Here is a 72,089-nt window from a genome sequence, read left to right on the forward strand (position 1 = left end):
TACGATATGTATGCTAGAAGTCTATGGCTTGAGTGACATGTTTTTGGGTTTGCCCCTCCAGTAGCACTGTGGTCGCCCCATAATCCTTTGCGATTTCCAAGATGGCGGTTAATACAGCTTTTCAATAGTTTGTTACTTCTTGTGATCTTCTGCCAACAAATTTACTGAATGTTTGCGCAGGTCCGATCGAAAATTGTGTGCGTTCAGTGGACACAATACGTCCACAATAGACTCCATACTTGTACCGTCAAGCCTTGCAGAAGGGATAAAGTCATGCAGAGTTCTCTGTAACCTAAATCTGCAAATTTTGCACACTCCAGTTAACCCATTATTTCGCATAAAATACGTTTGGTATGGTCGAAACTCGACCCTTCATATACCAAGTAGCTCTCTAAAAATTTTAGCACCTTGCCCTTAAAGAGGCAAGTTTCAATCCTTGGTTCTCGCATTTGTGGTTGTTGACATTGACTGTTTGTGTGATTTTAATCCTTTGCTGTCCTTTGAAATTTGTGCACAGTTAGTCAATTTGCTCAGTGGTAAAGCTTATAAAGGATTTGCCCCTTTAATGCAGTTAACGGAGAGATGCTTTCCTGTCCCATTGACATTGATCGCTTCACAGATAAACTGGTCAATATCATGCCCAATACCAATTTCAGCTTCTCGTTTTAAACCTTATTGAAAGCCTTATTGGAGGGATATCAAGCCATTTCACAAACGGGCTTAGAAGCTCGCGAAGTGAGTGGATTCAAGCCGATAGACCTCGAGGCCTACAACATGAATCCTTTCGAAAGTACAAAGATTATAAACGTGAATTCAGGACAGAATTAAGAAAACGACTACGCCAAGCTGAAAGAGAAAAGTATGACTTTATTGAAAACTGTTTCGAATCTGATCAGTCTGTTTTTGGCGCAGCGTCAACCTGCGCAGGAAAAACAAGTCTGACTGTTCAGGAGGTTAATGGCGTGAAAATTTCTGATCCCGACTGTGTTGTAAACGCATTCGCAAATTACTTCAAGCAACTTTACGAACCGTCTGAAGATGAAATGTTCTCAGTTTTTTTTAAATACCAGATCGATAACGAAATTCGAAAATTGGCTAACGATAGCAGACGTAATATTGACACCTTCAAAAACGCCGGGAAGGGCGGGGGAGCTGGAGGAATTCAAGGGGGATTTGAAATTTCTTACTTAAGTAAACGGGGATTGTGAGACGTTTTGCACTTGGTTATAATACTCTCATATATTTAAGGTTCTGCATGTAGTCATGTACTACAGATTCATGAATGCTTGATATCATGCAAATATGGAAAACTCTGTAAGATGAATGACTTAATTTTTAAAAATCACGTTTAAACACTTTCAGCTTGTTAACACAGCCTAACTATGAATATGCAGCAGTGTTATCATTATTAGCATTACAATTTATTGCTGCACGAAATGCTATGTCAGCTATACTGGTATAACTGTACATAACACATATACAGGTTGTTTCGAGCAACTGAATATTGAATATTTGAAAATGATGAAGTGTTAAACAAGAGATCGGAGTTGACGCAAAGAGCAAAAGCACTGAAAGGCTCAATGAATCCATTCATTGGTATCCCCAGAATACTTTTATCTCCAGTTTACTATAATGACACTAGAATGAATGGTGGTCAGTCTGAAGATTTTTCTACAGAGATCTAGCTTTCTTGACAGGAATGAATAATAATGCAATTTTATATTGTCATTTGGGGCTCAATGACACTATTTTTTATTTATTTTTCAAAATGATTCTAATTACAAGTCATTCGCAAACGTTTCAAGAAATTACATTTATGCTATCTCGCATTTTCATCGAAACCAATAGAATTGGCTAAAATTGCACTACCCATCGGTAGACCCGCATACTAATGTCCCTTGAAGGTAGTGTGTACCTAGTCTGTCTGTTTGTCTGTCTGTCTGTCTGTCTGTCTGTCTATTTGTATGTATGTATGTATGTATGTATGTATGTATGTATGTATGTATGTATGTATGTATGTATGTATGTATGTATGTATGTATGTAATTGAATTCGTTAACAATCACTACAGATATGCATAAGAGTCATTTCTGTGACGTTCAGAGCAAGAATAATCGAAATTGTTGGTGTAATAGACGATTATAGAATGATAAACTCAGCAGAAAACGAGGTTTTTAATAATGAGGACACAGTTTAACAAAGGCCACCATATTGATAAGTGTTTATCGCTTAGCAACAGCCTTGTTCCAAGTCATAGCAGCGGTCATAGCTTCATTTCGAGGAAACATTTAGAATTTACACAAAATATAGCACTACATTATATGATGGTACCATGCATCACTGTGATTGGACGAGAGATCATTCCGCCGATGCTAAAATATTGTTTTGGCAGTGATAAAACGGGCCCCAAAACCAACATAGAGAGTTAATGCAGTAACTCCTAGTAATAAAGGGGAGGGCATTTAGCTGTCTGGGAAATTTTGCGGGTACGAAATAAATAATTGAATAATTAGTGTTTTGCAAACACGCGTGTAATCCTTTTCATCCTGGTTCAGAAAGGCCTCACTGTACCTTTGGCACTGTGTCATTACACTACCACTCTTTATCGTCTGCTTCACTTGACATGGCTATGACCAAATACACTACTCGGCTGATTAGCAAATTTTGCCAAGGAAGTCCTTGACAAGGTTGAAATTTTAAAGGACGAGAAGTGGTTTGATCCTATGTGCGTGAGAGTTGTGAACGTAATCTAACTTATAAAAATGCTCTGTCTAAAGAGCTGAATTTGTCCAGACCGCGCATGAAACAAACTACTTTTCGGCCGATCAACTCGACCTATACCTACTCGAGTCACCCAACCGCTCACAGACTGCCAAAAATTGCTGTTCTGACGTCAAAAACCGTTAGTTTGCAGGCAATGTTCTGTTCGCCTTCGAAGAATCATGGACATACCATGGAGGCCAGATGTTACCGAGGACGTGTCGGAAAATTCCGAATGTAGCCGAACGTCGGCAATTAAGGTTAATTATGTTATACACGGTCTCTCCGCGGTTTGTATCATGGAACGGAGGGTCACAAAGGTGATGTGACTCCTTCTGTTTCTAGCTCAATGGTTTCCTGCATTAGGGGCTTACAGAGACGAGCTCGAGAATACCCCAATAGGAAGTAAGTGACACACACGTTAATATATTATTATAGCACTAACCCGCGCCGCAAGTGGGTATGCACGAGATTTTGGTACAATTGGCGACATATAGAAAGAGCAGATAGGTGAGTGCTATATGTAGCGAAGTACCAACTTGTCCACACCCACTTTCAGCTGGGGTTTAACTATATTTGGTAAGTTCTCAAAGTGTTCATAACATACAGTTGTGTCATGTTTGGATTGGAAAACTATTCATGGGTGCCAAAGAGAGAAGACGGTTTGTGTAATGAAAGACCCATCAGACTGAGACAGCAAGCTCTTCAACGAATTTTATGATTCAACGATTTGACTGTGCTCATTGTTTCGCATTCCCCATAACAAAGAAAGGCTCTAATTCAACTAAGGCCGTCTTTTCCAATGTGAATCGCATCTTCTCGCAGTCAATTTTAACATCGTAGCGAGCCTTTTCAGATATAGCAGACGTGAACTTGATAAAGTTGTACCTAATGCAAGGTATATCACCATGTTACGAAGTACAGTACAGTGCACAGATACGAATAGGCATTTGGACTTTATGAGTGTGCTGGAAAATTTAACCTATCAGAAAGTCCAAACCATCACGAATATTTCAAGAAAGACCCTGAAAAGAATATGTGAATGCGAAAGGAATTTCACCTGACTGTCAAAGAAAGGAACGGCTTCCAACCTTATATTTGATGATAATTCCTATGAAAATGATTCAGTGATTCATGAAATCCTCGACTAGCTGAACTAAGAACTTGATTTAGTATTGATATCCGACTACTAAGACGAATCTCTTGTGTTGTTGAAGACGTTTATTAATGCTGGACAACAGACGACATTTCAAAAGTATTGAGAGCGAAAACGGATTTTTTTTCAATATTACCTGGGTTCATGCAGGGATATCCGATATCGGCACATTTGAATTTTCTAATGCAGCACTGAACTACAACCGGTCTGTGCATGGGGACAAAGTCTTTTGGAAGGGTTCAACAGTGATTGAAAGTGACCACACAATGGCCAACAATAAACTTGTTATGCAATCACACTATAACCCAGTGCACTCCGAGGTTTTATATGCATCTGAAAGCAACATAACACAGCGTATCTGGCATTCATACGACGACTTCATCGGTGGCTTGCTGGGAGAGCTTTTTCAGGGAGCTTTTTCAGGGAAAAACTGAGGTCGTTGTTAAAAACTTTAGGATACCAGGATACAAGGATACCAGTTGGATATCAACAAGCCGTGATCGCCCGGGGAAGTTTTCACACCGTAGGCAAGTTCACTCACTGAGAACTCCGAGGCAAGTCTTGTCTGAGAAAGTCGACATCACTTTTAAATCTATGTGAAAGGTGACGGATACTTTACAAGGTAATCATATCGTTTAAGTGTTACGCTATCAATGTTGAAAATATTTAGCCATTTCAAACTGCTGAAAAATTGAGACAAATAATAGGAGTGCCATCGCCCTGAGTGTGACGTAACAGTGAGTGATCATTAGACAATAAACCAACATGTTTAGACCTATGGATTAGCCATTGCTCAGTTTAACTTGTTACCTTCACGCACCGGTGTAAGTGGTGAAGAAATGGATGATCGCCCCCTCCGTTTTTGCCACAGAATGTATCCTATGTCTGTGCATGCGGTTAGTAGAGTCTGTCCATATGTAGCTGCTTCTTTACTCGGAATATGGTACCGGTGCAAACAACGTATCGTTTCAGCGCTTCGAATGAGTTTGTCAATAAATTGAAAAATAAAAGAATTTTTATCTTTCAGTACCTTGCAGCATCATATCCTGTTTATTACATAGGTCTATGTTTGAACATCACTCTGATGATATTTATGATCCCGAGCAATAACTTAGCACTGCGCTTGCGCAATTGAGTCCTTGTATCATCAGGCCAGCTTAGCGCTATTGAGTGAAACATTTGTCCACGAAATAAGTGATACAAAGCAATGCAATGCCATTGTATGGCAGGTACAAAGATACAGAAAGGGCAGAACTTAAGAGGGGCAATGTCGGACGATGAACGCGACTGCAGTAAAAGTTTGCTCAACTTCAGTAATGTAAAATGCCTTGGCATACGCAGCTATGGTACGAGCAATATCAAAATTGACCTGACACGTGTCCAGACTGGAGGAATGTTCTGTGTTGCAAACGTAGACTGTGATTAAGAAGGCATCATCATCGTTAAAACATGGGAGGGATTGTGAATAAAACAATGGCAGATAGGTAAATGTCTTTGTGTAAAACTCTGTCCCATTGTTCCGTCAGGCATGTTTAAACCTGATAAATGTTTACAATTAAGTATAACAAAGACCCTAATTTATTCAGGAATTGTCACCATTCCTACCAATGCTGATGAATTTTTTTCACCCTTTGAACTCCTTTTTATGTAGCTCAATACAGATATGTATTTTAACCTGTGTTTAGAAAATATAGAGTAATACAGGAAACACAAATACAGGCCTTGCTTTTCTGCCTGTATTTACCTGTCTATGCACGCCCACAAATACCTCATAAATACATGGAAATAAAGGCTAACACATTATATAAATACATTCTGTATCAGTCGTGCATTTGCCATGAATTTCTATGGTGCAAATATATCAGTATTCGCTCCTGTATTTGGAATTTATATCCATGGCTTCATATTACCATGTAATATGCCGACTTTTATCGTGAATTTCTTAGCCTCAGAAAAAAAAACGAGTGAACCGTTTGGCTACATAGCTTGGCGAGCATTGCAGAATCGAAAATTCGCTAGGCGTGTATACATTTATCTTGGTGAAGCCTGGAGAGAGAAACGAAGAAAGCATAAGTGATAACTGGTTGTAAAACTGCTGAAAAACCAAACACAACCTGTCATTCGATAGATGTAGCTAATTTTGGATAAAGTACCAAGTTGTAACATGAAAATAGTTGGACGAAGAATGGACTGCTCTCTTTAACGGAGTTGTTGAAAGAAATGAGAAAAAGATTAAGTACGATTGTTCTGGCACGGGAGTTATGACTGTGGCAATCTTTAGTTAGGATAGGATAAATAATTTATATAGCGCCTAGTATCCATCAGCAATGTTCACTGGCGCTTTACACTAGGTCACAGGTAAGCTCTCTTGAAGAAATGAGTCTTAAGCAGAGATCTGAAGGGCGAATGTCCGGGGCTCATCGAATAGGAGCTGGCAGTTTGTTCCATAGAATTGATGAGGAATAGGAGAAGGATCTGTTACCGTATGATTTTAACCGAGTTCGTGGAACTTAAGTGTGGTTTGTAGACTTGATCGGAGAGATCTGCTTGGGGTGTTGACTTCAATGAGTTCAGCAAAGTATGAAGGAGCGAGTCCATGTATTGATTTATATGTGAGAAGTAGGATTTGAACTGAATGCTGTAAGACACGGGGAGCCAGTGAAGTTCCTTCAGGATTGGTCTAATGTGATCCCTTTCCTTGTTTTTGTGATGAGACGGACAGCCGAGTTTTGTGCTCTTTGTAGTAATCTGATGTATGAGTCCGGTAAACCGTACAGTAGGGAGTTGCTGTAGTTTAGCTTGGCAGAAAGAGTTGAATACATGAGAGTCAGACAAGTCTGTTGAGAGAGATGTTTCCTGATGAATCCAATACGGCGGATAAGTAGATAGATGCTCTGACAGGTCTGAATTATGTGTTTCTTGAAATCGTGGCTACTGTCAAACAGGAATCCAATATTGCGTGCTGCATCTGCCAGTTGAATGAAACTTGATCCAACTTGAGTGCTGTCAATAGGGGTTGGTGAGTAATAATATCGTGAACGAATAAGGAGGATTTCTGTTTTGCCATCGTTGAGTTGTAATTTGTTTGATGTCATCGAATCTTTAATGTCAACCACACAGTCTTCGATTTATTTAAATGTCACCAAACGCTCCTTTGTGAAAGCTGCTATTAAACTATCACTTTTTTGTCGATTATCTGTGCCTGAATATATATCAAATTTCAAATAGCAACGGCAATACCAGTGTGCAGATAGATCTGTGTCATCCAAGGCAGTGATTGATTCATGTACATTCATTGTATAATAAGTTGATGTTCGACTTGAAACTATTTCTTCCTGTAAAAACTGGTCGATAGTTATTCACTTTCCTTCCAAGGGCTAAATGTAGCCATTGAGGTGTGAAGCATACCTTCGTGGTGTAGCTAAAAAGCAATACCGAAGCCGTAAGTAGAGGAAATTTCATGATATTTGACCTCACTTGAATATTTCCCTCCCAATGGTTCAGAGTCAACTTGCGGTCTATGGGGCACCATGGAACAGAAACACAGTTTGTGATGTATGGAAGTTCTCAAAGTTTTGTAAAAGGGTGCATGCCAACTGTCATTTTACATACATTGCTTGCATTGTTTATTTTCGAGCCAGTCCCTCTTGATATGTGGGACACACATCGGCAGAATGTGAGGTATGTTCGAACACAGTCCCTCCACACGAGGGACTGTGGTTCGAACTTGGCAATAGTTGCGGATTATCTGTTCCATGATTGGAAATCTGATAACTGGCCGTCAAGAAAGTATATTATCATTGATCTTTCTAGCCTCAGTGCTAGGTTGAAAGTCGCCTTACGCACTGCGGCGCCGCCGAATGGTAAACACATTCCCTGGCGAGCGTCAAGCTCTGTACACATCACGATCCGTATTACGTGAGCTCGACTGAGTTCTTTTTAGATAAGTCTAAACTACATATTCTATTAACCATGGAAATAATATCATGTTGATGGCTAAGAATGCATTATTTGTTCGAAGAAAAAACAAAACAACACTGAGAAAAAATTATCAAGGAAAATATAGAGATGTATACCAATTCACATGCAAAGATTTATACTGGAATCTATTGGAAAAAAGTGCTGTCACTTCATATGCACCTATGATCTGGACCAACAGATTAGGAACTACATATAACTGGAAGCTTATTTGGACAATAAAAGTGAAAAACATGGTTGTAAAAAAAATATCCCAATTTAATTATTATCTGTTACATGACAAAATACCACACAAGTTAAATTTATGGAAATGGAAAAAAGTACAACACCCACAGTGTGAATTATGTCATGTCGTTGAAGACTGCCAGCACTTTCTCTTTGATTGTAAGGCTGTAAATAATTTTTGGATCAAATTGATGGTAATATTGAATAGGAGGTATAGAACACAAATAAAGCTGATGTGGAAGCATGTAATATATGGATATTTTTTAGATTGTGAACCGTTAGCAATATTCAATCTTGTTATAATGGTTTCAACCTTTTGTGTGTATAAAGAAAGAATTGTCAATCAAGGTAACATATGGAGATTTCTGAGAGAAGAGTTAACTTATATCAGTATGATAAGGCAAAATAAGGATCTTAAAGAACTTGTGAATTTTTTCTTGAGAGATAATACAAGTAGTAGATGACAACTGAATATTTAAATAAGTGATATAATGATATGTAATATGGAGAAAATTGAGATTTTTGAAAGGTTATTTATGTTGATGATGTATTGATGATGAATAAAACTTTTATTTTAAAGAAAAAAAAAAAAAAAGTCTAAACTACACATTCTATTAACCATGGAGATAATAGGTATTCATGTATTAACCAACTCGACCGCAGTCCACCCGATCAAACTCAACGCCGCGCCCCACTGGTCAATTCGACCCTAATCCCCGAAACACCCCTTCAAAATTATACCTTAATGTCAGGATCAATTTTACTCGATTATTAAATACTTTCATGTCGCCATCTGAAAGGTCTTCATTTACAACAAATGAGGGTGACTTTCTGCAGCTTCAAAATACAATCAAAACTTACGCGTCAGCGTTACACTTGTACTATATTTAAGCAATAATGTGCCCCCTCCCGGCCCATGATGGACGAAAGCAAACTTTGCACGACATAATAGAGAGGTTAAGATTGCATCCGTAGCGAGAACGTTACGTAGAGCGGCCACGCGTTCCATACGCGTAACTTTCTGCACAGATTCGGTTTAAGACTTGACCGGCCCAGTCGCTTTGCTTTCAAAGGCAGCAGTAACTGGCTAGCCGAGCAAGATTCACATATCCGTGTTCACCTAACGATCTACGTAACAGCCAATCACTAATGCGACAATCTACTGAAGTTTATTCATTCAATTCGCTCTCTTTTGATTTTTATATGCCCATAGATTTGGAGCAAGTCTAGATTAAGACTTGTTCGTGCCCACTCCCGCACCCGACTCATGCAGTCGCATTGGGTTTGGCATTGATATCAGGTTAAATAGAACACAGAGATAAAAACTTGAAAATACTGAAATTTTACTTTTTCGTTTGAAAGACCGTGTAAAGCCAAGGAGGTAAAACAAATGACACAGACTGTAATTTCAGCCTGGACTGAATGTTATCGGCAGCGCAGTGTGCATGCGACGTCTGCCGCGCGTGTGCCGTCGTCTGCGAGTGCACTGCAGGAGTTACTTGCTCCTTTTTGTTACCTAAAATATCTCAAAATCAGACGGCGGTCGATAAAACCAAGAGCAACAGTACAAAACGAAAGGAATGGCAGTTTTGAATATCAAGTCTATGGCGAAGCGAGCGTGAAAATCGCTTTCGGAAAAGGTGTGCGAGAAAAGTGGCAGTTTCACGTAGAAAACGACTGCCAAACGACAAGAGAACGTGTGACATCAACAGAACATGATGAGAGCGCGCAGAAAGTGATGACGTATCCGTTCCCGTTCCGTTCCCGTATTAAATCTTAACCTCTCTAATGTACGGGGCGAAGCCGAGTACATTATGGAGTGCAAAGTTTGCTTTGTTCGTCCATTATGGGCCGGGAGGGTGTGCATTATTGCTATTATTTTATAGTTTTGGCAATGCCAGTGAATTTGTAGATGTAGAACACAAATAAAAAGGAAATTTAAACTGTGATTGAAGCCAGTGAGCGTCGTCTGGCATTCGGCCCTGACTCCGTATACTGTGTACGTTTATACGCACTCCACACTGCACTGCACTGAACACGCAAGTTCAACACACAAAAAATGAGCAGCACTTTCACACTTCAATTTGGAATTAAAAAACGATGTATTATGGAAGGAAATGAAAAGTAATTGCATCCCTACAGTCTATATCAAACTTGAAACATCACCTTTCAATATCATGCCATTCAAAAAGCCGACACGGTGAAGTGCCAGACATAAGGAAAACGGAATGTTCATTCAGCATGATCAGCGAGCTGCATGGTATCAGCTGATCAATACAATCATTTTATATCGCTAGTAGTACAGCATTCAATTGCAAACGATATCAACAGAGTTCAACAATGTTATTCAAATGTTTAAATTTTATTAAAAATTATGTCTATAAATTTAATTTTCGATGGCTTCTTGAGAAGAGCTATTTGATTTCGGCGAACGAGAAAACTCGACGTAAACGGGTGCTTGAAAGGTACAGTTGACAAACATACTGGAGGGTTCCGTAGCGATGTCGTAAACAAGGCAAGGTGAAACCACAGACAAGGAGAAAAAACGATGAATGAAAGTTGTTTCCAATTACAGTCACTGCATCAGAAGTAGATGGCCGAGATATTAGATCAACGGAGTCCATAGTCGTCATGATTGTTGGCAGTAGCTGACCTTGGACCAAGACTTCGAATGGCTAGTAGTAGTAGTTTCCGTAGACACTTCCGGTCAAAGTTCATGACAGCTGCCATTGTTCATTGTTCATTGATTGTTGGCCCGTTTGTGACTGGTTCGAGTAGCCTTGCACGCTTGCATCGTTTACATGGCCACTGATATACATAATATGCCTGTGACAAACCCAGTATCGTCTAGGAGTTTGCAAGCGTAGTGAGTTATGTTTCGCCTACACGGCAACGAAGCGAATCATGTTGTAAACAAACGTATTAGTACTCACTGCAGCGTATCGAACGACCGGCGCGGACTGCATGCCGAGCGCGAGCCAGACAGCAGACGACGAGTGCATGCGGGAGGACTCGCTCAAAAAAATTGATAAATCGTACAGTAAGATATTATTATCAATATTGTGCACATTATCAAGATTTATCGTTTTGTGTATTACATGGTTTATCCCATAAGTCTTAGTTTTTTTCGTTTTCCAAGAAAACTTGTATTGTTATGCTCGCTGTGGGGCCGCAATGCTGAATAATGGAATACATTATCAGTAATTACGTGGGGATATGACGTCACAAAATTCACTGGTATTGACAAAGCTGTAATATAATTTCTGATATATTTATGTTTTATAGGCCTATTGTCTACCTATATGTTGAAACGGTCCATCGTCAACTCGTCTAAAACCCATCTTATCACAAACCACTTCGGCCTAAAACACATCTGGTCCAAAATCTATTTCGACTCGTCCGAAGTCGAATCCATGGGTATATGTATGAGTCACAAATGATTGAAATACGTGGACTAGTCTATTAGGTCGAGTTTTCAGAGTTTTGGTTGAGTTGACGAGGGCGTTGATATTAATAACGATCTCAAATATAAATGTGACCAAGTTATCACAATCGACAATCTTTAACCGGTTTTGCTTCCGAGTGGAAGTACATGTATTTATATGGTTAGCTCTATACACACAACAGCGAAACATAAAATACACATACAAAATACATTAAACGCAAAACATCAAGATATGAACGATTCGTGGAGTTGCTTTCCCTTTATTGCAAATGTCCCCTATCCCAGTGAAAGTAAATAAAATATCCAATTTATTTTACCCTCTTAATTTTTTGCTCGCCTATTTAACTGCTCTTCTATCTTCTTCATTTCTCCCAGAACGAAAACGTAAATCAGCATGGTATTAACGAGCAAGAGGGCATTTCTGTTCATCATAGCAATGTCATTTTTTGTGACGGCTTATTACATTGCTGTATTGAATGAACAATTCATTTCTTCGACTACAAAGTTGAACACATATTTCGGTCGGTAAGTAGAGGTTCACTCAGAATAATATTGACATTCTGGATGAATTACATCTCTTCATACTTGTTTCATATATTTACGGGAATTCATTTCAGTTTGGGAAGCAAAATCATAAAATAAATGCAAACCAATACAAGAAAAGGTCCTTTAAAGGTACACTGTCACCTGTTCCAATTTTGCCACAGTTACCATGCAAAGAGAAAATCTAACCAATCACAGATTTTAAGCGGGTGGCCGCTTTTTAAAAACAGCGCCCTAACATGGGCATTTTGAATACCAAGGAACGCCCCTTTGACCATATATTGGCATATTTAGATTACAGGTGACTGTACACCTTTAAAAGAAACACATATTAATGTGTATATATTTGCAGACTACGTTATTGATAAAACTGTAGTACTTTACATTGGCAGGCACTTGTCACATAAGAGCAACTGATGAATCCAAAATAGTGTACAACTTTCTTTCAATACCAACGTTTAGTATAGGTCACTTTAGAGAAACTGTCAGCCACTATCATGGTGCAATGTAAATGGTAAAAACTAAGTATTTATTCACCAAGCAAAGAAGACGGCGATAAAAACCAACTCGGATACTTTCTTTTCTTTTAAATAATGGTTCATGAACCGAGTCAAGTTAGTCATATTTAATATGATGTGCCAAGTTCGCCCAAATTAGCCTAAGCATTATCATGCGAGCACGCTCGATCCATCCACGCGGTGGAAGTACGTTTAGATAGCTTAGAGACAGACATCAATATCGAGGAGTAAGTGCAAGTAAATTGCTACTCCGCCAAACAACAAGTATCCAACATCAGTGTGTTGTTAATTGAGGTGTCCAATTACCTGCAATGCTTTGTGACAGTGGGAGCATGATAGGGGGTACTTTAATAGACTTTACAAAACACTCACTTGGTCATAGGCATTCAACCAGGTATGGCGTTTGACTTAGCATTGCCGTGGTTGCGACGTCAGAGAGACTAGCTTATTAGAATTCTAAGGTCTACTCATCTAAAGTTACACATTTCAACTAATTATCCATCGTTAGTAACACATCCGATACCTAAAAACATTTGTCATGCTGAACTATGCCCATTAACCGTAGTGGACTTGTAGGGGTTTATTAGGTCAAGTTAAGTAAACGACTGACGATGAACAAGCAGAGAAAAGACGATGCACATTAGTCAGTTCAATGAAAGAAAGATATATGGACTTCCTATTGTTGAAATTGTCAGTCATAGAGAAACGGCAAAAAGTTGCTATTCAGGGGATAACATTATTTTTGCGTCGAAAACATGCGTATAAACAGCCATGGAATTATCATTATATTGCCATGCCCTGCCAGTCGCACTTTGATTTGTCGAGCTCAACCACGTGACTGACCACAAATATAAAGTAATGGTTTGTTTACATGCCCATGAATATGAATAATAAGATTAACAACTCAAAGTATCGTAACTTAACAGCTGAAACGTAAATCATAATCAATCACGAAATAAAATGCAGCACTTGTGGGCCAAGTTGAGGTACTTTTCTGTAAACATCTCCGGATTTGCCAAATTGTGCAGCGCGCGTGACAGTGCATCGCGTATTGCTCAGTTCTGGGACCCAGTTGTCATTCACTTGCGGAATTTTCGCAAATTTTGTCGGTTTTCCTGGTTTCGTTGATAATAAAATGGAAATAACAGACTCCGCCCAGACCATTAACGTTTATTAATGGGCCCGGGCTCGAGGAAAGCCAAAGGTTAACAGCCTCGCCCGTTAATTTGGCTTTCCTCGAGCCCGCGCCCATAAATGGTCGGTACGTCGCCCGTTATTGCTAAATTAGCTTACCTCGTGGGAGCACTAGTAATGTTTCCAACATTATTACTATGATTGTCGGTAAATTGCCATTATCAATCTTTTTCACATTCATAAATCTACAAACCTTGGAAAAGAATGGAAATCTGTTTTATCTAACACATTTTTCTGATATTATTATCAGGTTTGCCTCGGACGTTTTAATAAACACTTTCAGACGCTATGGAAAGGGAGGAATTCCGTGCACAGAAATCACTCAAATAGTATATATCAAGACTCACAAGACAGCCAGTTCTACAACCAATTCTGTCATCCAGCGTTTCGGATACAACCGTAGTTTGGCGTTTGCCTTGCCAAAGGAGGGACACATATTTCATGAGAAGAAGCTTTTCACCCATGAACTTCTACAATATGAAAGACCACCAAGTAATCAGAGCGATCATTTTAACATTATAGCAAGCCATTTGATATACAACAGACCGGAACTTGATAAAGTTGTTCCTAATGCCACCTATATCACCATATTACGAAGTCCTGTACAGAGATTTGAGTCAGCGTTTGGCTACTATGACTATGCAAGCAAAGTTGGACTACAAGCAAGTGAAAACGCTCTCGAAAAATTCATGAAGGAGCCTGACAAATATTCCAACAGAATGGGAGTAGTACCGAGAGGTCGTCTAAGAAACGGCATGTTCTTTAATTTGGGATTTGATCATCGCTTTGATGACAATGATTCGGCGATTGATGAAATGATTAACAAATTGGACAAGGAACTTGATTTAGTATTAATATCAGACTACTTCGAGGAATCGCTTGTGTTGTTGAAAAACGTTTTATGCTGGAAATTAGATGATATATTGTACATCAGCATAGGAATAAGAAGTAACAACAGCCGTTACGTGATATCAAAATCGGTCGCTGAGAGGATTTTGAAGTGGAACAAGGCTGACGTTAAGTTGTACAAGCATTTCAATCGTACGTTTTGGAAGAAAATAAACAGTTACGGGGCAGATTTCTACAGGGATTTACGTGAGTATCGAACCCGCCTGAAACAGTTCGAGGACGAATGTGTGAACAGAAATAAAACAAAACTAATTGATAACCGCATAGACGAACTTGTAATGAAGACTAATGCAAGCTCTCAATGCAAATCAGCTTTCATTGGTACTGCCGATTTTCACGTCATACTAAAGCGAGAAGCTGAAGAACTTCACAATATGAGCATGGCAAACAAATGGACAAAGCACCGCTAGAAGTCGATATAGCCTAGGAATACCAGACAATAAGTTGTCCATGCAAAGAGTGATAGCTAGATTCTGTCCTGCTTGTTATGCAGAATGTGCGTTGTGAATGAGTCAATTCAGAGCAAATTCAATGCTTCACTACTAAATCAGCGTCTCTTCCGTTTGATTTTACCTACAATAAATTCTCCCCAAGAGATATATCATTCTAGTCTTCTTTGCGTACCTGCTGCTGATTGAACACACTACAGCACCTATAATCTCATGTTCTTGTTTGTCACTTCTGCTTACACTTTTGTTGGACGATATTAATGTCACCCTTTGAATGCAGAGATTGATATTTGCAATATGTCTTCAGGTTGGCCCCTCGCACCACGTCGGGATGGCAACTGGTCTCCTTTAGACACACGTATGTCCCCTTGCCCGTACTCTCATTCTGTCATTCGATCTCCAAGAGCTATTGTGCACAGAGCACGATACAAATCCGCCGGTAATAGATGATAATTTAGAAACGGGGATGATTCGGAATCTCAGCTTAACATAGTTGCTGTTCCGTTCAAGGCTAAATATTGTATTCTTCACATTGTATTTAGCACTTCATTTTTATTTGAGGTATCGTTACAAATAAATTTGTTTCACAAGAAAATCGCTTACTTCTCCCGCCTTTTCTGTCATTAAAATGATAAATTTCTTTAACACGATTGGAACTAATTGGGATAATTGGATTTTCATATTTTTTAAATTTCTCAAAAGTGTTAGTTGCTAGATTAATGTTGCAATAATACAAATTACTCATAAAAACAAGAGTGTAATGTAAAAAGAAAAGCAGATGAGATTACATTTGTGGATTAAATCGGCATTACTTCACCATCCAATTATCCCAAATTAGTTCCAATCGTATTCTTTGAACCCATAAGCCACTCCCCACTGGTGAATACTAGAAGAAAATGACACCCCAAGCAACTTCACTAACCGTTTATTTCGCCATTGGGTCTCACAGCCAAAAATAATTGAATACAGAAAAAGTGATTACAATAAAGATGAATGAATTTGATTTATCCGACATACAAATCTACAGGTCAGGAAATAAAAAATCTGTTGGAAATGTAAAAATCTGAGTTTTCTTTTGAATACATGCAACAAAAACTCATCAAATAAAAAACGAAATATTTATCATCTGACGTTTTATGTTAACGACAACTCATTGACTTCAGAGTTATCAATGAAGCTCAACATTTCTTGCCCGTCTCCTTATGACGCAGCCGAGTGAATATGCAATGATCATTGACCATTCCTGAGCCCCCTTGGCATTCAAAACGTGACAGGTCAGAGGGTAAAGAACGCCCAGCCTGCTCATAGATGTCAACCTACTCCATGGTATCTCAATATTCACTTGAAACTACGAGGTGCCTGCTCTGCAAATAAGTTCAAAGTGAAAATTTGCCTGCAATCAATAATAATAGTCTATGCACCGCAACATTATCACCTACGACCACGTCCTCCCTATTTTTCCCATTAACTAAGGCGTCATTGTCGAGATAAAGGTAATTTGCCTTTTCTTACCTGACCGCCGAGGGCGCTGAAAATAAATGGTAGCCTACACGCTAATCTTGCATTTCAAACCCGGTCGCTTTGTTCATGCATATATATATATATATATATATATATATAATATATTATATATATATATATATATATATATATATATATATATATATATATATATATATATATATATATAATCAAAAACTACGGGAAACACGGAGTGAGTAATCATAAATTAAAAAAAAACACAGGTAGACACATAACATCACCTTTAGGCCAGAGGAAAAAAAATCTTGTTCATCGGATTTTTTGGACCAAGTTCCAGGAGCGGCGAGCGAAATTTTTTTTTTTTTTTTTTTTTTTTTTTTTAGGCCGAAGGTAAACGCGGTTCTCTGGCATTTTTGCACAGATGCAGACAAGGCAAGATAATTGTTTCCCTTTTTACCAGAAATATCTCAGACAAGAAACACTGATACTGGTAACTGAATTCAATACTATATTTCCCAACAATAACATAGGCCATTACATTCACAGTTAGTGTTTGCACAACATATTCTGTGTATTTCAACATTCTCTCAGAATAAAACTGAAATGTACAGCAAATCACTAAAATCCAACAATTCAGTATTGTCCTTTAATATTGTCCTGGTGGGACCTTGCATCTGAGTTTTTTCATTTTACTTTGGCCCCATGTTTTGGCCTCTTTACCACTGTCTCTACACATTTTACACAATGGTCTAACAACACTGTACTGTGATCGGAGTGAAGTTATATAGTCATCATTCAGAAGGCTGTCTTGTACTCCACAATAGAAACAGCAAGCTTCAAATGATACTGTTGTTGCACTGTAGTAAGTTGTTTCCATTGGACTGGTACAGGCTACAGCTTGGCGTACAACAACATCACTGTGGAATTCATGGTTGCATGGGAACAGGGGCTGGCCACAAATATAGCTGTTGTCCTCCTGAACTCTGATAAATGCCGCCATCTGTGAAAATGCAAAACAGGAAACTGGATCTGGGATCAGAAGACAACAAATACAAAATTTACCAAAATTATTTGCACGCATTTGCATAAATCTATGTTTTTATATGGATCTACTTGCACATACAGAAATAACACCTATAAAATAATACAGAAAGACTATTGTATCCCTTTAAATGCTCTGTTTTCTGAATAAAGTGCCCCTCAAATTTATGCAATACCTGAGATGTTGACAGCTTTGATGGTGCATACACACATCTGTTCCTGAGACACTCACTGCATCTGATGACAGCTCGGACTTTAACAGCAATCAGAAGTTTGTGGTTGCTCTTGTCAGTTGCTGACTGCAAAGTTTCATTCAGGCTTGGCCTGTGTTCATCTGTTGTATGTGCCCCATAAACCTGTAATATTATTTAAATGTGATATTTAAGAAAAAAAAGAGACTTGATATTTTATATATCTTGACAAGTTAATCAATTCTGGCATTCATAAAAGGAACATGTTTTCTTACAAAATGTGCATTCATTCAGAAAATGTATTTTTACCCATACAGTATCAGTAAATCAGCTCAAATAAAAAGAGTCATAAAAATTGTCACAGGTAGACTAAACATGTATATATACACCATCTCAGTTGTAGGGGGACAAATTCCTGGAACCAGGTGTACATATACAGACAATCCTAAAATACAATAAACAACAGATGTCACACACCTCAAAAAAAGGCTTGTAGTGGTCCCCAGTGTCATCTGGCATTGGATCATGGATCTGGCATGAAGTGTAATGTGGCAAATGCTTCTGCATCCATGCGTACCAGGTTTGCTGTACAATACCGGCACTGAGTACTGGAACATTTCTTCAGCTGGAAAGCATAGTGTGTACTTTTTCCATGAGTAGCAATAAAGTCTTGGAAACCAGTAGACTTTTTTATTTCATTACTAGTAGACTTTCTTGACAGTGAGTTATCCAAATACAGGTAGACTGGATCTAACATAGCATCCATTTTATCATCAGTTGCAGCATCATGTACACACAGAGGCTGGTCTTTGAGTTTCATCCGACTGAAACGCTGAGCTACTGTGGCTATTACTGGCTCAACTGACTCGCTGAATGCTTCTTTGAAGGCTGGACATCTTTCAGCAAGACTTCTTACTGCAGTAAGACAGGATTTATTTCTTACCATAGTTTCAAACTGCATGTTCATTCATGCTGCGCCGAGCTAGTGCAACATGCTGAATAGCCAAATTCAGTATTGAAATACATCTCTCTGCAGGATTAACCCAGCTATGGTGAGGTGTTGTCCGTAGAGCTATCAGCATGTCAACATCAATGCACATAAACAGGGCAGTAAGAGCCAATTTGACACTCTCATAGGTTACACGGTGATCAGGACCGCCATCTGTAAATATGGCTAGGATTTCATCACTCAGTTTTGTACCATCTGCTGATTTGGCACCGCGTAATATCTTGCAAAGTTCAGTTGCATGCCTGAGAGGTGTAGATGGTTGAAACACTTTATCCTTTGTTGTTACATGAATATTCCCTGTGAAAAAGCTATCACTAGCATTCTCTGGAATATTTGTCACCAGTGCTACTGATGGTACAAGTCCACCAACATGAAAATCATGATCTGCAGCAGCAAGTCTTGGACCAAACATTGGTGCAAGTACACGGTTATGACCACAGACACCAGTTGCAATGGGTAGGTTAGGTTCACCATGTGAGATGATTGATTTGTCATCCAAGCAACAAAATGTGGCACTGCTGCGGAATTTCACCAACATTTCCTTTAAATATCTGTACTGTGTGAACACATATTTTGAATCTGGATGATCCATTCGTGAAATTCTTGACTGTACTTTGAATTTGATGTTAAATCTGCCAGTATAGCGTAATGCAGTTGTTACTATCAGTTTTTTTCTTCATAGTAGTAACGTTCCGTCCACCATGTTACTAATCGTTCTTTAAAAGGGAGTTTATGTGTTGTACTCGCCTTGGCTGCCGAGAGGTACCTGGGGATCTTCAGTGTATTGACTACACGAGACGTTTAGAGTTCGTTGGTACTACATAGACTTTATTTCTCTGTAGACAAGCTTGACAGTTGCCATCGCCCAAGATACGCTTCTCCCATAGTCTAAATGTCTTGGGTCCACTGTGTTCCTCTCTCTCTATTCCAATCTAATCTCGAGCAACTCTCTCTCTATTCCAATCTAATCTTACTTGTATTGTTTTAGAATGGGATTTTAAACGTTATCTTTAAGGCGTGGCTTTGATCATACGATAGACATGAATTAAAGATAAAATGATACATCCAATCATAAACATCAATGCAGGTCTTGATCTTAAATTGACAGGTTTCCATTAATATGCAAACGTAATTGACTACCTTCATAATTCTTAATATAATTCAAATATATTCCAGACTTCCGTAAACATCCTCGTAAAACGTAATTAACGTTATTGTGCCTTTGTCTCAAATATGGTTTGTATGCATATCGACTTATAATTGAGATCTTGTTGTTTTAATTAACCATGTTACTGGTGTCGATGACCGCTAGGTTCATTAACCTTTGTCTGAGATAAAATATCTCTGTAACACTCTCCGTCTTTCAAGCAATGCGTCCCGCATTGTTATCCATAAACTATTTAAATTTTTAAAGTGTAAAGAAAGCAAACAGTCGTACATTTACAATAATTTGTAAAGTCTTAAGAAACGAAAAATTACATATCAAAGGTAATTCCTTGTTTACATCGAGTTTTAAATGGCATATACATGGCCATCCTCGCGACTCTGAAGAAAACGTACACATTTGTTTCATTTCCCTTACTTTGTCATCATCACATCGTCTTCCAATTATTACAATATCATTGATTCCTTATATTCAACTTAAATATTTTCTTACAACCTAATTGCGCATATTCGTCATTATATGAGGTAGAGTGGGATAATCGCCGATTTCTCATATTAGTTTCAGAGATTGACAGCTTAAATATTCCCGTCCTTTTCACCTCGTGTGGCTCCCTTCAGGGGGCATAATAATCATAAATTCCTCATTTATCCGTTTCTCTTCCTTTTTGTAGAACTTCTTAAGAAATAAAGAGTAGAACAACATCACAAAAGAATTCCGTGAGCTTAGTGATGCAAAAAGAACAGGCAACTTGAATCACAGCATCGTAATATGCATTCACTTTCTGTATAAATAATGCTCAAATCCAAAAATATCTCTGTTTCGTTATACCGATGCTCCAACAAATGCATCGTCACAATAACTTACATAAAATCATCTCTACGATATGAAGTTTCCTCATAACTTCATACACAAAAGTCACCTTTACTCATCGTGACTATATAAAATTCTCGTAAAACTCTTAAATCTCTTGAAAACTCGTCGTCTACATATACAAAAATGAACAAGACATTTTCCTATTTTCAAGTATTGTTTACACAGGCAATTAATCAATTGCTAAAGTGCGATTCAAATCTTAGAATAATTTCACAAGTAATATCATTGCTAAATGATAGCAGTAGTTAACATGAAACGGAGGTTAATTTCTGTTCGTAATACCATATGACACAGTCGGCTTGTATAAAAATGTATCTATATAATTCAACTGGTAGGATTACATCATACACACTCATTTACACTGGAGGCCTCATTTCATTCATACTCAGAATCAGTCATGTAAATCCATACCGTGATGAATTAAAATATGAATTTCGCATTTTGTTTTGTCAGTGATCACTGCCTATTCGCTCGCTGCGTGTTTAAAAGGAGTCTGAAGCGAACAGTCAACTCTTTATTGATTGGATGTAAGATTTTGAGAAATATAACCAGAAGAAAGACAATTCTTCATCGAATTCCAATTATTCCGATACAATTAACTAAATGCCTATAATAATAGTTCTTACCTTACATGTCATAAATCTATACCATATTTCACCAAATGAAAATATTGATGTCGACATCAAAAATACCCTATCACCGTAAAATAATTAAACAAAACATTTAAACATCGTAATAAGAACCAAATTGAATGTTCATTGTTAGATCATATTTTGTGTTCATCGAAAGTTCATTTGTAACTAGTGTTCGCAGAGTCCGTGATGCTTCACACTTCATTACGATACTCACAGGCTGCTTCACTGCAGAGGTTGGTGATTCTTGTACCTCGGATCGCTCCATTGTTCTTCGTTGTTCGATGTGCATTGATCAGTCAATTGATGTTTCAGCAGTCGGATTCTTCATAGTTATTTCGCATTGATTCATATTCGAGTTTTACTCAGCCAGTCGAATTCCAGAGATCATTTCGTCGTATTCAGCTCTTCTTGTCGTCATCGGTTTTGGTTACCAGTTCTCCGTCTTCGTGTAGTTTGCTCTGTACCCGGATTCTCCACCATGTTACTATCAGTATTTTTCTTCATTGTAGTAACTTCCGACCACCATGTTACTAATCGTTCTTTAAAGCCCCCACTCAATTATCAGATTTATCTAATATAAATATTATTTCCTTGATAAAATATTCAATGGAAAACAAAAGAATGACAAACTGTTAATGGGCTGTTGACACATTCGCTAATGCGAGAACCAGGGATTGAGAAGGGCGCCTTTAAAAGGGAGTTTATATGTTGTACTCGCCTTGGCTGCCGAGAGGTACCTGGGGATCTTCAGTGTATTGACTACACGAGACGTTTAGAGTTCGTTGGTACTACATAGACTTTATTTCTCTGTAGACAAGCTTGACAGTTGCCATCGCCCAAGATACGCTTCTCCCATAGTCTAAATGTCTTGGGTCCACTGTGTTCCTCTCTCTCTATTCCAATCTAATCTCGAGCAACTCTCTCTCTATTCCAATCTAATCTTACTTGTATTGTTTTAGAATGGGATTTTAAACGTTATCTTTAAGGCGTGGCTTTGATCATACGATAGACATGAATTAAAGATAAAATGATACATCCAATCATAAACATCAATGCAGGTCTTGATCTCAAATTGACAGGTTTCCATTAATATGCAAACGTAATTGACTACCTTCATAATTCTTAATATAATTCAAATATATTCCAGACTTCCGTAAACACCCTCGTAAAATGGAATTAGCGTATTGTGCGTTTGCCTAAAATATGGTTTGTATGCATATCGACTTATAATTGAGATCTTGTTGTTTTAATTAACCATGTTACTGGTGTCGATGACCGCTAGGTTCATTAACCTTTGTCTGAGATAAAATATCTCTGTAACACAGTATTTGCATATTCATTCATTGGATGAAACTGAAGCCGTAGTGTTGAAGTGCTTGGAAAAGGAGTATCTGGTGGTAAACGTTTTGCTACTTCAGACCGGAGGTCTTCAATAGATATAGCAACAGGTATGTAAAGCTCATCGCCATGCCTTCTGTCATTGACAGCTGGATTAAGATGCTCTTCAGAATACTTCTCACATCCATCATAAAACACTTGAAAATTAGTTGATCCTGGTTTGCCATTTAATTTCCGGTAATCTAATAGCACGTTTGGGTCCTCAGACCCAAGGAGTATCTCTGCTGCTCTTAAGTCAATCTCAGTTTGTCTGATGCTGAGCTGTCCCCTGTCAACTCACGGTACAACTGACGTAGAACTGCTTTTGACCCCTTCAGGTGTTTGCTGTATTTGTTTATAAAGTCACGACGCATAGCACGTGTTGAGTATACTGGAAGTTTTTCAATGAGACCAGCAACCAGCTCAGCATTTCTGGTTTCCACATCGTGTGTACCGGTATTTCCAGCGGGACCAGACCAAATAAATGAAAGTGTACCAATCTTGCCACCATACGACATTCTATACAGCATTGCAGGGACAGATAATGTCAAATTCTGTATATACTTGCGTCTTTCATAGCGGTCATCACTTGCAAATTCATCCAAAAGCAATGGTCCAAAAACGCCTTTATCTTTTAATGCATTGTTCAATGGCTGATACCCCAGCTTGATTTCATCTGTAGCAGCAATATACTTCATGGCAGCATCAAACATTGGTACACGCAGTGGCTCCATACTGCACTGAGACTGTTTCTTCAGTACCAGGTTTTGGTCAAGATATTGTTTATATTTCAACATTGAATCTAAAAGCTCCTCTAATACAGCCATTAGCTTCTTATTTCGATCCGTGCAATTTGGTGGCAAGTCTAACACATGCACTTTATCTTGGCATAATTCTCCCAGCCGTGAACTTTTCAGGATGGGTTGTGTATGGCGGTTTCGTTTCCATGCGTTGTAGCCCTGGTATTTTTGAACACCTCTGGTATGTGACAACTTCGATTAGCAAACTTCTCATGGTGACTATCAATATACCACAGACTATCCCTCACTGCACACACTGTTCTGGTCGCGGTAGCTATGTCTAATTGTTCCAGCCTGCACCTTGTTCGTCAATCAGCTGAATGATATCATTGTAAAGAACTTGGGGACGTAATAGCTTGTGGGAAACATCTATTTTGTCAGGCAGACCTATTTCAGTACCAGTGGACATCATGATCGAAAACGCATTTTGAATGTGGCCGCCAGTGTCAGATGGCGCCGTGGCGGAAGTAGATGGTATGGCTTCGTTTGCACGTTGACTGTCTGAGTTAGACACATTGAACACTACAAACTTCATGTTGAACTCGCTTCAGACTGACACCTCAGATCGTACTTTAACATCGACGCAACCATGTGTTTTGTCATTGCCGTAAATTTTTATACTTTCGATGCAGTTTTCATTCAATCGGATGCACCGTCCATCTGCTGTCACGATCTTGTTAAAAAAATCGCCGAACGTAATATCAGGACAAACACAGAATAGCGTCTTTGGAACTAACTCTTGGCCATCACGTCGAATATTGGCGATCAAATTAATACTCATGATGTGACATGTACTAACCTTTACAAAACGAGGAAATTTCTGGCCAAATCGACCCACTTTACGTCGTGATTCGCCAAATTCAGACCTCACAACAACGTGTTGGCGGTCAAGTATCCAAACACGTACACGTCGGAAGTCTCATTCAAAATCCCGTGCCCGCGAAAACCCGACAAAGTGTAGGGCGCCACCAGCGGCAGAACTAAAATATTTGTAATGCGGAAGTAAGAATTTGCCGCGATCAAAAAAAAAATTTCCAAATATGCCAAAGTAGAAGCGGCGATTCCGATGAACAATTTATTTTTTCTTCCTGGCCCTAAGGGAAGTTGTCACCATTAATGGAAGGTGTCAACTGAGTAATAATCAGAAAATAAAAATTGAAACATAGTTTTTTTACTTGAATGCCACCAATATTCACAGCATATAACCAAACTCTTTTGAACCTGTCGACAGGATAAGTCTAAATACAGAAAAAACATGAGCATCCAAAATAAGTCAGCGTACGTAATGAACACTGAGAAAGAAAGAAAGAAAAAAAAAAAAAAAAAAAAAAAATATATATATATATATATATATATATATATAATATATATATATATATATATATATATATATATATATATATATATATATATATATATATATATATATATATATTACGCGTTTAACACATGCAATATCGTATAAACATGAGAAATGGGGGACATTAAGTTACCATAAACATATCATGAAAACCTACAGATTTTAATAACTATCGCGTCAGTGTATCTGTTTCTCAGTTTGATACAAAATTTAGCGAATCATATCATCAAGTGTAAAAACTAAACGACATACTATAAAACAATAAATTCCCTCTGCAAAAGCATACCTACAAACAAAAGCACAAATTATGTACGAACAGACAGCTACAAGCTATGAAGCAGTACCATGATATTGTTGCTTCTTTCTTTGCTTTTTAAATTGAAACGATAGAAAATCTGTATACCTATAAATTTTCTAGCGAAGAAAGTGCCTTTTCATTATTGTTGTAAATTGCTTTCAACACATCAAAGGAGGTTCTTTTGTTTTCATGATGTATGACTGGTAAATGGTCAATTACAGAAACGTTTATATTAAATGTAAATACTAATAATTAATTTGCATACACAGGCTCAAATCTTCCATTTACAACAAATGCACAAGGGTATTATAATAAGCTTAGTCTGAAACTACCATTTGGTCTGTAGACGATGGTAAGAATGGAAAGTTGAAGACAGCTAATCTGCTAAAATTACATTAAAGCATATACAACGAATATAGTGTCCAAATCTTATAACAACTTTTGTCAGAGCTCCTCGTCATTGTCTACTTTCAACACTATCAGAAAATGCATGATTATATTTTTGGACATATTTAAGCAGACAAAATTGTAGGAACTGCGCTCGCTTGCACTTTGTCTGTTCTGACACTTTTGTCAACTAAGCAAAATCCCCGGTCCCCACTGTGATTCACCCGAAACAAGAACTGTGAAAGTAAAAATCCATTTAGTTTAACTTTATCAATTAGTCAGGACCCCGGTTACTGGGCGTCCGTGTTACGCGTATGCCAACTTTGACGACACCACGTATCGGCTAAATTGTGCCGCTCAAAGCATTGGCGCCATGACAGCTTTTTGCAATACAAATTTCTGCGACAGCGTTCGCCAGCTTAATGAGTTAGTGGGTGTGTGTGTCAATATGTACTGACTTATAACAATGAATTTTAATTTGACGCCTAAACCAAGCATGGCCAGTGATTGGACAGAAACGCCGTTCCACTTATCACGAACACCCCCACCAAGTGTAACATTTTGTTTATCGGGTCCTAAACGCTATTTTTTGTGCAACTTCAGACATGAGCTGAGCAAAATCACCTAAGTTTTCCAGACAAAGCATAAAGAAAATTTTCACTGGCGCTTGTCGCATGACTATGCTTTCTCAAAGAAGCAGGTCTTTAGTCAAGATTTCAAAACTTCAGTACTTGATGCTGACCGAATATGACTAGAAAGTCTATTCATCTGTGCAGTCGTAGCTCTCGTTTTCCCAGACGAATATGGATTGCAACGGGAAAACCCCAAGTCATGCAACGGAAAAATAGTTTTTTCCGTCTCAACGTACGAGAGAGCTATGGCTACTGCTACAGCGACATATGAGAATGAACGATCATCATAATTTGAGTCCAGTTGGTTGAGTTTTAAGAGAAACTTCGTCTCTTGAACGGAGAGATCTGAATTTGAAATCGAAAACTAAAGTGTATACACAGTCCATCATAACAGACTGGTTTGTAATAGTGTAAAATACTCATCTCAAAATACTGTCAGTAAAATTGTCTCGGGTTTATTGGAAGAGAATAGAGAAAATTGAGACATGATTCTTGAAGTTGGCCGGCAATGTTAGCTGTGAGCTGCGTACAGCCTACGTGTGTTCTCGGCGTTAAACGGGCCAGCCGGCATGTGAGCATTTTTTCTGTTTGTCTGTGATTTAATATATTGAATAAGTCAGGATATCAAAATTAGACTACAATATATCGAAATTGGACCATATATATATCTCACATGGCTATACTAGGCTTACATTAGATAAAAGATAAAAAACAGTACTAAGTGCAAAGCTGGGATCGAGGTACGGGCCCCGGGTACGGGCGAAACGAATCCTTGTCCCAGGAACGCTAGCGCTTACAAAAGGCGAAGTTGGTCAGTTTTGTTTTTATGTCCCCTTGGCCGAAATGTTCTGCACCTGTGAATGCCGGACCCTTGTCCATAACAGAGCAGAAAACATCTAAACAGTTTTGTTTATACTCATTCAAGTAACTTGAACTGGACCATTGATTCATGTCATATCTTCGTACCGATCGACACGATCGCAAGCGTAGCACTCGTCGCTGACGTGTAATGCATACCATACAATGTCAGCTTAGAGCGTACGGACATAAGCGAGCGCGTTCATGTGGGGCTTAAATACTCGAAATTATCGTGTGTCGCAACGCATTTCTTTTCATTTTCGACCAAAGATGGTGACTTCGGTATTTTACAACATAACATGCACTTTTAATAGTTTGCTAGTATCCGTTTCAACTCAATGGACAATGGAGACGTCGTTTGGTGTCGCCATTCTCAACTATCGAAAAATCCGATCCTTGTGGACTGACCAGATGAGAGTGCAGAGAAATACTTGGAAGAGCCAAGTGTAGAATTTGGGACTTGGAGGAGATAATTTGTTTGCGTTCCTGCCAGCCTTATCAAAAGCATTCTTTGTAGTTTTATTGCCCTCGTTCACGCTGAATATTCATAGACGTGGGCACTATCCGGTTCTCAGGGCCTGAACCGGACAGTGCCCACGTCAAAATTTGTATGGCCAAAAGCTGGCCGAGACTGATTGGTGTAGTTATTCACTGCAGAAGAAAATGTCCTGTAATATCAATTGTAGCAAAGACGACGTTGCCGCTTGAGCTTATTGCCAGGTGTAAACAAAAGCTAGCCGCGCTGTTGCTATGTAATTGTGACATAATTGCTACTTTTCAATTGGAACGCGCGCGTCACTTCGGCTCATTAACGCATAGTGACCCGCCATCTCACCATGTTAAATTGTTTTTACCTTTGATAACTTGAGCGATCAAGAGAGGGGTTTGAATTGCCAGCCGTGCGACTCCTACAAGACCAGCAGTAGACCAGAGGGCAGACTTTCTCAAGAAAGGCAGACAATATTCTTCACTTGACGCAAGGTAATAATTATTTTTTCATCCAAAAGCACAACTATCTCGAGACTATTAATCATTGCTACAACCACAACACCACAATATTCTTTCCAAAAAGGGAAAGATCGGATACTCAATTAGAATATCTAGAGAACGTGTGAGTTTTCCAAATGTCACTGAACTGATAGTGTGATGTATTCATCGGTAGAGGTACTGGCGACAGAACTTTCTTCATAATTAGTCCTACCAAGTATGTATCTTTTTACCACAATGGATTCCAGTGCCTCTGCAAATACTTGAAGTTGTCAATTTGAGATGTTTAGGCGGGCGATTACTATTTTGCCCTCTAAATTGCACAATCCCTGTGTTTTCTGTGTCCAATTATAGTCGTGAAGGTGCTACTTTCCCTTGGGACATGTTAAACCTAAAGATTTATCTGTGCTTGGTAATCAATAACAAAAGCTCTTGTCCGACGTTTATTGTACAGACAAAGGACAAAGCTCTATTCGCAACGGCTGTTATGTACGTTTTATGACCCTTCAATACTATCCCCATGCTACGGTGATTTGATGCGGCCACAGGAGTATTTGTTCTATTCAATACCTGTAATTTTTATTTCGTTCCTTTTAGGTGTTTATAATAAATAGATAACCAACTTGAAACCTTTATTCAAAGGGTGAGACGCCACAATGAATAGCAACAAATTTAAAACTAGAACTGTTCTAAGCTAAGCTACTGGACTGTCGTAAAGTAACTCACGAAATTATAATTTAGCTTGTACAATTCATGACATTATTTTCAATGCTAAAAAAATGCAATGTATGTGTGTGCGATTTCAAAAAGATGTAAGATGGGGCGACAGTACATCCTAATGCGGTCAAACTTGGATTTGTTTAATAAAAACAACAGGGTTATGTTATGACTAATATATTCGGTGATAATACTGAAATTGAACGTCAAAAAGATATTTTTTATATCTTCCCTAACATGCTTTGAGACCATTTTCCTCGTGCTCAATGAATTTAAAAATGGAAGTTATTAAAAGCGTATTTGTACGGCAGTAATCTCTTGGTCAGCTACAATAGCAGTTCACTGAAAAGCTTTAATTTGGTAGCAAGAAATACTGTTAGGTTTTGACAGGCGTAGTAGGGCCAGTTAAATGTTTTTTTCAGTAATTCGGATTGATGATTTGGTGCTTTGCTTCTAAGGCAGATTTAGGGTTAAATGAATCGACTATCAACAAGTGACAACATCGCTACACGAAAGGCGCATGATGCCGTGTACTTCACTTATGAATTGAGAAAACGACGGATAAAGACAGTTTTCTCTGCAAGCTTGAGTCAATATTCTGGAATGTCTTTTGTTATTTTTACCCTCTTAAATCTTGCTTCCTAATTTAACTTTTCATCCATCTTCTTCAATTCTAACAGAACAAAAACATAACTCAGCAAAAGCATGGATATTACAAGCAAGAAGGCTTTTCTATGCATCATATTCATATCATTTTTTGTGATGGCTTCATACTTTGCTATGTTCAACGATCACTCCCTTTCTTCAAGTACCAAACATAAGCCATCTTTTCGTTGGTAAGTAGCGGTTCACTCAGAATAATGTTGACATTCTAGATGATTTACCACCATTCATATTTTTTCATATATTTACAGCAGTTCATTTTAGTTTGAAAGCAAAATTATGAAAACAGTACAAAAAGATACAAATAGTGTTCCTGTAACACAAAATCTATCAAAGTGTACATATTTCTACAGTACGTTACTGACATAATTATTACACTTTACATGATCAGGCATTTTCATATAAGAGGGCAACAGATGAAAAATCCGAAACTCTGCACAACATTCTTTCAACACAACAAAGTATAGAGGTGACTTCAGAAAAACTGCAAGGCACTTTGATGGTGCAATTTTAATGTTATCAACTAAATAATTCTTTTCAGTTTCCAAACACAAGACATATGATACCAATCACCAACCAAAGAAGACGCCGATCGAAATCAACTCGGACATTTTCTCTATTCTTAAATAATGGTTCCTGAACCGAGTGAGGTCATTAACTCCGCTTATGTTAGCGATACCATTATCACGCAAAGAAGTTGAATTAACGATATATTCGGCTGCGTCCACAAATAACGATTAGGGGGCGGGAGGAATCGGGATTGAAATAGTCTTTTTTCATTACCCCTCAGTACCCTCAAAAAACTTCAAGTCCCCCCCCCCCGTCTTTATGATCAAAAGTTTGCAGGTCCCCCAATATCATATAGCCGCATATCGATTGGGTATGCATGCAAACAAAAGATGTTCAACACTACCTGTTATTAGCAGTTCGTAGAACTATATTCCTCGGCAAATTCTTAAATTGATTTATTTTAAACACATCAGTGGACTTTTTTGATTTATCAGTCTAAGCCCACTTGAGTTAATCCAACTCTAGCTAGGTCAATGGCAGCTGCTGAAGAGCACAAAAGAGCCCGCAATCATGAGAGAGTATGCGAATGGTGAATTCCTGGCTCTATTAGATGCTACTCATTAGTTTTAAGAAATTAAAAATGCTGGAATGTTAAATATTTCACCAAATGAACGTTTTAATCTCTGAAATGCTCAGCGTAATAATAATTCCACTTCGTCACACATTTTTCCATTTAAATTAGTCTTTACTGTACTAAGTTTTACTTTTGTGTTATTTTACGATGAGAATGTTCAAATTTAGAAAATCAAGCATGGTAAACTTTATCTTTTTTTCGTTAATATTTGATTCTGCTAATATTCAAAAATCCCTAATAACTTTCAAGTCTCCTGGTCTTCCATGTGTTGCTTTCTGGCCTGATCTTATGTACAAGTATGTTTCACTATCATGAGCGTCATTTGACTGAAATTTTTCTTCAGCTACTTTATAGATAGAGCTATCTCTGTCCACGGTCCCTCCACACTGACACTGCCGGTATGCAGTGACAGTGACACTGCCCGTAGGCAGTAGCAAAATAGTAGCTGTGTTAACTCTTGTTCAGTTTATTTACCTGTATTCTTGCTCTACTTCCTACAGTTGAACTGTCCAGTATTCAGCTTTGCCAACACAGCCTGTCATTGACAAAAGATTTTAACTCTTGACTCTCATCCAGTATCACCCAATATTCACTTATGCAGGTTTTGTCGACAAAGTGAATATTGTGTGTTTCAGCATGCTGTATGGAGACAGCAATAAACTGTATTTGATACACTGCGTAGAATTATTGAAAACATTATCAGCAGTTGCACATTCTGCCCCGATAATTGGCCTACTTGTTTGTTTTTTACAAAACTACATACATTTTTAGATTTTTTCGAGACAAAAGTAATAAAATGAGACAAAATGATTGTAGATCTATAACACTAAAATGTCATTAAATTTCATTGAATTGCCCGCCAAATCTTGGAATCGTAGAAAAGACCAACAAAAAAAATTTTAGGTCCCCCCTTTGGGAGAGCAAAATTTTCAAGTCCCCCTCTGTACTATATATGGCTTGTTTAACGGATAATAGTGTGTCATCGTCGAGAATTATCTATCCTTGTGGTAAAAATAGTAATGTTCCCAACACTTGCTATCAATTATTCGCCAATCACTGCCACACTTAATTATTAAAGGCCCATAATTCCAATTCCCAATGCTAAACCATAGTTTTTCACTGTTCACTAAGTATCTTTATCTAACATCGTGCCACCTTTGTCTGGTACTGACGATCAAGCGGACGAGGTGCACTATAGTATTTATGTCACGCTTATAGTCAGGGGGGTTACGAGTTGAGGTACCAGTCTGGATCGTAATGCTTTCAGTAACTGAAGCTGACACACCAAGATGTAGATTGAAGCACAGCCTTAAAGTGTATTGAAGATGGCGACCGTGTAGTTCACTGTCTAAGGTCTGACCTGTAATGTCTCTAGTGTAAATTCTCTACAAAGTTAAATACGTCTCTGAACTTACATAACTAATATGGTTATGACATGGTCATTTCCCCCCCCCCCAAGTCTTTGATTGTTTCTTAAGATTAAATAAGATCACACCATGGAATATACCTTTCTCGATTGTTCTCACTTAACGTCTACAAATAATAATAAGTATTACACTATCTCCTATCACCTTCTCGTACAATCTTGAACCAACCTCCACACGCCTTGGCCACGTGAGAGACGTTTCAAGATGATATTCTACAATAGAGGGCGTTACACTTACATTTATTACCTTATTGCCGAAATTGTATTTTGCCGTTGTAAAGTGGCCTTTATCAATCTTATTCATATTCATAAATCCACAGAACTTAGAAAGTAATGGAAATCTGCTTCATCTGGCGTTTTTTCTGATTATTTTCAGGTTTGCCTCGGATGTTTTAAAAAATGCTCTCAGACTCCATAGGCAAGGAGGAATTTTGTGCACAAAAATCACTCAAATAGTATATATCAAGACTCACAAGACAGCCAGTTCTACAACCAATTCTGTCATACAGCGTTTCGGATACAATCGTAGATTGGCGTTTGCCTTGCCAAAGAAAGGGCATATATTTAATGAGAAGCAACTTTTCACCCGTAAACTTCTACAATATAAAAGACCACCAAGTAATCAGAGCAATCATTTTAACATTATAGCAAGCCATTTGATATACAACAGACCTGAACTTGATAAAGTTGTTCCTGATGCCACCTATATCACCATAATACGAAGTCCTGTACAGAGGTTTGAATCAGCGTTTGGCTACTATAACTATGCAAGCAAAGTTGGACTACAAGCAAGTGAAAACGCTCTCGAAAAATTCATGAAGGAGCCTGACAAATATGCCAACAGAATGGAAGGAGTATCGAGAGGTCGTCTGAGAAACGGCATGTCCTTTAATTTGGGATTTGATCATCGCTTTGATGACAATGATTCAGCGATTGATGAAATGATTAACAAATTGGACAAGGAGCTTGATTTAGTATTGATATCCGACTACTTCGAGGAATCACTTGTGTTGTTGAAAAACGTTCTATGCTGGAAATTAGATGATATATTGTACATCAGCAAAGGGATAAGGAGTAAAAACAAACGTTACACGATATCAAAATCGGTCGCTGAGAGAATTTTGAAGTGGAACAAGGCTGACGTTAAGTTGTACGAGCATTTCAATCGTACGTTCTGGAAGAAAATAAACAGTTACGGGGCAGATTTCTACAAGGATTTACGGGAGTATCGGACCAGTCTGCGAAAATTCCAGGAAGAATGTGCCGAAAGAAACAAAACGAAACTAATTAACAACCATGTCGATGGACTCGTAATGAAGACTAATGCCAGCTCTCAGTGCAAATCAGCCTTCATTGGTACCGCCGCTTTTCACGTCATACTTAAGCGAGAGGCTAAAGAATTTCACGATATGAAGGATGCAAACATAGCGAAAAAACACCGTTAGCAAGTGATATTGCAAAGCAATACAAGAACATAGTTGTCCATGCAAAAGTGAATGATGAACAATGAGAAAATATACATACCTTTAACACATTCAATATTTTATGATATAACTTAAGTATTCTGTTTTTAACTGGTACGGTTTTCCTTTATTTGCCCTTCAGGTTTTTTCTCCCGATGTGACAAAGCACAACATGACAACATGGTTACAAGACTTCGCTATTTCCCTACTTATGACGACATAAATATGGTCATACGGTCGCATTCACCCACTTCTGACGTCATAAGTAGGGTAATACGTACTTTTGCTACTATTGAGTAAATTTTTCTCGGTTTGATAAAAATGTTGACTGTTTTATGATAATACAAGAGACAGCTGGTCAACCTAGCCGTTGCTAGTCATCCTTGGAAAATGACTATTCTCTCACTGAACAGGAAGAATCAAAAGTACTAACATCAACAAATATTGCCGTCAAGCAACTGATAAAATTATGACCAACGATAGAGGATTTAATAGACGTTGAACTTCAAGAGGTTTTATCCAGGAGGTTCAAAAAGGTAGTTTACCTACATCTACTCTGTATGAACTGTATTCGTAGCATTTCATGCAACGGCATTCAGATTGGATTAATAACACATTTCATGAACATGATCAACTAATTAATAAAATGATCGACAAGCTGGACAAAGAACTTGATTTGATATTGATATCTGATTATTACGAGGAATCTCTGGTGTTGTTGAAAAAGTTGCTATGCTGTAAAACAGACAACATCCTAGATATCTCAGCGAAGGTACTACTAAGGTACTCAGAAGTATTAGGAGTGAAAACAGACGTTAAAGTAGAGTTTTAGTAGAGATGAATAAAGCAGATGTTACACGATTCAATCATTTTAATGCAACTTTTTGGAAGAGAGTGAAGAGTTACGGGGAAGACTTCTATGAGGAGGTACAAGAGTTTAGCTTACTTTCAAAACGGTTCACCGAGGAATGTGTTGATACTATCAAAACAACAAGATTCAAGGGAAATGAAGATGGGTTGATGAGAGAATTCAATGTGAATTAGCTTTCAGAGAGTTCCACATCATGTGTATGAAGGAGGGAAAGGGCAGAACGTCAGGAAGCATTGTCGGTCGATAAATGTGACTGCAGTAAAAGTCGTCTCAACTTCAGTAATGCAGAATGTCTTGGCATACTCAGCCATGGTACGAGCAATAAAGTTTAGCTGACACGTGTCCCGATTAGAGAAATTTTCTTTGTCGCAAACATAGACTTTTATTAGTCAGGCATGTTCTTAGTTCAAACATGGGAGGGACTGTAAATAAAACAATGGCAGAGAGGCATAGGTAATATCTTCCATTTACTACATATACACAAATAAACAAAGTCTGAAACTACCGTTTGGTCAGTAGACGATGGTAAGAATGGAAAGTTGAAGACAACTAATGTGCTAAAATTACATTAAAGCATATACAACGAATATAAAGTCAAAATCTTATAGCAACTTTTGTCATGACAGATCTCGTCCTTATTACTTACTTTCGACACTATCAGAAAATGCATGATCATGTATTTTTGTACATATTTAAGCAGACCAAATCGTGGGAACTTCGCTCGCTTGCACCTGGTCCGTTCTGACAATTTCGTCTTCTAAGCCAAAGTCCCGGTCCTCACTGAGCTTCACCCGAAACAAGAACTATGAATGTAAAAATCCATTTTTGTTTAACTTTATTAATTAGTCAGGACCCCAGTTACTGGGTTAAGCCATAGATAATAGAGGGGGTTCTCCCCAGATCTACTCTCTATGGTTACGCGTATGCCGACTTTGATGTCTCCACTTATCAGCTAAATTGTGGCGCTCAAAGCATTGGCGACGAAACTATTATTCACTGCAGCAGAAAGATTTTCTTTAATATCAATTGTAGCAAAGACGACTACGTTGCCGCTTGAGCTTATTGCCAAGTGTAAACAAAAAGCTAGCCACGTTGTTGCTATGCAATTGCGACATAATTGCCACTTTTCAATTGGAACGCGCGGTCGTTACTTCGGCTCATAAACGCATAGTGACCCGCCATCTCATAATGTAAACTTGTTTTTACGTTTGATAACTTGAGCGATCAAGAGAGGGGCTTGAATTGCCAGCTGTACGACTCCTACAAGACAAGCAGTAGACCAGGGGGCAGACTTTCTCAGGAAAAGTGGTCAACATTCTTTCCTCTGTAAATTGTGACACAAGGTAATAGTTATTTTTTTCCAAGTGCACAACTATCTCGAGACTATTAATTATTGCTACAATCACAACACTTCAGTAATCTTTCCACGAAGGGACAGATCGGATACTCGAGATAGCGAGAGAGCGTGTGTCTTCCCAATGTCACTGAACTGATAGAGTGATGTATTCATCGGTAGAGGTACTGGGGACAGAACTTTCTTCAACATCAGTCCTACAAAATAGGTATCTTTTTACCCCAGTGGATTTCAGTGCCTCTGCAAATGCTTGAAGTAGTAATTTTGAGATGTTTGGGCAGGCGATTGCTATTTTGCCCTCTAAATTGAATACATCTTGTGTTTTTTATGTCTAATTACAGTAACGAGGGTGCTACTTTCCTTTGGTACATGTTAAACCTACAGATTTATCTGTGCTCAGCAATAAGGAAGACTCTTGTCCGACTTTTATTGCACAGGCAAAGAAAAAAGCCATTTGTTTTCAATAGGAATGCGCGCTCGTTACTGTAGCTCATTCATGCATAGTGACCAACCATCTCACAATGTTATATTGTTTTAAACTTTGATATTTTGGGCGGTCAAGAAAGGAGCTCTAATTGCCAGCCGTACGACTCCTACAATTCCAACAGAAGACCGGAGGCAAGACTTTCTCAAGAAAACCAGTCAACATTTCTTCTCCTCTTTAAATTTTGACACAAGTTTCTTCCAAAAGCACAACCATAGCGATATTAGTACATCAAGAGAGAGTGTGTGTGTCTTCCAAATGCCACTGAACTGATAGAGTGATGTATTCATTGGTAGAGGTACTGGCGACAAAACTTCCTTCATAATTAGTCCTACTAAATAGTTTTCCTTTTACCTCTAGGGTCCCCACTGCCTCTGCAAATGCTTGAAGTGCACGTGGTCAATTTGAGATGTCTGGGCAGGCGATTTGTATTTTGCCCTCTAAATTGCACAATTCTTGTGTTTTCTGTGTCCAATAATAGTCATAACGGTGCTACTTTCCCTCGGGACATGTTAAACCTAAAGATTTATCTGTGCTTGGCAATCAATAACAAAAGCTCTTGTCCGAGTTTTATTGCACAGACAAAGGACAAAGCCCTATTCGCATTGGCTTTTATGTACGTTTTAATGACCCTTTAACATTATCTATCCCCATGCTACGGTGATTTGATGCGGCCACAGGAGTATTTGTTCTATGCTGTACCTGTAATATCTATTTCGTACCTGTCTGGTGTTTATAAATTGATAACCAACTAGAAACTTTAATTCCAAGGGTGAGACGCCACAATGAAAAGAAACAAATTTAAAACTAGTACTGTTCAAAGCTAAGCTACGGGACCTTCTTGAAGTAACTTACGAAATTATGATTTAGCTTGTACAATTCATGTCATTATTTTCAATACAATGCTGAAAAAAAATGCAATGTATGCGTGTGCGATTTCATAAGAAGTAAGATGGAGCGACAGTACATCATAATGCAGTCAAATTGGGATTTGTTTAATAAAAACCAACAGGGTTATGTTATGACTAATATATTCCCTGATAACGCTGATATTGAACGTCAAAAGAGATCTTTTTATATCTTCCCTAATACACTTTTGAGACCATTTACCTTGTGCTCAATGAATTTTAAAAATGCGTATTTGTACGGCGGTAATCTCTGGGTCAGCGGCAATAGCAGTTCACTAAAAAAAGCTAAAGTTGGTAACGACAACACTCTTGGGTTTTGACAGGCGCAGTAGGGCCAGTTCAATGTTTTTTTCAGTAATTCGGATTGATGATTTTGATACTTTGCTTCGAAAGCAGATTTAGGGTTAAATGAATCGACTATCAACAAGTGACAACATCTCTACACGAAAGGCGCATGATGCCATGTACTTCACTTATGATTGGAGAAAATGGTGGATAAAGACAGTTTTCTTAGCAAACCTGAGTCAATATTTATGGATGTATTTTGTTATTTTTACCCTCTTAAAGTTTGCTTCCTAAATTAACTTTTCATCCATCTTCTTCATTTCTCCCAGAACAAAAACATAACTCAGCAAAAGCATGGACATTACAAGCAAGAAGGCTTTTCTATGCATCATAGTCATATCATTTTTTGTGATGGCTTCATACTTTGCTATGTTTAACGATCACTCCCTTTCTTCAAGTACCAAATTTAATCCATCTTTTCGTTGGTAAGTAGCGGTTCACTCAGAACAATCATGACATTCTAGATGATTTACCACCATTCATATTTTTCATATATTTACAGCAGTTCATTTCAGTTTGAGAGCAAAATTATGAAAACAGTACAAAAAGATACAAATAGTGTTCCTGTAACACAAAATCTATCAAAGTGTACATATTTCTACAGTACGTTACTGACATAATTATTACACTTTACATGATCAGGCATTTTGATATAAGAGGGCAACTGATGAAAAATCCGAAACTGTGCACAACATTCTTTCAACACAACAAAGTATAGAGGTGACTTCAGAAAAACTGCCAGGCACTTTGATGGTACAATTTAAATATTATCAATTAAATATTTCTTTTCGATTTCCAAACACAAGACATATGATACCAATCATCAAGCAAAGAAGACGCCGATCAAAATCAACTCGGACATTTTCTCTACCCTTAAATAATGGTTCCTGAACCGAGTGAGATCATTAATAACAAGACGTCTCAACTCCGCTTATGTTAGCGATAGCATTATCACGCAAAGAAGTTGAATTAACGAGATATTATGCCCGCCGCACACGAGAGAAGTTTCATTCGAGTCTGTTTGCTCAGCTAGTTTACCCTCGTGTGCGGCGGGCATTAGGCTGCGTTCACAAATAACGATTAGGGGGGCTGGGGGAATCTGGATTGAAATCTTCTTTTTTCAGATCCCCCCAGTACCCTCAAAAATTTCAAGTTCCCCCCCCCCTTCCGTCTATATGAACAAAAGAATCAAGTCCCCCCATTATCATATAGCTGCATATCGATTGGGTATGCACAGAAACAAAAATAAACATGTATTGGGCAGTTCTACTCATAAATGTTCAACACGTCCTGTTATTAGCAGTTTGTAGAGCTAAATTGATTTATTTTAAATACATCAGTGGACTTTTTTTATTTATCAGTCAAAGCCCACCTGAGTTAATCCAACTTTGGCTAGATCAATGGCAGCTGCTGAAGAGCCAAAAAGAGCCCACAATCATGAGAGAGTATGCAAATGGTGAATTCCTGGCTACATTAGGTGCTATTCATAAGTTTTAAGAAATTGACAATGCTGGAATGTTAAATATTTCACCAAATGAACGTTTTAATCTCTGAAATATTTAGCGTAATAATAATTCCATTTAGTCACACGTTTTTTCCATTTAAATTAGTCTTTACTGTAAAAACTTTTACTTTTGTGTTATTTTACGATGAGAATGTTCAAATTTAGAAAATCAAGCATGGTAAACTTCATCTTTTTTCGTTAATATTTGATTATCCTCATATTCAAAAATCCCTAATAGCTTTCGAGTCTCCTGGTCTTCCAGGTGTTGCTTTCTGGCCTGATCTTATATACAAGTATGTTTTACTATCATGAGCGTCATTTGACTGAAATTCTTCTTCAGCTACTTTATAGATAGAGCTATCTCTGTCCATGGTCCCTCCACACTGTCACTGCCGGTATGCAGTGACAGTGACACTGCCCGTAGGCAGTAGCAGGGTAGTACCTTTATAAACTCTGATAATTTTGACAATATCCGTGGTTTGTTCAGTTTATTTACCTGCATTCTTGCTTTACTTCCTACAGCGTGTTGAACTGTCAAGTATTCAGCTTTGCCAACACAGCCTGTGAATATGTACCCCGCGTTTATATCATTGACAAATGATTTTCACTCTTGACTCTCATTCAATATCACCAAATATTCATATATGCAGGTTTTTGTCGACAAAATGAATACTGTGTGTTTCAGCATGCTGTATGGAGACAGCTATTAACTGTATTTGATATACTATATGGAAATATTGAAAAAATTATCAACAGTTGTACATTCTGCCCCGATAATTGGCCTACTTGTTTGTCTTTTTATAAAAAACTTCATACATGTTTAGATTTTTTCGAGACAAAAGTAATCAAATGAGACAAAATGATTGTAGATCTTGTTTCGTTATTATTAACATTAACACAATTGGATAACACTAAAATGTCATTAAATTTTCATTGAATTGCCCACCAAATCTTGGAGTCGTAAAGAAGGAAACAAAAAAATGTTTAGGTCCCCCCTTTGGCAGAGCATAATCTCAAGTCCCTCTCTATACTATATATGGCTTCTTTAACGGATAATAGTGTGTCATCGTCGAGAATTATCTATCCTTGTGGTAGCACTAGTAATGTTCCCAACACTTGCTATCAATTATCCGCCAATCACTGCCACACTTAATTGTTAGAGGCCCATAATTCCAATTCCCAATGCTAAACCATAGTTTTTCACTGTTCACTAAGTATCTTCATCTAACATCGTGCCACCTTTGTCTGCTACTGACGATCAAGCGAACGAGGTGCACTATAGTATTTATGTCACGCTTATAGTCAGGGGGGTTACGAGTTGAGGTACCAGTCTGGATCGTAATGCTTTCAGTAACTGAAGCTGACACACCAAGATGTAGATTGAAGCACAGTCTTAAAGTGTATTGAAGATGGCGACCGTATAGTTCACTGTCTAAGGTCTGACCTGTAATGTCTCTAGTGTAAATTCTCTACAAAGTTAAATACGTCTCTGAACTTACATGACTAATATAGTTATGACGTGGTCATTTTCCCCCAAGTATTTGATTGTTTCTTAAGATTAAATAAGATCACACCATGGAATATCACTTTCTCGATTGTTCTCACTCAACGTCTACAAATAATAATAAGTATTACACTATCTCCCATCACCTTCTCGTACAATCTTGAACCAACCTCCACACGCCTTGGCCACGTGAGAGACGTTTCAAGATGAAAATTTTCTACAATAGAGGGCGTTACACTTACATTTATTACCTTATTGCCGAAATTGTATTTTGCCGTTGTAAAGTGGCCTTTATCAATCTTATTCATATTCATAAATCCACAGAACTTAGAAAGTAATGGAAATCTGCTTCATCTGGCGTTTTTTCTGATTATTTTCAGGTTTGCCTCGGATGTTTTAAAAAATGCTCTCAGACTCCATAGGCAAGGAGGAATTTTGTGCACAGAAATCACTCAAATAGTATATATCAAGACTCACAAGACAGCCAGTTCTACAACCAATTCTGTCATACAACGTTTCGGATACAATCGTAGATTGGCGTTTGCCTTGCCAAAGAAAGGGCATATATTTAATGAGAAGCAACTTTTCGCCCGTAAACTTCTACAATATAAAGACCACCAAGTAATCAGAGCAATCATTTTAACTTATAGCAAGCCATTTGATATACAACAGACCTGAACTTGATAAAGTTGTTCCTGATGCAACCTATATCACCATATTACGAAATCCTGTACAGAGATTTAGTCAGCGTTTGGCTACTATAACTATGCAAGCAAAGTTGGACTACAAGCAAGTGAAAACTCTCTCGAAAATTCATGAAGAAACCTGACAAATATGCCAACAGAATGGAAGGAGTATCGAGAGGTCGTCTGAGAAACGGCATGTCCTTTAATTTGGGATTTGATCATCGCTTTGATGACAATGATTCAGCGATTGATGCAATGGTTAACAAATGGAGAAGGAGCTTGATTTAGTATTAATATCAGACTACTTCGAGGAATCACTTTTGTTGTTGAAAAACGTTTTATGCTGGAAATTAGATGATATATTGTACATCAGCATAGGAATAAGGAGTAAGAACAAACGTTACACGATATCAAAATCGGTCTCTGAGAGGATTTTGAAGTGGAACAAGGCTGACGTTAAGCTGTACAAGCATTTCAATCGTACGTTTTGGAAGAAAATAAACAGTTACGGCGCAGATTTCTACAAGGATTTACGGGAGTATCGCACCCGTCTGCAAAAATTCCAGGAAGAAGTGTGGACAGAAACAATTTAAACAAAACGAATTAAAAACCATGTAGATGGACTTGTAATGAAGACTAATGCAAGCTGTCAAAGCAAACAAGCTTTCATTGGTACCATTGGTACAATTTTTTTGAAGAAAGTGAAGAGTTACGGGGAAGGCTTCTATGAGGAGGTACATGAGTTTCGCTTGCGTTTACAACAGTTCACTGAGGAATGTGTTGATACAAACAAAACAGCAAGAATCAAGGACCGTGAAGAGGGGATGATCATGAAGGCCAATGCAAGCATCCAATGTCAAATAGCTTTCATTCGTGACAGAGAGTTCCACATCATGCTGCAGAAGGAGGCAACAGAAAATCGCGATATCGCACAGAATAATGTAACGAACAATTTATGAACCAGAAATTTGGAATTATTGAGAGTCGGGGCGATAAGATAACACAGGCAAGAAATATATGCACCACTTTTATTTCAGCATTTGCTTTTGGTATTCATTGCATTCTCAGTTTTGGCTCATCCCTAAAGTGATATGTGTAATCAAAGTCACATGCCAAAAACTATTTGAACTGGTGCAGTTCATTCCACAAAGATTACACTGCGATTAAATGTTTGCCTCTATATTAAATCGCAGCCGCATGCGTAAAAGCAAAAACTTTGGATACTGTGCATATCTGTCTGAAATTTTCACATCAACTGCACAGAGTAGTCGTTCCACAATGCAGTACAAGCTCATATCCCATCAGACGGTAGAATTAAGAGAAAACCAGGAGAGAATGGGAAGATCTTTCGAGGTCAACAAATTTCAATAGTTTCTGCTAGTGGTTAAAGCTGTTGTGTAATTTGTGGAGGACCGTGGGTAGAGGCAGCAGAAGAGGGAGAGAGTGATACATAATCATATGCTAGCTTTTTGTCTGCACAAACAGTACTGGTATAATTTTTTTGTTTTCACAAAATATAATGCAAATGAAAGAGTAAAATTCTTATCGTCATATCGATTGCTATTTGCATTTGAATATATGCTGACCTCTTACGTAATAGGGTGCCGTCTTTGGCGATTACAGTATTGAAAATGGTGAATAAAGCGATTGCTTTCAGGGTCACTTTGTGTAGAGGGGCTGTGGTACATGACAGCAAATGTGATGTATAAAATGTCAGATAGGTGATACTATACCCAAAATGAGACAGAATTGTTGTCGCGATGACATAACTAACTAAACCTAATATGTTTGTTAATCTCCATTTGCTTGGTTTTGTGACAGGTGAAGCACAGGAGGAACCAAATTGTCGGAACTTCGTTCGCTTACTCTCGCTCCATTCTGACAATTTGGTCAGTTAATCCCAATTCGTATGCCCCCACCGTGTTTTATACATAACCGACACAAAAAGTAACAGAGCAGGGAACTTGCTAATTTGCATATTCATTCTTGGGGTGAGTGTGAATGAATTCAAGCATGAAAGTGGAAACTAACAGGATGAAAAAAGGTCGCATATAGCTCGATGTTTGAGTAGTCGTACATGCACATATGCGGAGAGCCTGTACGAAATAAAGATGAAACTTCTTGTTTCAAAATCTGAAAGAGCACGATAATATGTGTTCACCTGAACTACAGACATCAAAAATACTCGTCAGAAACTCAACTGCATTAAGTGGGAATCGGCCACCGCGCCGTCACAGTGTCGCTCTATTCTCACTCAAAGGGAAATTTCTCTCGTCCGTTCAGGCTCAGTATCACAGGCGGCCCAGACGTAACGAGTCTTTCTCACTGTTTTCTCTACAGTTCCCCTCCTTTTCTTCATGCTCTGACTGATCGGAGTAAATATAATAAATGATTCTACAACCTAACCTAGCCTCTGTAACTCTTTATTTATTTTACACCCCATTAAAAGGACAGTAATCTGCCATATACATATCTTGTAATTAATTAGTCAACACAACTAATTATGCTAATGAAAAAGTAGTAACTTTTCCTATCTTTCGCAATGTTGACCAACCAATAACATCCCTGAGAAGTCGACTGATGAGCATTATTAGTTGTGTTGACTAATTAATTACAAGATGTGTACATGAGAGATAAACGTCCTTGTAATGGGGTGTAAAATAAATAAAGAGTTAAGAGGCTGGGTATGGTTAAAGAATCATTTATTTTATTTACTCCGATCAATCAGGCGTAAAGAAAAGGAGAAAAACTGATGGAGAAAACAGTGAGAAAAACTCAATGTGTCTGGGCCGCCTGTGGCTGTATCTAAGTTGGATATGTAGGTATGTACAGTAGGCCTAATATGTTGCAGATAATGAATGTACATTGTACACAATACGAGGAATCATTTACATAGTCTCTGCATGTTTACCAAATATATCGATCATGGTTAGTGATCAAGGACCGTTAAGAAAAAAACGAAAGTAAGAAATGGTGGTGTAGCTGATAGTTTGCCATTTTATTAATATTTCAGGAATTTCCCGCCACGATGTTACCCAACACTTTTCGCTGTGCCAGGAATTCAAAATTTGAAATGAAAAAAAAAAGCAGCACAAATTGACCTTTGAACCTGTGTTACGTTAACCATGCCGGGCCAGGAACATTCCACACTGACCTATGAAACGGACAAGAATGACATGTCCTAAGCTACAAACAACCAACGATTCTCTTCAGGTCAAGTCGGACTGGGCGATAAAGTGTTTTCTAGCCTGAAGTGTAATGGCTCATTTTATGCAGCTGATCAAGAATTTCCAGTGGTACGACTCCAAGCAGGGGGCAGATTTTCTCAGGAAAACTGGTCAAGATTTCTTTCCTTCTACTAAGTAAGACGCAAGGTAATAATCATTATATTCTCCCACGAACACAACCATAGCGAAAGTGTTAATCATTGCCAACAAGCCCACAATATTCTTTTTTCCTCAACGGTAAAGATCGGATACTTGACTAATTCATCGAGACAGCATGTGTGTCTTAGAACGTTACGTAACTGATAGTTATGTATTCGTCGGTAGAGCTACTGGCGACAGAACTACCTTCATAATTAGCTCCACCAAAGAGGTACCAATGTACTTTTACCTCCATGGTCAATCCGCCAGTGCTTCTGTACTTTCTTGCAGCGGTCAATTTTAAAACTTTGGATAGGCGATGACTATTTTCACCTGTAAATTGCACACTTCTTGTGTTTTTGTGTCTTACGATAGTAATAAAGGCACCACTTTCCCTTGGTACATGTTAAATCCACCAACTTGTCAGTGTCTGACAATAACAAAGATTCTTGTTCGAGTGGACATAATCATCCATGTTTGAACAGACAAAGAAACATACATATTAGCAACGGCTGTTATGCAAGATTCGACAACCCATCTCCACAATACGGTCAATACAAAATGTCTGTAAATTACTATATTTACTTCTTTTCTGTAGGTCATTTCCCCCACACTCATCATGACCTGAGTTCAATTAGTCTAGAACATTCTCAAGGTCACTGCCCTTAATGACCTCACAACCTTGAATTCAATTAGTCATGTTTGGAATGTTCTGGAAAGTTGATTAGTTGTGTAAGAGAGATAATTTTAGAATAGTAATTAGCATGTCAATAAAAGTTCTAGATTGTTCTTACATGCCTTTATAAAAGGGACGTGCACAGCTTCCAGTCAGACTTTTGGGATCGTGTCTCTTGTGTGTTACTAAACTCCAGCAGTAGTCATTCTCAAGACTTTTCAAGACCTTCACTGTCAACGCTGGATTTATACGGTGGACTTTGTGTAGCTTCAAGCCTGCAAACCAAAGGACTGTTCATTCATCCGACTGACTGTTACAACTCTGAGACTGGAGCTTTGCCGTCCCAGCTGAGATAAGTAGTCTGTACACTTTAAAGCTTGTATTCTATCCCTAACTTAGCAATTAGTTTTATTTTTGTAATAAATTTTGTTTAAACGGAAACTGCTGAGTTCACCCTTTTGTTCGTTTTCTCTGCACGTAACAAATTGGGGGCTCGTCCGGGAGACGAATATTTTGAGCCGTTTGACAACATTTTGACAGCTTTTCAAAACTACTATATACTGTGAACTCAGCGAAATTTAATCATGGCGGAATTTAAACCAGAGGAAATGGATGACCTTGATCAGGACACATTTGATTCCCTCAGAAAAGACGACCTCATAACACTGGCCAATTTCCTTAAGGTAGAAGTTAAACGATCTATGCGCAAGCGAGAAATACAGTTCAAGATTGCAAAACATTTAGTTAAATCAGGCCATTTTGAGGAGTCTGCCTTAAAAGATTATGAGCCCGAGTCTACCTCTGAACTCAGAAAATTAGAATTAGAAATGCAGACAAATTTGGAGATCAAGAAACTAGAATTACAAATGAGAGAGAAAGAATTACAAATGGAAGAAAGACAGAGAGAGAAAGATAGGCAGGAAAGATTAGAAATGGAAGAAAGACAGAAAGAGAGGGAATTGGAAATGAAAGAAAAAGAATTGCAAATGGAAGAAAGACAAAGGGAGAAGAAAGAGAGGAAAAAGAAAAGGAAAGAGAATTAGCAGAACACCGACTGCAGTTAGAAATGAGACGTTTAGAGCTTAGAAAGTCAGGAAAATTCTTCCCTTCAGACAATTTTGACATCACTAAGCATTTCAGGTTAGTTCCCCCTTTCCAAGAAAAGGATGTTGATAAATATTTCCTTCATTTTGAGAAAATTGCTCAGAGTCTGGATTGGCCTAAGGAGTCCTGGTCTATGCTTTTGCAGAGTGCTTTGGTGGGTAAAGCCAGAGAAATTTACATTCAGTTGTCAGTAGAGCAGGCTTCAAATTATGATTCTGTGAAGGAATTAATTCTCAAGGGCTACGAGTTGGTGCCTGAGGCTTACCGTCAGAAATTTAGGGACTATGAAAACATGAAAGAACAAACTTATGCTGAATTCGCTCGAACAAAAGAGCAACTATTTGATCGTTGGTGTTCTTCTGAAAAATTCTGTCAGGATCATGAAAAATTACGACAGCTTATTTTGATTGAGGAATTTAAAAGGTGCATTCGGAGTGACATTAAGACATTTATCAATGAACAAAAGGCAGATACATTGGAGGTTGCTGCACGTTTGGCCGATGATTATTCATTGACCCACAAATCTTCATTTCTCAGCAAACCATCCCAGTCCTTTTCATACAGAAACAATGCAGGTAAATTTAACTCCTCCTTTTCATCCAAGAATTTTTCAAAGGAGAGTAGAAAATCAAATGACAACAGTTCACAGAGTTCAAGTAACACTCCCACATCATCAGATCCCAAGTCTCAATCTCCTCCTGACAAACAGTTCGGTACACTTTCTTGTAATTATTGTAAGAAAGACGGCCATTTAATGTCAGAGTGTTTCAAATTGAAAGAAACGTGAAGGTCAAACAGGTCAAAGTGGATCTAAGCCCACCGGCTTTATTTCTTCATCAACTCAATTAGAGTCTAATAATGTGTGCAACACATTTTCTGAGGTTAAACCCCTCTTATCCCCAATTAATGAGGTCAAGGTCAATTCTTCTCAAGATAGCATTATGGGTATTTTCGAGCCATTTATTCATAATGGTTTTATATCACTTTCTAGTGATTTCTCTTCCGCTACCCTGTCAAAATTTTAAGAGATACCGGGGCTTCCCAGTCTCTTTTGTTGGCAGATACCCTGCCGTTTTCTGAAAAGTCATTTTCAGGTTCTAAAGTTCTTATTAAGGGGGTAGATTGTAATGACTACATTCCTGTTCCTCTCCATAATGTCTATTTGTCTTCGGACTTTGTTTCTGGACCTGTGACTTTAGGTATTAGGCCTTTTTTGCCTTTTGAAGGGATTCACCTTCTTCTCGGAAACGACCTTGCTGGGGACAAGGTCATTACTAATCCACTTGTGACTGATAATCCTACTTTAGATCAGGATCCAGAGCCAATTGAACAAGAGATACCCGATTTATTTCCTTCATGTGCCATTACTCGAGCCATGTCAAAGAAAACTTCCGAGAATCAAAATACTCTCAAAAATAATGTCACAGATGTTGACTTAAATGACACCTTTCTCAGTCAGGTGTTTGACACGGATCATTCCGTTATCCCTCGTGGATTTGAAACTTCCAGTAAAACTTCTGCTGACCAAAGTCAGACATTTTCTAGATCAAATCTCATTGCAGAACAACACAAAGACCAGATATTTCAGATATTTTGTCTTTGTTTGACAGGGTAGATGATGAAGGTAAAACTTCAGATAGCTCTGTTTCCTATTATACAAAATCTGGTATTCTCATGCGTAAATGGAGACCTCCAGATGTTTTGGTTGATGACGATTGGGCTATAAAACATCAAATTGTGGTTCCAAAGCCCTATCGTGCTGAAATATTGCGCCTGGCCCATGAAACCCCCTGGCTGGTCATTTGGGAGTAAGGAAAACTTATCATAAAATTCTCAGTCACTTTTATTGGCCTAATCTCAGGCAGGATGTAGCACATTTCTGTAAAACTTGTCACACATGTCAAATGGTAGGAAAGCCGAATCAGACCATTCCAAAGGCCCTTTACAGCCAATTCCTGCATTTCAAGAACCATTTAGTAGGATACTAATAGACTGTGTTGGGCCCCTACCAAAAACAAGATCAGGAAATGAGTACATGTTGACAATTATGTGTACATCAACCGGTTCCAGAAGCCATACCACTGAGAAATATAAAGACAAAGACTATAGTGAGAGCTTTAGTCAAATTTTTCACTTTATTTGCCTCCCTAAATGTGTCCAGTCCGATCAAGGCTCCAACTTTATGTCTGGAATTTTTCAACAAGTAATGGATCAGCTAGGCATTAAACAGTATAGGTCATCCGCCTATCATCCAGAAAGTCAGGGTGCTCTTGAGCGATTTCATCAAACTTTGAAAAACATGATTAGGACCTACTGTTTTGACACAGAGAAGCAGTGGGATGAAGGAATTCATTTTCTGCTCTTTGCTGTTAGAGAGTCAATTCAGGAGTCTCTTGGTTTTAGCCCATTTGAGCTTGTATTTGGACATACAGTCCGTGGCCCACTTAAGCTCGTTAAAGAGAAATTCCTATCAGACGATGATGATTGTCTGAATATTTTGCAATATGTGTCAGATTTTCGTACAAAACTCTCTAAAGCATGTGAATTAGCCAGAGAAAATCTTGAGTCATCTCAGCAGTCAATGAAAACCAAATATGATAAAAGCACCTCAAAACGGAAGTTTGAACCAGGTCAAAAGGTTCTTGTTCTACTTCCAATTCCTGGCAAACCACTCCATGCTCGTTACTTTGGGCCATATCTAATTGATAAGAAATTGAGTGATTTAAATTACATCATAATAACACCTGACAGGCGAAAACAAAACAGCTATGTCACATAAATATGCTTAAGCCATATTTGGATAGGGATAATCCTACTATAACTCAGCCTGTCAGTGCAGTCAGTTCAAACCATTATGAAGATAGTGATACTGAAACTGACTTGAGTGAAAATACTCTAAACTCAAAGCTGGGCTCGGTCAAGCTTCAGAACTCAGAAATCCTGGAGAAGCTGGAGTCTACAAAGTTGGCACACCTCCAGCCAGAACAACAACAACAGGTGAAAGAACTGCTCCATGAATATAAACACCTGTTTCAAGATGTTCCAACGAGGACAAACGTCATCTATCACGACGTTGATGTTGGGGACAGTAAGCCTGTAAAACAACATCCATACAGACTGAATCCAACAAAAGCGAAATATCTCCAGGAAGAAGTCAAATACCTGCTGGACAATGACTTTATTGAACCCAGTAAAAGTAACTGGAGTTCGCCATGCATACTTGTTCCCAAATCAGATCACAGTTATCGTATGTGCACGGACTTTAGGAAGGTCAACACTTTAACAAAGACAGACACTTTCCAATCCCGAGGATTGATGACTGCATCGACCGAGTGGGAAAAGCCAAGTATGTGACGAAATTTGACCTACTGAAGGGATTTTGGCAAGTCCCTCTGACGGATCGTGCTCGTGAAATATCCGCCTTTGTTACACCAGACGGATTATTCCAGTACAAGGTGATGCCATTCGGAATGAAGAACTCTCCGGCAACGTTCCAACGGATGATCAACGACGTCATATCCGGGCTAGACGGGTGTGCAGCTTACGTTGACGACGTCATCCTGTATAGTGACACCTGGGAGGAACACATCAAGCTCATGCGGAAGTTCTTTGAGAGACTGAGTAAAGCAATGTTGACTGTCAACCTTGCCAAATCTGAGTTTGGTTGGGCGAGGGTAACTTACCTCGGACATACTGTAGGACAGGGTGAGGTAAAACCTGTTGATGCCAAAATCAGTGCCATTTCAAGTTTTCCCATACCAAACTGTAAACGACAACTGATGTGCTTTCTCGGTATGGCTGGCTACTACAGAAAATTCTGTCCAAATTTCTCCACAATTACTGAGCCTTTGACTAACTTACTTAAAAAGAAAGTAAAGTTTGTTTGGTCAGAGCAATGCCAACAGGCATTTGATACACTTAAAGCCATACTGCAAAGTGCTCCAGTGTTGTCTGCACCAGATTTCACTTTGCCATTCAAATTAGCTGTGGATGCTAGTGATACGGCTGCTGGTGCTGTTTTATTGCAAGAGGATAGTCATGGTGTAGATCATCCTGTTTGCTATTTTTCACGCAAATTTAACAAATCCCAGAGAAACTACTCTACAATTGAAAAAGAGTGTTTATCTTTGATATTAGCTTTACAGCATTTTGAAGTTTATGTTACTTCTTCAAATCAGCCAATAGTGGTTTATATTGATCACAACCCTCTTGTTTTTCTGCAGAAATTTAAAGGCAAAAATCAGAGATTGCTAAGATGGAGTTTAATGTTACAGGAGTTTAATCTTGACATTAGACATATCAAAGGCAGAGACAATTTAATTGCAGACTGTCTCTCTCGTATTTAGAGTTTATTGTTGTTCACTTTCAAGAAATTTTACTTTAGAGTAAAACAAAATTTGAGTACTTAAATCCTTTTCAAGATTACATTTGTAAAAGAAAGATTTTTCTTTGAAAAATTTTCTTTTTTTTTGAAGAGGGGGTGTGTTATGTAGGTCATTTCCCCCACACTCATCATGACCTGAGTTCAATTAGTCTAGAACATTCTCAAGGTCACTGCCCTTAATGACCTCACAACCTTGAATTCAATTAGTCATGTTTGGAATGTTCTGGAAAGTTGATTAGTTGTGTAAGAGAGATAATTTTAGAATAGTAATTAGCATGTCAATAAAAGTTCTAGATTGTTCTTACATGCCTTTATAAAAGGGACGTGCACAGCTTCCAGTCAGACTTTTGGGATCGTGTCTCTTGTGTGTTACTAAACTCCAGCAGTAGTCATTCTCAAGACTTTTCAAGACCTTCACTGTCAACGCTGGATTTATACTGTGGACTTTGTGTAGCTTCAAGCCTGCAAACCAAAGGACTGTTCATTCATCCGACTGACTGTTACAACTCTGAGACTGGAGCTTTGCCGTCCCAGCTGAGATAAGTAGTCTGTACACTTTAAAGCTTGTATTCTATCCCTAACTTAGCAATTAGTTTTATTTTTGTAATAAATTTTGTTTAAACGGAAACTGCTGAGTTCACCCTTTTGTTCGTTTTCTCTGCACGTAACAACTTCTTTTCCGACAAGCTCTTTTTGTCTGACGATTCATTTAAATACGTTAATGATATGCATGGCTCTACGTCATGATTAGATCATTTTAATTCTACGTATAGCTCTAACCTTTTGGCGATCCCTGGGATCGCCTGTGTTCTAGTCTGTAAGAGAATTATGGAGATGTCGTAGCCTTTTGTTTTCCATTGAAATTATAATCTAATGGGTGAATTTTCTGATGGGACAATCCGGTGCCAACACAGGCCTTTAAGTCTATGGAAATTTTGTATGACTTGATCTTATCAGTTCATTTTCAATTTAGTATTACTTGCAATGTTGCTGTCTTGCCATCGTGTGAATCTAGTAGCCCAGACATTCCCTATTGCAAACCAGGGTTGAATTTAAACTGGTCTATAGGGTCAGCAACAAACAACGTGATATGTACACTGCTATCTCAGACAGACTTCTTGCAGATTAGTGTTCCTAATTATTCATTATGCTGTGAAGATGTTTACTGTAAAGACAAGAATCATGCTGACGGTATTCTTGATTTCTATGACAATATCATTGATGGTTTACATTTTTGCACGCACTCGGATTAGCTCTGGCACTGGCAATCGTAAAAGACGTACAATTGTTTGTTGGAATGACCATTTAACATTTAAAAGAGATCCATTCAACCCGTGATGCATTTTAACTATGGCCTGAGTGTTGTAAACCCAGGCGTTATCGATTGTATGACTTTCAACGTTGTACTCATACTCGTTAAGGGCGTGTCGGCTTACGGTAGTTCGCGCCTCGAAAGTGAAAGACTTCAGCTTTTGCTCAAATATTCCGTGAGGAATCTTTCAACCATTCTCTTTCAAAATCAAGAATAAAAATCGGAGGTCACCTTGCAATTTTGGTACCATGGAAACAAATAACCCAAGATTTACCGATAATTAAAATTCAAAATGGCCGCTATTCATGTGCTAACTCTATGAAGAAAAATAAAATTTTCGAATTTCGAAAAAGTAAGCCGGTGAAACGTTTTCTTACACCAAAAGCTTTAAAATGAACCACCACAAGTGGTAGATCGGAAAAGAATTTTAAAAATTTGAGAGTCCGATTTGTGTCCCCGAGGCGCGTTCTACCTTAATGAAGAACAAATTAAAGCTGATGCTATGGCCAAAAGTCTCTTTGTTGGAAATCATAAAAAGGTTTGGCACTCCGCTAATCATAAAAAAAATGTTCGTCCAGACCAAACAATGTCGGTGACTGTACTGGCGAAGCAAATGTTGCTGATATGTGGCGTAACCATTACCATGGCGTTTACAACTCTGTGAATACGACAGATGACCATAAGTTTTTGTTAGATGCTGTTGAAAAGTGTACTCTCGATAATGATGTCATTGTTTACCCTGTGACGTTAGCTATGCCATAGGGAAACTACAGGCTGGTAAAGCTGCTGACCCTGACGGTCTTTCAATAAAGCATTTTATGTATGCTAGCACAAAAACTTTCCGTGTTACGCAGTATGTGTTGTACTGTGATGTTCGTGCACGGTGTTTGTTCTAGGTGATTTTCTGGTTCAGATTTAGTTCCCATCATAACGAACAAAAACACCAATATTAATGACAAAAGAAGCTATCGTCCGATTGCAGTTGCCGCTAAGCTCATGGAATTAATTTTACTTAGAAATATCGAATATTAATGTTTTATTGAGATGTCACATTAGCAGTTTGGGTTCGGACCAAGTCATTCGACCGATAAGCTTATGTGTGTCTTTCAATTACTATCGAAAGCATGGTAGTAATGTTATCACTACTTTCTGGACGCCTCTCTCTGAGGCATTTGACAGGATCAACCATTGGGTTTAATTCAAAAAGTTAATAGATCGTTTTATATTTGGTGTAATTTTTATTATGAAACGATCCAAAAGGGCAAGAAGTCTGTGATTGATGATTTTTGAGTCAGCCTATTTTTAAATGTAGCTATGCTTTTCGTCAGTTTGAGGCATGACCCTGATTAACATGTAAAGTAATTGAAAAGGTCATGTCGGATGCGGCAAAACAGCAAGTTTAGATTGATGTTACTATTTCATTAACCATGAATATATAGACAAGTTCACAAATATTCATGAAAAATATTGATATTTGTCATATTTTGAATGATAGTAAATAAAACACTCATGCTTTTTTTGACTCCAAACATTTGCAAAATAGCAAGCTTTAAGATGGCAAGCAAAATATTAGTTGACATGTAATATTTTTTTTTAGTTTTTGAAAAAAAAATCTGCTATTAATTCAATTATCCGAAAGTAGTTCCAATTACGTTAATTAGCTTTAATGAAACGCATGTTGCCGTCAATGTCAGTCTCGATTAAATACCAGTATTTTGTCAAGTAGGCAGACAGCATTGAATAAGATGGCATGAAGTAAATGTACCGATTGACCATGAAAGGTTTTAGTGCTATAGGGTACTTATTTCTGTGTCGCTAACTTACATTTTTAATAATGTATTATTCTGAGTACATTTTTTCTTCATATCCCCTCAGCTCCACCATGGAATGTAACACGACTGCCGTAAAGACGTTGACTGTTTGTATCATAGCAGCGACGCTATTTGTAACAACTAATTACATCGCCCTTCGGAGACAAAGCCATCAGGACACGCAGAATTTTGTTACAGTCTCTCACAGGTAGGAGGCATTATTCTCTGTCTATCTGTCTGTCTGTCTGTCTGTCTGCAAGCTCTCTCTCTCTCTCTCTCTCTCTCTCTCTCTCTCTCTCTCTCTCTCTCTCTCTCTCTCAAATTTGACATATTCTAAACGGTAAAGCCGTAAGTGATGATGATGATGATGATGATGATGATGATGACAACGACGATGATGAAGATGTTGACTCTTTGTAGCAGTAAGGGATATAAGCAGCATATTGCTTTAACGAAAACGTTAAATGCCTTTCTAGCATCCTGGCTACCGGTCAAAATAATATCAGCTGCCCGAAAAAGGGAGATCAAATTAATTTCAATAAACCTGCCAACAAAAATTGGCATACGCAAATTGATGTCAACATCATAGATTCATTTGGCAATAGAATGGTTTTTGAAAAAAAGACAGATACGCTGTATGGAGTACATTCGACCGAAAACCTTTTAACGCAGTGACCGGGAACCTGATTGACTTTAGCGAACAACGCTGCTATTATCGCATGTCAACCAATCAGATTGCTGTATTTTCGCAATCAGTATACTGATAAACACGGAGCTGCACTTACAGATGTTGATGATGCAAAATCTTACTATACTTAATTTTGGTTAATTTTTCAGGCTGGCGTTCCAGCGATCAAGAAACTCTTCAGAGGTCGTCGCAAGGGCAAAGGTCACGTGTAACGCAACAACTCAAATAGCTTTCATCAAGACTCACAAGACGGCCAGTTCTACAACCAGCTCTGTCATACAACGATTTGGCTACGCTCGGGGTTTGGCGTTCGCCCTGCCCAAATCAAACCACATATTTAACGAAGGTCAACTTTTCTCCCGTAAACTCCTTCTGCAACCAAGGCCATCTGAGAACAAGGGCGAATACTTTAACGTTATCACAAGCCACTTGAGATACAACAGAGCTGAACTTGATAAAGTTGTGCCAAATGCAACGTATATTACCATACTGCGCAGTCCAGTACAGAGATTCGAATCGGCGTTCGGTTATTATGAATATGCGCGGAGGTTCAATTTGTTAGACAGTAAAAACCCCCTACAGGACTTTATGGAAGATCCTGACAAACATTATAAGAAAGTAAACGGAGTCTTTCGAGGTCTGTTGAGAAACGGCATGTCTTTCACCTTTGGATTCATTAACAACTTGCATGACAATGAACCAGCAATTCATCGATTGATCGACAAACTCGACAATGAACTTGATTTGGTATTAATTGCCGACTACTATGATGAATCTCTGGTGCTGTTGAAGAAAGTGCTTTGCTGGCAAATGGACGACATTCTGTACATCAGGAAAGGCATACGGCATAAAAGCAAACTATACAAAATATCCAAGTCTCTCGCCAAGAAGATTACACAATGGAACAAGGCTGACGTCATGCTGTTTAACCATTTCAACGCCACCTTCTGGAAGAAAGTGAACAGCTATGGTCCAGACTTCTACAAGGATGTCGACGAATTTCGCAGGCGTTTGAAAAGTTTTACTGAAGACTGTGTCGATAGTCAGAATACGAGAAATATTAAAAACCGGGAGGAAGCTCTCGTGATGAAGACAAATGCCAGCGCCGAGTGTAAACTAGCTTTCAAACGTGATACTGAATTCCACGCCATTCTAAGGAAAGAGGCCAAAGAATACTCTGATATTAAAATGAAAAATGCTTCAAATATCATCAAAAAGTCACATTAGCTGTGTATCTGGCCATCGTGAGAATACGCTTAGTTATTAACAAAAGGAAAATTGCAGAGACGATGTCATCTGTGACATAAACGACTGGCAAGCCGCGGAATGATATGTGACCGAACTATTCATCCTTTGAAGATATCGGTGTCCTTTACTATATGCCGTGTATCGAACGTCGCATGCTCCATAGGAATCAATGGTAACTCGTCGAAGACGTCACGCACTTCATTGTCATCATTTGACTGAAAGTGAACCAGAACTATAACAGTGACTAACATATATTAATGCGCCATTTGATGATGAAAATCGTTCCATTTTTAACGGATTTTCGTCTAAGATCGAAATAAAGAATTTAATTATCATTTGCCAATAAAGCTAAATATTTTGAGTGAAAATTGTGTAAGAGAGGCATGTAATAAAAACGTTAAAGCCCAAACAAGGGACTATGTACCCTCGATGTAGTAGACCATTTGCCCTCCTTGCGTCGGGCAAATGGTCACCTACCCTCGGGCATACAGTCCCATGTTTGGGCAATATATAATATGCCTGTGCAAAAGTCGTAAATACACCTTGAGGGAGATATTCCCTCTCTGGAAATTTAAATTTCCAATTTGTCGCCGATTCGCAGGTTGTGTGGACTCATGCTGTAGGAGCTTGTGGAATAAATACAGTCATAGCGCACTACGTGCCCATTCCGTGTTTTTCTCCAGAACACGTCACGTGATGAGGAATAAAAAACCTCTAGTCACCTGTTTGGTCTGGTGTTTCTTGTAACTGACGGCTCCTCAGAGTAATAAACTGGCGTCATAGCCCTCATGACCAGGCAATAGCTGTTCAATATCGTACTTTTGGTATTATTAATATAAATAATTTCCCCCCAAAAAGTTAACATAATCATAGATAATCTTTAGATAATTTTGAGCTTATACAAAATTTTGCACGTTGATCGGCTGTTTTTAATCTTGAATATGGAAATTAATAGTTGAAGTTTAGCAGTATGAACAGAACATTTTATGGGTTTTTTTATTCGAGGACAGTGCTTACAGCCATGAGAGTAGATTTAAATCAATAGAACTATACTTTCGACTGGGTAAACGAATTTGAATCTCCAGACTCTGGGACCGTGCAACTAAAGAATTCTCTGCAACAATTGAACTCTAAACCCGATTAGAGCGTGTAGTTTCTGAAAGCCTTGTTATTGGCAAATGTTGTAATTTGTGCATGCATTAGTGCCGTCTTCTATACACACATAATAGTGCTTTCCAATATTAAAATTTGCAGCAACTTTCGACAACACGCTAAATTAAAGCCCCTGTAGCTGTAACTCTTAAAATTTGTCAACCTGAAAAAGGCTTTCTATTTTCTCTGGTTTTCTTTAAATTCTAAAGATTTAAAGGATATAGCGGGACAAGTAAATTTAAATTTTAAGCGTTATTTTGATTTTCCGCCATTTTTAAAAATTGGTAATATTACAAAGAAAACATGGCATATGGTGTGCCACTGAAAACATTAACACTATGCATTATATTGGACTACTCTGTGGTTTCTGTGAAGATTCCAATGCATATATGCACTGCGTACTGTGTTTTTGCTTTATTTGCATGAGGGCGCCATTTTATGTTTGGGCAAACATTTATTATTTATCTTGCTCAAAATTGCACATGTAGTCACAGTGGACAGTGTATTCTACCCGTATAAACACCCCTCAATGAGTACATTCCCATGAACTTGTTTTAGTTTGGAAGTAAAATCACAAAAATAATGCTAAAAGATACAGCTATCGGGCCTTTAAAGAATTGTGTCTGTGATTTCCTTATTCTGTCCTAATTTTGTTAGAGTCTTGAACCGACGATCTATCACCAGCCAGAAAATTGTCTCGACAGAGAAAATGATCTAAACCCTCAGAAAAAAATTGCAGACATTCTGACAAGACTGACATACCAGCTTTCGATAACGCAGATTTCGACCGGAAACACAGCGTTTGTTTAAGGAAAGGAAAACAAACACGGTTTTACAGGTTATTAAAGTTTGCTCTAACGTGATCCTCATGTAAATAATGATTGCAAAATACAGATCACGGAAAATATATTATATTTTGTTATATTTCATCTGCCTTCATTAAAGGGACACAGTCGCCAGAACTGTGCTCAAAGGTCGTATGGGACCCATATGACCAATGGAAATACTGTATCTAAGGTACAATGGTGATTGATGAAAGTTAAAACATGTCTGTCATAATCTACATCGTATAATTTAAATGTTGCAGCTATGATAGTGAGGTGCATCTAGATATCGTGCACGAAATACATTGTTTACGAACGAGAAATTCGCACAGGCGCAGTTCCGATGACCGATTTGCTTTAAGGCATTTCGAGCATTGGAATTGAAAAACTTAAAGCTGTGCTCAAACTTTCCTCAACGAAATGTTAACCCTTTGAGCGCCAAAGTCAATTTGTACGACCTTTTGAAGATATACCCCAGTCAATTCTTTTCAGATTTTTGCCAAATTTTTTACAAAAATTTGTAGCCGATGAAATGTGATGTCCATTTTGTTCAAAATTATCAAAAATATTACAGGAAAATTCGTAAAAAAAACCCAGTAAAATGTTGCACTAAAATTTTGGCGGGAAAAATTATGGCTCTCCGAGGGTTAAACAATTGTCCTGAGGGAAAAAAAAGGCTGAAAGAATCTTAAAGCGCAAAACTATGGCGATTCATCCATAAATAAATAGCGTTGATCGCGATTTCGGGTTTGTTACTAAATATAGCTGCACGAGCGCGACTTTCGGAAAAATATGCTGAAATTCGGACAAATTTTGTCGTTGTATGCGCGGCTGTTGTTGCAGCTTGTAGTCTCAGTCATCAATTCATACGAATAAGTGTGACGCTAAATAGCCTTTCTAACACTCGCAGGTTTTATTTTCGTCGTTTATGCGGAAAATGCTGACAACTTTTTATTTATGCATATTAATGAAAGAGAACAGTGACGTCATTTGCGATCAGCGCTATTGCGATGGAAGAATTTTGAATATTTCAAAAATCTGACAACATCTGAAATAATTTATGTTCAGTTTTACGTAAACTGAGCTGACACTTGTATATGATGGGTCATTTGTTCTTCAGCATGTAGACATAGGTCAGGCAAAGTTTATTCATCGCACGTAACTCAAAAAGAGTTCTTATTGTACTCAGTAAGGTTTTACCGGGAAATTAACGAACGAGCACCTATAGGAATTAACCCTTTGAGTGTAAAGTCAATTTTTGTCGCCTTAAAAATATACCCCAGTCATTTTTTTCAGATTTTTGCCAAAATTTAGATAGAAAACTATAACCGATGAAATGTGATGTCCATTTGGTTTAAAAGCATCGAAATTTTAAGAAAAATTCAAAGAAATTGGTAAAATGTTGCACTGAATTTTGGTGGAAACATTACAGCACTCAAAGGGTCAATGCTGGTAACATCGACTCGGGCTTAAGAATACGGATTATATATATATATATTGTTAAATGTAACAATTGATCCACTTTGCGCGTAATTTTGATAGTATTATCCATGCATTTGATGCTCTTGACGAATCCAGTGTTCTTTTAATGGTTCTGTTACAGGAGACAGGCTTTTGTCTCGTAATTGAGTATCAAATGCTTCGCATTAAGGTAGAATGCCCCTCGGGGATAGATATTCATGATGCCTAAACTTTTACAATATTATATTTTGGCCTACCATTTACATGGGATCACGTTAAAGCTTATGGAGTGAATGAAGCTTTCATCGGCTTAGTTTTGAGAAAATCGGAAATTTTCTATTTCACCATAGAGGTAACCTAGGGATGGAGGCCATTTTGAATTTTAAATATTGATCAATATTGGGTAGTTTGTTTCGCCCGTATCAAAATTTTCACAGTGTCCCCCGCTTTGTATTCTTGATTTTTAAAGAGAATTTTTGAAAGTTTCTGGAGGAAGTTTGAGAAAGAGTTGTAAGTTTTTCGTTTTCGAGGTGCTTACTACCTTAAGCCGTGATACGTGAGTAAACAAAAAGTTAGTTCGCAAACGATTTTGAAAATCGGCGTGTGGATAAATACAGAGAAATACGGGTGCACAAAGCGTCTGTTTTAAATTTTGCCGATATCCTGATTGTAAATCGGCTGCAGAAAAAGAATGTTAGAGAAAAGACAGCAGAAAAGGGACGCTCTGCGTTAGAGGGCGCTATTTTAAAATGTCTAAAACTACACGATATGTGAACAGCACAGTTATTAGGGTCTAATAAGCAGCATCTCGGAAGCTATTATCCAATTTGTTGGCAAAATCTTACCATTATCATTGAATTATACACAATAGACTCCCTAAGTTGCTGTGAATAGTGGCAATCGACCAATCAGATATAACCTTCCGAGCCAACTGCACATCAGCAAATTATTATGTGTGAGAGCATAGACCCTCGAGGGTCTATGCTGAGAGATATATAAACCCAATTCAATCTATATTTGTCCTGAGTATGTTTGTGATCGCAAATCGGGCAATTTGCTGTTCCAAGTGCCAAATGTCAGTTGAGATGTTATTATCGACAAAAATGCCGTTTTCAGAACCTGTAAAGTTTAGTATTTGCTATGTGTGCTTTAAACGTGGTGTGGAAAGCCATATGAACGATATTTTGGCGCGCACCTACAGCATCCACGTGACCCGACATCGACGAATCACGTAAAAGAGTGCGACTGAAAATAGCGTTAGCGTTTGATTAACACTGGATAGTTTTAAAGGAATCGAGATGATGTAATGATTTCGCCAAATCTATGCCACATCCTTTGTAACGGAAGATAGTACAGAAAAACCACCTGTTGCAACATTTATTTGGCATTTTTAATGGAGCCCTAATGTTGTGTCACGTTGTGAATCGAATTCCTCACTATTTTCAACACCTCGACAATTACTAATGCTGGAAATAAATAACTAGTGTAATGGCATCCTTGCTGAATTTTGGTCAAATCCGAACAGAATTAACTTGTTCAGTACCTATAATTCTAGCTGCACCGTACGGTACGGTATGTTTTATCAGGGCCCATCATCTTTTATACATCAACACCTTTGATCCATCTGTGCTTTTCTGGTAAGTGCTGACACTTTACATTCATGCTGCGTGCCCCTTCCGGGTTTTTCTATCCTTGGGGACCAATTCTTTGTTACCAGAAAGTCATAAGTCCTTTTTCGCCCTTTGCATCGATATTCACACCATAGCCAGCTGCTTGGAAGTGCTACTATGCGTAAATCTCGTATCTGAAAGTTTCGTCTGTTCTTATCGTCTGGGTGTAAAACATGTTGCCGATAATGGCCACATGTTTGACAGTGGGATCGTGATACAAGGCTTACATGCTAAAATTTATGACTACCACCTTTATTCGTCCTTAGAATATAGAATTTTTACAAAATGCAGGGCAGTTCATGATCAAAATTTTGGATTAGCATGAAGCAAATGCCCCTGAATTATATCGGTGTTCAAAAACCAAACTGGGGATTCCTAGTACGCTACAATAGTGCTGTGAGAAAACACAAATGAGAACGAATGAGAAACCAGCATTTTGCATTTGTGTTAGATTCGCCGATTCAAAAATGTTTGTCTTCGTCGGGTATTCTGCTGTAAGCCGTAGACCATTTTCGACACATGTACAAATAATGAGGCAGTGATCTATGTATTGAAATCAGCGCGGTCGCAAACCAGACAAATTGTCGTCCTTTCATAAACGCCAAGTCCATAGCGACCTTTGACCTACCACCGGCGTTTGAGGTCACACAAACACGCCGTCCGCGGCACTTTAATGTGTTTTTTAAAGGATGTGACTTGACAGCAACACACCGGTGCCGGTTGCTCAGTGCCCAGCATTGCTTCCATGCAATGAGACAGCCGACGAAGGTAGACATGGATATTGAGGACGATGAATTCGCAGCTTTCACGGAAACGGTGGACCAGCTGCTCAAGAACTCCATGCCGCGGCCGGTTGACTGTCAGAGTGTGGCCTGCCAGACTGACATCATCAAGCAAGAAGCAAAATGTGATGTGGTTGCTCTGAGCTCTCAAGGTAGGACCCTAAACCACAATCCCCTAAACCACAATCCCTCCACACACGTGTGGGGGGGACTGCGCCCAAACATAGCGTGCGGTTGTGTTGTGCGCCTGAACGTGATGACGGCGGCGTTGTGAGAGCTTGTGTGTTTCCAGACTGATAACGACCCTTCAAGTAGACTGAGCCTAGTCGACAGTGGTTTGCGCACTCAAATGTTCAAAATACTTTGCTCGTCTACTACATATGTGGACTTCTTTCGAAGTCTGCGGCTCTTCACCTGCATTTTTTTTAATCGCACAATTTACGAATAGGGTCAACACAGGGTGTAGCGGATATTTTGGATTTTAAATATCAACGAAATCTAGATAATTTGAGTACCTAATCCTAAAAGCTCTGCGCTATGACTCGTGGTTTTTTTTATGTGAGTTTTTTGGGGGAGGGGAGGGGGTGTATAAAAGTATGGTTAGATGTTTTCTTGAGCTTAGTAAGAACTTATATTTATTGCCTCAAAGTTTTGTAACGGTTTGTGATGGTTGTCATTGAAATTTACGCGATTTCCCGACTGAAAACGTAGAATAATTGATGACTGACGAAAAAATGTGCAATTTTGTGGCAACAAGGCTCTGTATATTTTATGAAGAAAAGGAAATATGTAATAAAGACATCGGACATGATGCATTTCTGGTCATGCGCAGTTGGATGGTATTCAATGTCTAAGTATGCCATAGTCCGAGACGAATAACGCATCAAATATACATTGTGTTCAATTATTGACCTGTGTATTCCATGAGTTGAGGAATCATGAAAAAACGTCAAGAGGAAATATGCCCTCAACAATCTACATTTCGAAAGCTATTAAGCAGATGTCATCTTTTATTTCTTTCTTTGAACTCGGGCAGTTCTCGAAAGCACCACCGATCTTCTTTCTCTTTCGCTTTAACGGTAGCTCTAAATTAATGTATCAGTCTGGTGGCTATGACAGGCACTGAGACAGGCACTGTCCCAACCGACCGTACAACACAACTGTTTTGCAGTCAAATTGCGAATGTTTATAATTCAGTGCAGGCACAAAGCCTGAAATCCCTTAGACTTCGTGATGTGTGCAGACTATGGCTGCATTGTGAGCATATGTACCTCATCAGTACGTAGCGCGAGCCGTTTGGTATCCGGGGAGGGGCTGAAAGACTTTGCTGAAGAGAAAATGTTTCATACAAAAACGGAAAGGATATTTGTTTCAGAGAGAGAGAGCGAGAGAGAGAGAGAGAGAGAGAGAGAGAGAGAGAGAGAGAGAGAGAGAGAGAGAGAGAGAGAGAGAGAGAGAGAGAGAGAGAGAGAGAGAGAGAGAAGACTGACAGACAGACGAGCAGAAATGCAGCGTTTTAGCAGGCTGTAAATTAGGCCAAATAAAAAAATATTTGTTTCAGGTAAGACGACCTACCTTAAGATCACCGACCCTTAACATGTTTTCGCATTTGAAAAACGGAGTAAATTCTCTAAATTTTACAGAATTTTATTGGTCCCTGCAAAAGAAATCCCCTAATTATTGGATGCATGTTACCAGAAACGCGCGTTTTTTATTTGGCTCTATTGCGCCTGTGCACTGAAAGCAACTTATGGGCCATGAGAGTGCGCGTCCGTGCTTCAGTGAGGTCTGGAGTTAGCACCTATTGACAGCAGTGATTGATTGGTTCATAATTTATTACAATACCGCCTGCAAAGTGCGGGACTGAAAAGTTAAATGAAATCAGGTTAGAAACAATCCTGTGGCCCCTCTAGAATATATAGTACATCGTTATTGTTTACTAATGACAGACGGAGGCAGTTGATCACCAGCGTTCGGGCTCCGCGTTGTTGGCAGTTTATGGTGACAGAACTAAAACCACTGCTTCACCTCTAGTAACTAAAAATGCCGTAAAGTAACAATTGGAAAAAATGCCCAATCAAGGCGAAAAACGTTTGATTTTAGGCCTATTTCCACAACCCCCTTCTACATGTTGAATGAGACTTCCCTTCCAATGTAGAAGTTCACAGTCAATTGTTTTATGAAAGGTTCATGATACACAGAAGGGTAACGGCACGAAGTCCACATCTTAAGCTAAGTTTCCTAACTAACTGAATTCAATTATGCAACTGAATTAATTAGCACTGTTTATGCATGCAAATCAGCTTACCATGAGTCATCATCAATATTGACTATTCATTGGTCTAAAATTCAGCCTTGTGTATCCGTCCGCACTCTTATTCACCGTGAATAATTTTTTACATAATTTTTTTCTCTAAGCTTTTCGTTCGACTCCAATACATGACACAGAAGAGTGTCAGCCTTCGATCGCTCTTATCTGGCATTGCTCTGTTGCTCTCACTAAACAAAGCCACCAATAGGAAGATAGTGCAAAATGTCGGTTAACAAATATTCGAATAATATTGACCAGGGCAATAAAAGTATTTAAGTACCTGTACACATTTGACAGTTATCGGCCCTGTGAGAGGCAGTTGCGATAAAACTATTATATCGGTGCGGTGCACGGACCCCTAAAGTTTGTACACAAATGCGAATGCAAAATATTTACAGTGACGAAATAAACACAAAATTTGTCTCGTCAGAGTAGAGAAATAATGAATACTATCTGCCTCAATCCGAAAGATTACAAAAGTTGGACACATTTCTGAACTGCCAAGGCTGGGAGTTTTGAATAAACTCATGCTATATTAAAGTGATTTCCTTATCTCGGCCAGACGGAGAGCAAACACAATGGAGTGGCCGTAGGTTGCCGCGTACCTGAGCCATGCTTATAACACTACTAATTTCAAAACTACTCATATTCAATTGCATCCGTTCACTGAAGTGGTGGGGGGATTTTTTACAAGGGCGTGTGCGAGAAGCGTGACCGTCTTAAAACTGTAATAATTGCAGTCTGATTGCGTCCGTTTTGTGATTCTTTAATGTTTCGATGCAAACCAAAAGTCAAAATGCATGGTGATGCTGCATTACCGCACAGTCCCTCCACTCTGTGCTCAAAGTGTCTTTCCTCACGTCCGGAGAAATGTTTTATCCTCAGAAGCTCGAGGCCTTCCATTCGCACTGTCTTACTTTCTCGACTGTCGAGCCAACGTTGCTGCGGTTTTTGGACATTATTTTGCTGAGTTTGTGTTATTTAAAAAAATTAATGACTTTGGTCAGAACGCGAAGCGACTTGGAAGAGTCTTAGTAAAATGTGCCTTGGCTCCCGTCAAAACGAAGAACAAGGGAGGAAAAAATGATAAACTCTTTCAGGTGCCTGCCTGAAATGTATGATAATATATGATAATATATGCAGACATATGCTAATGAGCTAACGGTTGCTTGTTTACAAACAGTCGATATCCGCATACTCAAGCGAAGGAGGTTTTACCGAACTCCTACTTCCTGCATAATCAACACTATTTCCCGTTCATGGTTGACTTGCGGAAATATTTCACTAGAAAACTACAAAAAGACAGCAACTCTTTCCGTGTGTGGCGAAAACATACCATTTTATTTTACTTCTGTTTGATCAGTCACTGCGAGTCAAGTATTTAGCGGACGAGCCAAAACCAGCGTGTCTGCGAAATGAATTCTTTAAAGAGCGAGCGTCTGTTTTTCATCGTACATTTTTCTCTGTCAAATAAACTACTACTTAACACATGGAACGACATAACATTGGTCAAATGCAGTGAATGGCAGATGGATTCTCATTTGTACTGCATGCAACGTACACAATCTTATTAGCACACACATATATATATATATATATATATATATATATATATATATATATATATATATATATATATATATATATATATATAATCGTTTTCGTCGTGTATGACAGTCTATTACCATGTCGAGCAAGAGATTGATGATCTCTCTCACGCGTGCTTAAGGTTCTCTGAGCAATAAAGTTCGTAAATAAAGCAAGATCTTTAAATACTTGTTCTCAAGTACTCTTTTAAGAGTGAATGGGGGTCACCCCAAAAGCTGACAATTGTAAAATGACTTGAGTTCACAAAATTGTCCAAAGCACTCAACAGAAGGATCCTTGTTTTATCGGCAATAAAAACACTATTCACACATACGCGGCTAACACACACAAAAAAACAATTCACTGTAAAAGTCTGTATTTGAGCCGCGGAAGTTTTTCTGTTTTTCCTATCATAACTTTCAAATACTCTTTTGCCTGTAGAAATGAAGTGGCTTTGGATTTCTTTGACGATTCTTGAGAAGCTTGTTTTCCGGGGGCCGGCGAATTAACTTAAGTGTCGTTTGCTTCGTGAACAGCGGTAGTACGCATGTCAAAAATGAAAGACTTAAACTTTTGCTGTAGTTTTTCCAAAGGAAGCTTTAAATCATCCCCTTCCAAATCAAAACCAAAAATATTGGATCACCGTGCACAATTTAATACCAAGGTAACAGATTAGTGAATGTCTACCAGCACGTGAAATTCAAAATGGCCGCCTTTCTAGTACTTCTGCAGCTAAAAAATTAAATTTTCCATTTTCCCAGAATTAAGCCGGGGAAAACTTAAGATACCCCATGAGCTACAAAAGAAACCCCGGCAAGTTGTAGACCAAAATTGTCTGTAAAAGTTTGAGAGTAAGAATATCTGTCCTCGAGGCACATGCTACCTATCAAACGACCTAAGTCCTTTCCCTTTAAGTTACCTGTCTTGCCTTGACTATGATAAAAATATTATCTGATGATATAAAATAAATTACTAGGGAAATGTGAAAGAGCACACGTACACATATGATAAGGTGTTTTTCCCCGGAAATACACGCTCCTTACGGATAAATTATAGAGATAACCCCATGTCTAATTACATCTACTATAAGGAGCATGCTCGGAGTGCCAAGTTGTCTCTTAGGAAATATTAGATGTAATTTTGAAAACAGCTCAAGAAAGAATGAAGAACACTAAAACTATATGTGAAAAAGTGTGATATATCTTGGTCCTAAGTATGGATTTATCTAAAAAAAAAACTTTAGAAAGTCTTCCAGGTGTTGTTTGTTTGGTTGGTTGGTTGGTTTTGGGTTTTCTCGCGATTTTTTTCCAAACGAATCTATCATTACAACGCAAGTCGCCAGAATGTCAAGGACTTTTCGTAGAAGTAAGGTTATTTTATTAACAGTGCCTCGCTGTAAGGGAAATTTTTGCGACAGTTGAGTTGGTGCTGATATCATTTTGTTATTCTTGAAAACTTCGCCATTCTTGGACCTGAAAATGACTGATGATCGTTAGCCAATAAGTGGAATGAGAAGCCAAGCTAGGTCTACTTAATTAGCATATCGCTTGGTCGTGCCGAACGACCACTGACCACTGAAATGGTCTTCCGAAAAGTATAATAAGCATTAATAGTTTGAAATCATAAATCAAATGAGATAGAATTAGCAAACTGAGCAAATTTTAAAAAAAAAAACATTCAACATTCAACTTGGAGGTTGAATAAGCTTACACCTCGGCAACAGATAATCGGACTCTCAAATTTTTAGAATAATTCTCTGATCTACCGCTTGTTGGGGTTCATTTTGAAGCTCTTGAGACAAGCAAGATTTTAACTGTCTCAGTTTTTTTTTTTTTGATATCGAAAATTTTATTTTTCCTAATAGAATCAAGACAGGGATGGCGGTCATTTCAGAATTTCAAATATCGGTAAAGCTAGGTAATATGTTTCTCTGGCACAAACAATTGCCTAGTGACCCCTGATTGTTTTTATTTGGCGACAGAATGGTCCAAAAGTTTGCTTTAGAAAGTTAAGTATTTCCCTTTCCAGGAGCGTACCACCTTCTGTCTGAGGGGATCATCCTGTTTTTCGTTATTTTGTCAATTTGTCATCTTTTCAGAAGTTAGTATTATGTAAAACATTATCACGCATGCAGTCGACAAAAGAAATGTGACCGAGACGACTACAGGTGACATAACTGGCGGGCATCGACAAGAAATGCTTGTACATAAGGCCAAAAAAATTAAAAAAATATGTTGTGCTGTTCCGATAACATGGTTTTCAAAAATAGGGTAATAGGTCGGCAGGAATTTATTTTTCCAAAATATTTTTATTTATAAATATGCATTTTTCAGGGGTTCAGGGCGGTCAAACACTGGCCACAACATTTCCAGAAAAATGTGTCACACATTTAAAAGGGAAAAACACATAAAAGACATCCCAGTTCAAGCAAAAATCAAATGCCAAGTAACGAACACGTAATTTTACTATTTTTTCTTTCTTTTTTTACTTCCGTGTTTACGTAGCTCTAAAAAGTTTAGGGTCGGCAGGTAAAAATAGGGTAGGTCGGGTTATCGGAACAGCACAATTTTTTTTCTTCGGCCTAATATAACTTACGGCTGCTATCGCAAACTGTAGATGACTGCGAACGAGACTTAGTAATCTTTTTATCGGTATCATCAGGTACAACGGGAGACTGGTGTCCATGACTGAATTAAAAACGATAATTTACGTCACAGTAAACACTACAAAAATTCCATTCTGTCGCCGCTTCAAGTGAGTTAGGGACCGTAGATAATTAAAACAAGAGCACGGTAAACGTAACTTGCTGTGTTTAGAGGAGGGGGTTTGGCTGTATTTCGATACACCGTGCGCAAAAATCGCACTACAAGTTTTCATATCGCAACATCTCTTTACACGTTTTAAGTATCGCAAAATATCGCGCTATATTGTTCGGCCTGTACCAGGCCAGTATGGCACCGGCGCTACACCAGCATTCTTTTGACATACATGTGAATCAGTGCATGAGTAAAATAACGTAACAATCAGTTTGGATACACTGCTTTATTTCATGCTATTGGTTGCGTCTTTGTTGAGTTGGCAGAGTTGGCAATGAACAGAGATTGATTTTTAGACGGAGTATGCCGGAGGAGGGTAGCGTATGCATTCATAGCGACGTAATTACCGATGGTTGGTATGCAGATACAGAATGAGGCTTGGCTAGAATTTCGCACTTCCGCACTTTCATTTAGGGGAGGGAGGGGGGGTTGAAGCCAAACGTAATTAGTTTCGTTTTAATTAATTATCAAAGGCCTCTTAGCGGTTGCTTTGCGTTGAATCTTTGAAATCTCCAACGACTTTGATCGCAACTGATGACGAAACGCGAGGAAAGCAGAATAGAAACTCTGCTACAATTCGGGTAAAACCGGTAAGGACAGCCAGAACATCGTAAAAATTTTGCTACTCGCAACCGATTACGAAGATTCGAAGCGTCGACGCTATTGATTTAACCAACCAGTAAAATCTGAATAAGATAACCCGCCGAAAATCAGGCCATAGATTTTATCCAAAAAAAACTTTGTAGAATGCCATCCAGGGCTTGTAACATAGTCCGCTTATGGCTCTAATGTATGTGAAAATGCCAAGATATGGCGACAATGACCAAATACCTGATAAACACATGACAACGTTGATATAAATGCATATTTATTGACACTTTTACACCTCCTCTGACGTCATCAGTGTATGCATGTACTTCAATTTTTTCAGACGACCGAGGGGACACTCAAAGCAACGCGGCAACTATCGGTGATCCATCATTAGATCTTGTGCTGGGTCACAATGAAACGATAAAAGCGATATGGATGTACCACACAAAATTTTACCGCTAGCGATTTCACAATAGTATAGAAACATGATAGAAAAACGTGCACTTTGAATAAAGATGCATGTTGTACCTCGGGCCGAACAAAAAAAATTGTGCTGTTCCGATAACCCGACCTACCCTATTTTATACCTGCCGACTTTTAGAGCTACGTAAACACGGAAGTAAAAAAGAAGAAGAAAAACGTAAAATCACGCGCTCGTACTTGGAATTTCATTTTTGCTTGAACGAGGATGTCTTTTATGTTCTTTTCCCTTTTATATGTATGATACATTTTTCTGGAACTGTTGTGGCAACTGTTTGACCGCCCTGAACCCCTGAAAAATACAGATTTAAAACTAAAAATATTTTGGAAAAAAATTCCTGCCGACCTACCTACCCTATTTTTGAAAAACGTATCATCGGAAACGCACAATTTATTTTTATTTATTATTTTTTTGCCTAATTGAGACCAAGATACTTGGATGGACGAAAATGGCGCAATGTTCAATTTAATTTAGAGTACAACGCTTCATAAAAAGACCAAACGGAGCGAGTTCCGATTAAAATGTGGAATTGATATATATGGTTGTGCTCATTATTCATCTTTAAGGGGTAGTCTTGAACTTGTCCTTGGAATTCTGAACTCTGCGAAATCCGAAATCTGCCATGCTTACCTGTTTCCTGTATCTATGCTAGCCAGTAACTCATCGTCACTCGGATGGGCCAAGCTAAAACCAATGCTGCATAACGTAGAACGTGCCTTGGAGACATATTCGGAATCTGAAGAATTTCCAATACTTTACTGGTCTACCGCTTGAGGACGCTCACTTTAATGCACCACTTAGTTCTTTTGAAAAGCAAAAATTTGTTGTCCCTACAGAGTTAACGGGACAAATTAAAGTCGGCCATTTTTCATGAATTTTGTTTGATACGAGATATTTGTTATATTGTTTGACATGGTGAAAGATACTGAATGAATAGGTGACCATGCATATATTCGACCCCGGTTTTACACAAATTAAATGAAACCATCGGGAGAAAGAATTGATGGTCATGACCATTTATTCTTTCTCGCGTTGGTTTCATGTACCGTGTCTAAAACCGGGGTCGGATATATGCATGGTCACCCATTCATTCAGTATCTTTCACCATGTCAAACAATATAATAAATGTCTCGTATCAAACAAAATTCATGAAAAATGGCCGACTTTGTCCCTTTAACACAGGGATGGCGGCCATTCTCAATATTAAATATCGGTATATATTTAGTTAATTTGTTTCTTTGATGTCAAACTTCGCATGGTAAGCCCCGATTTTTATTCTTGATTTGGTAAGAGAATGATTGAGCGGTTCATTGGGGACAGTTTTAGCAAAAGTTTGTCTTTCAATTTTGATGCGTATGCTGCCTTTTTACGTTTGAAATTGACTAACTTAACTTTTGCTCAAACTTTCAACCATCCCCTTTCTGGAATCCAGAATGAAGATCTGAATAAAATCAGGGGTCACCGTGCAAACTTTGGTACTAGCGAAGCAAATTACACAATATTTCCCAACACTTTAAAATCAAAATGGCCGCCATCCCCTGTGTTAACTCTATAGGGAAAGATAAAATATTCGATTTTCACAACAAAAGTAAGCCAGCGAAAACGTGTTTTACTCAAAAAACGTTAAAATGAACACCCCTCACAGGTGTTTTACTCAATAAAACTGAAAAATTTTGTAGAAGTTTGAAAAGTCTGAATATCTGCAACCTGGGCGCATTCTGCCTTAATACTCATGGTCAGTGAGTAAACGTAGCTATCTCGCCTCTTTTACAGTATATGTGTAAGAATTCTGCAAAGTTACCCTTGTCAAATGGTACTCAATCCATATTTGTGGTAAAAGAATCACAAATTTGACATTGGTATAAAATTTGTATCATGTATGACCGTTTTGATATCGTGAGAATGGTTTACTATAAGGGGAAGATCATCCAGCCTGGGCAGTTGCCTAGATGTGACGTTTACGTTTTTTGTGCAGCACACACAAGTTGTTAAGATATATATTATATACAGTTCCATCTATCACAAATGTCTGAGTAATTGCATTCTTTAATCCAGAGTAAATTGAAGGGGTATACTTTGGCAGCCGTCGCGTGGATAGTGAAGTGAGAGCGACGGCTTGGCCAGCAGTATACGTAACTCCTGCGTTCTCCCGAGATAAAAAACCGAGCTGCTGGTAGGACTATGGGGCCAGGTCGTGGTATACTATGCAGACCTATACTATTGAGCTACCTGTCACGTGAGTCTGACCTCCACCCTCCACTATCGTCTGATAAAATGTTTGAACATATCATTCCGTTGAGGCTGATCCGGGACAATGAGGGTTCTTGCGGGTCCGTGGGAACCTTCGACACTGGGGCCTTCATATGCTGTGATTGACTGTGTGTATTGATCTATGTTGGTCTGTCGATGCGTTTGATGGTTGGTTGATTGGTTGGTTGTTGTTTTTTTTGTGATATTCTAAACAGGAAAGTAGCTGACAATTTTT

The 72,089-nt window shown here is 38.4% G+C and overlaps 4 protein-coding genes and 2 long non-coding RNA genes across 10 annotated transcripts; 4 read left to right on the forward strand and 2 right to left on the reverse strand.

The window, feature by feature from the left end:
• Positions 1 to 3,012: 3,012 nt before the first annotated feature.
• Positions 3,013 to 15,329, forward strand: LOC139124507 (galactosylceramide sulfotransferase-like). 4 transcript variants are annotated; one of them, XM_070690648.1, is made up of 3 exons: positions 3,013 to 3,165; positions 11,940 to 12,089; positions 14,070 to 15,329. In XM_070690648.1, exons 2-3 carry the CDS (start codon positions 11,959 to 11,961, stop codon positions 15,136 to 15,138), a joined length of 1,200 nt encoding a protein of 399 aa, XP_070546749.1. In that variant the 5' UTR covers positions 3,013 to 3,165; positions 11,940 to 11,958; the 3' UTR covers positions 15,139 to 15,329. The 4 variants fall into 4 exon arrangements, 3 of the variants coding, with proteins under 3 accessions (XP_070546749.1, XP_070546750.1, XP_070546748.1); XM_070690647.1 differs by lacking the exon at positions 3,013 to 3,165 and adding an exon at positions 3,267 to 4,538; XM_070690649.1 differs by lacking the exon at positions 11,940 to 12,089 and having other exon boundaries at positions 3,024 to 3,165.
• A 757-nt stretch (positions 15,330 to 16,086) lies between these two features.
• Positions 16,087 to 18,410, reverse strand: LOC139124512 (uncharacterized). Its single transcript, XM_070690654.1, has 3 exons — positions 18,369 to 18,410; positions 17,877 to 18,056; positions 16,087 to 17,659 (listed from the first exon to the last, which is right to left on the reverse strand). The coding sequence occupies exons 1-3, from the start codon at positions 18,408 to 18,410 to the stop codon at positions 17,306 to 17,308; spliced, it is 576 nt and encodes a 191-aa protein (XP_070546755.1). The 3' UTR covers positions 16,087 to 17,305.
• A 1,297-nt stretch (positions 18,411 to 19,707) lies between these two features.
• On the reverse strand, positions 19,708 to 22,890 carry LOC139124514 (uncharacterized). Its single transcript, XR_011549936.1, has 2 exons — positions 22,261 to 22,890; positions 19,708 to 22,112 (listed from the first exon to the last, which is right to left on the reverse strand). It is a non-coding gene; the product is annotated as an uncharacterized lncRNA (long non-coding RNA).
• Positions 22,891 to 22,896: 6 nt separating this feature from the next.
• LOC139124509 (galactosylceramide sulfotransferase-like) lies at positions 22,897 to 34,546 on the forward strand. 2 transcript variants are annotated; one of them, XM_070690651.1, is made up of 4 exons: positions 22,897 to 23,021; positions 28,155 to 28,266; positions 29,670 to 29,825; positions 32,599 to 34,546. In XM_070690651.1, the coding sequence occupies exons 3-4, from the start codon at positions 29,695 to 29,697 to the stop codon at positions 33,665 to 33,667; spliced, it is 1,200 nt and encodes a 399-aa protein (XP_070546752.1). In that variant the 5' UTR covers positions 22,897 to 23,021; positions 28,155 to 28,266; positions 29,670 to 29,694; the 3' UTR covers positions 33,668 to 34,546. The 2 variants fall into 2 exon arrangements, with proteins under 2 accessions (XP_070546752.1, XP_070546751.1); XM_070690650.1 differs by lacking the exon at positions 22,897 to 23,021 and having other exon boundaries at positions 27,776 to 28,266.
• A 1,198-nt stretch (positions 34,547 to 35,744) lies between these two features.
• Positions 35,745 to 41,907, forward strand: LOC139124516 (uncharacterized). The gene is made up of 3 exons (XR_011549937.1): positions 35,745 to 35,899; positions 37,917 to 38,072; positions 41,036 to 41,907. It is a non-coding gene; the product is annotated as an uncharacterized lncRNA (long non-coding RNA).
• Positions 41,908 to 44,293: 2,386 nt separating this feature from the next.
• Positions 44,294 to 56,276, forward strand: LOC139124982 (galactosylceramide sulfotransferase-like). Its single transcript, XM_070691100.1, has 3 exons — positions 44,294 to 44,715; positions 54,058 to 54,201; positions 54,831 to 56,276. The coding sequence occupies exons 2-3, from the start codon at positions 54,065 to 54,067 to the stop codon at positions 55,906 to 55,908; spliced, it is 1,215 nt and encodes a 404-aa protein (XP_070547201.1). The 5' UTR covers positions 44,294 to 44,715; positions 54,058 to 54,064; the 3' UTR covers positions 55,909 to 56,276.
• Positions 56,277 to 72,089: the final 15,813 nt, after the last annotated feature.

This window comes from Ptychodera flava (genome assembly GCF_041260155.1).
Source record: "Ptychodera flava strain L36383 chromosome 23 unlocalized genomic scaffold, AS_Pfla_20210202 Scaffold_24__1_contigs__length_23054250_pilon, whole genome shotgun sequence".
NCBI classification, from domain to species: domain Eukaryota; kingdom Metazoa; phylum Hemichordata; class Enteropneusta; family Ptychoderidae; genus Ptychodera; species Ptychodera flava.

Bases quoted from the DNA above. Each gene is read 5' to 3' on its own strand.
- LOC139124507 (XM_070690648.1), top strand. From the start codon at position 11,959: ATGGTATTAACGAGCAAGAGGGCATTTCTGTTCATCATAGCAATGTCA. The intron at 12,090-14,069 runs GTAAGTAGAGGT...TATTATTATCAG, and splicing joins TTGAACACATATTTCGGTCG to GTTTGCCTCGGACGTTTTAA.
- LOC139124512 (XM_070690654.1), bottom strand. From the start codon at position 18,410: ATGCCAGATGACACTGGGGACCACTACAAGCCTTTTTTTGAG. The intron at 18,057-18,368 runs GTGTGTGACATC...ATAATATTACAG, and splicing joins ACTACAAGCCTTTTTTTGAG to GTTTATGGGGCACATACAAC. The intron at 17,660-17,876 runs GTATTGCATAAA...GCATTTTCACAG, and splicing joins CAAAGCTGTCAACATCTCAG to ATGGCGGCATTTATCAGAGT.
- LOC139124509 (XM_070690651.1), top strand. From the start codon at position 29,695: ATGGATATTACAAGCAAGAAGGCTTTTCTATGCATCATATTCATATCA. The intron at 29,826-32,598 runs GTAAGTAGCGGT...GATTATTTTCAG, and splicing joins CATAAGCCATCTTTTCGTTG to GTTTGCCTCGGATGTTTTAA.
- LOC139124982 (XM_070691100.1), top strand. From the start codon at position 54,065: ATGGAATGTAACACGACTGCCGTAAAGACGTTGACTGTTTGTATCATA. The intron at 54,202-54,830 runs GTAGGAGGCATT...TTAATTTTTCAG, and splicing joins TTTGTTACAGTCTCTCACAG to GCTGGCGTTCCAGCGATCAA.